Genomic DNA, 72,089 nt, shown 5'->3' with positions numbered 1-72,089 from the left:
CATTACATCAAGGTAACATCCTTATATTGGACACCTATAGTTCTTATATTGGAATCAAAAACAAGTTTCTATTTAAAATAATTCAGCATGAAAAATACAAAGAACAGATTCATCAGGTTTGCTAAATAAAAAATACAAATAGTATATGCAATATAAGACTAAGATGGCACAAAGTTTCTTTCAACAACTGTTTGATAGCAATTGCCTGAAATCATTTCATTGAGAATGACTTAGACTACTTGAGAATGATAAATAGACAATCCAAGATCTCTGTAAATCAGAGGCGGTGAACAGTTAGCAAGGTCTATCACAAGAAATGATAAGAGAGAAAATCCCTGGACCCCTGCGGAAGGAAAACTCCCTAAAACTAACTATGAAATGGGTAAGTTAATGATTGGGTTTAATTACTGACATCATTAAATGGAATAAACATTCATAGTCAATGACTTTAATTCACTGTCATATTGGAGAAATATTTACAAACAAAAACTCTCAAAGTTCAGTATATACTGATAGTAGGGTTCACTTCTAAATGATAAAGCTCCATGTTTGTCTCACTTCTATATACAGGATGAATGAGATATTTATTATTGATGAAAATGTGATTAAGGTACTAAAACAGGTATCAGAAAAGTTTTTCTTTAAAGACCAGGTAGAAAATATTGCAGTCTTTGTAGTCATATGGCCTCTGTGGCATTTGCCACTACTCAGCTCTGTCACTAAAGCACAAAAACAGTCGTAGACAATACACAACATATTGGTATCATTGCAATTCAAGAAAAATTTATTAACAGAGAATGAACTAGAATTAACCCACATACCAGTTTGTAGATATATGTACCAGAAGGTGCTTAAAATTTGTAGATCTTGGTGTTACGTGTAATCATTCTGAGTGGCTCAGTTAACCTGAAAGTTCCCTATAACACCACAATTATGCCTAGCTATCATATGGAAAGTATATATTGTGCAGAATTGGGGCTACATAAAAAAAAAAAAAAAGATACTCTTCAGCTGACTGAATTGCTCTGCCACAAGAACAACGGAACTCTTGACTTTCAGGATTAGAGACACATGCTACCATGTGAATGGGGCTGCTCTGCTTGCTATTATCTAAATAATTAAATAAGAAGTATTAACCATATCTTAAATTGGTGAGGCCCTCCTTTCTAGTTCAAAACACATTTGCTCTCTGAGATATTTTTTATACTTGTTGGACAATAAAATTTTGATTTGTTTTACTTCCTATGAATAGACCTTTGCCAATTAAGGTTTCAATATTTCAAAACATTTTCTTTTTTTTTTTTTTTGGTGGATCAAGATGGCAGAGGAGTAAGATGTCACACTCACCTTCTCCTACAAACACATCAAAAAAACACATCTACATGTAAAACAACTAACACAGAACATCTAATCAATGCTCTCAGAACTTAAAACTCCAAAAAGGGCAAGAAACTCTTGACATAATTGGGTAGAAAAAAAGAGAGAGAGAGAAAAGGAATCAGGACAGTGAGAGTGATCTGTGAAAGAGAAAAGGAACCCACATCCTGGGAAGCCACCTAACCAATGGGGAGATCAGCCGAGCTGGAGGGACCTCAAAGTCACCAAGAAAACACAGCAGCTGGACTGAGGAGGGCAAAGTAGAGTGAGAGCTGCACAGATCATCTGCACCACTACCCCTGACAGCACAGCCTGAGGTGTTCAGGTGGGGGCTGGGCACTGAGACTTAGGCTCTGGAAGTCAGTCCCAAGGAGAGGACTAAGGTTGGCTGTGTGGGGACAGCTTGAGAGGCTAAGGAGTGGTGTGCTACAGGCTGGGGAGTGGAAGGCCAAGGCAGAGGGAACCTGGGAGAAGGTCGGGGTCTGCAGGAGAACAAGGCACCAATGTTGGGGAGGGCAAGAGGAGGAGGGATGGACCGCCATAGGAATCTACCTGATGCACATGCAGGGTCTCAAAGGGCTGGGTGTCTCTGGTGCAGGTTACAGGTGGCCGGTGGCAAGAAGCCACTTTCTTGGCTATAGGAGACTGTGAGCTTCTTGTGCAGGCTGCAGGAGGTCAGGCACCTCTTATGTGGGCTAAGGTCAGCAGGGGGCAAGGTGTGATGTGGTGCCTTTTGCTTCATTTACAGGCGGCAAGGACAGACTGCAGCAGTTGTTTCAAGGCCAGAGGAGGACACTGCAACCAAACACCACACACTGTTGCTCTCTCTCCTCTGGAAACACACCCACATTGCAGCTGCCAAGGGCCAAATGCTCTGGGCAGCACCCAGACGCTTGATCACTGTCCCTTCCCAAGAACTTACAACTAGGAACACATGGTCCTGTGTGGGCTAAGAGGGACGGGGTGCTTCTTGTGTGGTCTGCAGGTGGCAAGGGTAAAGCACAGCAGTTATCTCTGACTGGAGAGGTGGGCATGGCCCACCGCCACTGGGAATAACTGAACAAGAACCACTTGCAGACCCATCCACCTCAGAAGGCACCACATAGGAGGACATTGCAACGGAACACCAACTGTTGTTGCTCTCGCTCCCCTGGGAGCACACGCACCCTGTTGCTGCCACTGCCAAAAACTCTGGACAGTAACCAGATGTTTGATCACCGTCCCTCCCCAAGAACCTACAACTAAGAGCAGCTGGTGCAGTACCTCCTATGGGGGGCTAAGTGGGACAAGATGCTTCTTGTATGGTCTATAAGTGGCTGGAGCAAACCACCACAGTTATCTCTCAGTCCAGAGGTGGGTGTGGCCCACCACCACTAGAGGTCATGAACAGGCACCACTTGCAGCCCCAGTCACCTCAGAGGGCACCACAGAGGAAGGCATTGTGATTGAACATGACTTGTTGTTCTCGCTGTCCTGGGAGCACACTGGCCCTGCTGCTGCCGCAGCTGAATTCTCCAGGCAGTACCCACATGCTTGATCTCTGTCACTTCACAGATCCTGCAACTATGAGCAGCCTGTGCAGCAGGCTAAGTATAGGCTAAGTGAGACAGGGTGCTTCTTGTGTGGTCTGCAGGTGGCAGGGGCAAAACACCACAGTTATCATTGACTCCAAAGGTGGGCATGGCCTACCTCCACCAGGAGTCCCTGAACAGACACCACTTGAGGCTCCAATCACCTCAGAGGAAGGCCTTGCAATCAAACACTACCTGTTGTTGCTCCCCCTCCCCTGAGAACTCACACACCCTGCTGTTGCCACTGCCAAATGCTCTGAGTACCTTGTAAATCTGCCTAAGGCTCATTACCACTTCCCAGGATCCTGAAACTGGGAGTATCCTGCACACCTTCCTGCAGGTTCTTGCTGCTATTAAGAGGCCAGAAACCAGGCACTGACTACCAGCCCTACTCATTGTCCCTTTCTCCCTGGAAACATACTCAGCACCCTGGGAATAATAGCCTGTTCACACTGAAAAAAGACCCAGCTAATATTCAAACTCCCACACCAAAAATAAATAATGACCCCCCACAAAATACAAAGGGGTGCTATTGCATAGAAATAGCTCTCCAAGACTACACTTTGACTTCCCTAAACTCATTCCCAGTTAAAGGAAAAAGAGAATTCACATGAAGCAGCAAACAATGAAACAGACCTCTGCAGTGTGATAGACATTGAGTTCAAAAGGGAGATAGTGAAAATACTGAAGGAATTAAGGCTGAATATGAAGGAATTAAGAGTGGATATGAACAGTAATGCAAATCCCTTTAGAAAGGAAGTAGAAAAAATAGAAAATTCATTAGCAGAGATGCAAACTTAGCTAAAGGCACTTAAGGCCAGAATGTATAACACAGAGGAACGAATTAGTGACTTGTATATAGAATAATGGAAATCCTCCAATCAGGACAGCAGACAGAAAACCAAATGAAAAAACATGAAAGCAATATAAGAGATCTATGGGATGATATAAAGTGGGCAAATCCATGCATAATAGGAATTCCAGGAGGAGAAGAAAAAGAAAAGGGGTTTGAAAATATATTTGAAAAATTATGTCTGAAAACTTTCCAAATCTAAAGCAAACTGATATTAAGTTACAGGAAGCACAGAGGGCCCCAAACAAGCTGAACCCAAATAGGCCCACACCAAGACATATTATAATAAAAATGGCAAAAGTTAAAGAAAAAAAGGGGATTCGAAAGGCAGCAACAGAAAAACAAAGTATTAATTGTAAGGTAACCCCCATAGAGCTATCAGCTGAATTCTCTAGAGAAACACTACAGGCCAGAACAGAGTGGCAAGATGTATTTAAAGTTCTGAAAGGAAAAAATGTGCAGCCTAGAATACACTATACAGCAAGAATATCATTTAAAATAGAAGGTGAAATAATCTCTCCAACAAAAAAAAGCTAAAAGAGTACAGCAATATTAAACCCATTCTAAAAGAACTATTGGAGGGCTTCTCTAAATATAAAAAAAAGAAGTAAGAAGAAATAGGATGGAGGAAACCACAATTGGAAAGCAATCACTCAAATAAGCCAGCATACAGATCTAAAAGAGGAAAAAGAAAAAAAAAATACTACTGTAAAAGCAATTATAAATACAAGTAATAACAAAAGGACAAACAAAAAGATATTTAAAAAGAACTTCAACATCAGAGAATGTGGGGAAGGAAAGTAAGAAAATCTAGATGCTTTTTTTTTATAATGTGTTTGAGCCTATATGACTATCAGGCTAAAGCAAGCAGATATAGGAAGGGGTTAACATACTTAAAAAACAGGGCATCCACAAATAAAACCAAATATTACATTCACAAAAAAACTAAAAAGAAAAGTACTCAAGCAGAAAAAAAATAGAAATCATCCAACCAAAAAAAGAAAGAAAGGAGAAATATAGAATCAACTGGAAAACAAGGTTTAAAATGGCAACAAATACACATTTATCAAAAATTACTTTAAATGTCAATGGGCTGAATGCTCCAATCAAAAGACACAGAGTGGCAGATTGGATAAAAAAGCAAAAACCTACAATCTGCGGTCTACAAGAGACTCACCTTAGGCCAAAAGATACATGTAGACTGAAAGTGAAAGGATGGGAAAAGATATCTCATGCCAATGGACAAGAGAGGAAAGCAGGAGTTGTGATACTCATATCAGAAAAAATAGACTTTAAAATGAAGGCCATAAAGAAAGACAAAGAAGGATACTACTTAATGGTAAAAGGATCCATTCAAGAAGAGGATATTAAAATCATCAGTTTACATGCCCCTAATATAGGAGCACCCAGATACCTATGACAAGTACTAACAGACATAAAAGGACAAATTGATGGGAATACAATCGTAGTAGGAGACCTTAACACCCCAGTCACATCAATGGACAGATGCCCTAGACAGAAAATAAATAAGGCAACAGAGATCCTAAAGGACATGATAGAAAATTTAGACTTAATCGACATTTTCAGGACGTTACATCCAAAAAAATCAGAATATACATTCCTTTTAAGTGCACAGGGAACAGTCTCAAGGATTGATCACATATTGATCACAAAGCTAATGTCAACAAATTTAACAGTATAGAAATTATTTCAAGTATCTTCTCTGATCACAATGGCATGAAACTAGAAATTAACCACTGGAAAAGAAATGAGAAAAAACTGACTACATTGACATGGAACAACATGCTACTAAAAAACCAATGGGTCAATGAGGAAATCAAGGAAATTAAAAAATACCCTAAGACAAATAATGAAGACACAACCACTCAAAATCTATGGGATGCCGCAAAAGCAGTGCTCAGAGGGAAGTTCATAGCAATACAGGCCTTCCCCCAAAAAGAAGAAAAATCTCAAACCGACAACTTAACCCACCACCTAAATGAATTAGAACAACAACAACAACAAAAAAAACCCAAAGTCAGCAGAAGGAAGGAAATCATGAAGATCAGAGAGAAAATCAATAAAAGAGAGTTTCAAAAAACAATAGAAAAAAATCAATAAAACCAAGATCTTGTTTTGTGAAAATGTAAACAAAATTGACAAACCTCTGGCCAGACTCACCAACAAGACAGCGAAAAATCCCAAATAAACAAAATAAGAAATGAAAAAGGAGAAATCACAAAGGATATTGCAGAAATACAGAAAAACAATAAGAGAATACTATGAACAACTACAGGCCAACAGATTTGACAACCTAGAAATAATGGACAACTTTCCAGAGACTTACAGCTTGCCAAAACTGAATCCAGAAGAAATAGATAAACTAACCAGAATGATCACTAGAAATAAAATGAATATGTCATAAAAACACTCTCCACAACTAAAAGTCCAGGACCAGACGGCTTCACAGGCGAATTCTACCAAACATACAAAGAGCAACTTATACCCATTCTCCTTAAACTTTTCCAAGAGGTTGAAGAAGGAACACTCCCAAAGACATTCTATGATGCCACCATCACCCTAATTCCAAAACCAGACAAAGATACCAACAAAAAAGAAAACTATAGGCCAATATCTTTGATGAATATAAACACAAAAATTGTCAACAAAATATTAGCCAACTGAATCCAATAGCATATAAAAAAGATCATATGCCACGACCAGGTGGGATTCATCCCAGGTTCACAAGGATGGTTCAACACAGACCAATCATTCAACACCATACACGGCATTAACAAAGGAAAAGTCAAAAACCACATGATCATCTCAATAGATGCTGAAAAAGCATTTGACAAAGTCCAACATCTACTCATGATTTAATAACCTTACCAAAGTGGGTATAGAGGGAACATACCTTAACATAATAAAAGCCATTTATGACAAACCCACAGCAAATATAATATTCAATGGAGAAAAGCTGAAGGCCTTCCCATTAAAATCTGAAACAAGATAATAATGCCCATTCTCACCACTGTTACTCGACATATTACTGGAAGTTCTAGCCACAGCATTCAGAAAAATAAAATAAATGAAAAGTATCCAAATTTGAAAAGAAGAGCTAAAATTGTCACTGTAATGCAGAGGACATGATACTACGTATAGAAAACCTTAAGGACTCAAACACACACACACAAAAAAAACTTGATCAACAAATTCAGGAAAATAGCAAGATATAAGATTAACACTCAGAAATCAGTTGCGTTTTGTATACTAACAATGAAATATTAGAAAAGGAATACAAAAATACAATACCATTTAAAATCACACCCCAAAACTCAAATACCTGGGAATAAACCTAACCAGGAGGTGAAAGACTTATATGCTGAGAACAAGAAAACATTAATCAAGGAAAATAAAGAGGATTCAAAGAAATGGAGATATTCCATGCTCCAGGGTTGGAAAAATTCATATTGTAAAAATGGCCATACTGCCCAAAGCAATCTACAGATTCAATGCAATCCCTATTAAATTAGCAGGACATTTTTTACAGTACTAGAATAAACAATTCAAAAATTTATGTGGAACCACAAAAGACCCAGAATTGCCAAAGCAATCCTGAGAAACAAAAACCAAGCACAAGGCATAACTCTCCCAGACTTCAGGCAATATTATAGAGCCACAGTAATCAGGACAGTGTGGTACTGGTACTGAAACAGAAATACAGACCAGTGGAACAGAATAGAGAATGCAGAAATAAACCGAGACACCTATGGTCAATTAACCTTCAACAAAGGAGGCAAGGGTATAAAATGGGAAAAAGTCTCTTCAAGTGGTGCAGGGAAAACTGGACAGCTGCATGTAAATCAATGAAACACACCCTCACACCATGCACAAAAATAAACTCAAAATGTCCTAAAGACTTAAATGTAAGACAAGATACCACCAAACTCCTAGAAGAGAACATAGGCAAAACATTCTCTGACATCAACTGCACAAATGTTTTCTTAGCTCAGTCTCCCAAGGTAACTTAAAGCAAAAATAAACCAAGGGGACCTAACCAAACTGACAAGCTTTTGCACAGAAAAGGAAACCATAACAAAAAATGACAACTTACAGAATGGGAGAAAATAGTTTCAAACTATGCAACTGACAAGGGCTTAATCTCTAAAATATACAAACAACTCATCCAACTCAACAGCAAAAAAGCCAACAACACAATGGAAAAATGGGCAAAAGACCCAAATAGACATTTCTTCAAAGATATACAAATGGTCAAAAAACACATGAAAATATGCTCAACATCCCTGATTATTAGAGAAATGCAAATCAAAACTAAAATGAGGTACCACCTCACACCTGTCAGAATGGCCATGATTAATAAGTCCACAAATAACCAATGCTGAAGAGGGTGTGTAGAAAAGGGAACACTCCTGCACTGCTGGTGGGAATGTAAATGGGTACAGCCACTACGGAAAACAGTATGGAGGTACCTCAGAAAACTAAATATAGAACTAGCATATGACCCAGCAATCCCACTCTTGGGCATATATCCAGACAGAACTTTCCTTGAAAAAGACACATGCACCTGTATGTTCATTGCAGCACTATTCACAACAGCCAAGACATGGAAACAACCTAAATGTCCATCAACAGATGAATGGATTAAGAAGATGTGCTATATACACTGCCTCAAAACATGTTTCTTTGAAAACTCCATCTTATCTTTCTTTACTTTATCCCATCTTCTTGCCTTACTCTGTCCCGTCTTCCTGCTTGAGAAACAGTCACGGTGATGGTAAATGACTTAAGCTTAAGAACAAAGACCTAAAGGCATGGGTTATTTGCGGGGTCAGCTGAATGAGGACATAATACATTGGTCTAGGCATGCCATTTGCACAAGCACGATATGTCCTCTAAAGAATAAGAGAAAGAGGAACCTCATGGCCAAGTGGTTTATGAGTGGTCATTAGCAGAATATCCATTAGCAAAGAGAACCAAGGTGCAAACCTAGGCACACAGGGTTGCCACAAATAGGCATGCCCTTTGCGGAAGCACAGTGAACATTCTCTGAAATGCTATGCGTAGATAGCTAACTCAAATGCTAATGATTCTTAAATGCCTAAAGTTTAGAGTAAAAGTTTAACTATCTACCAGCTAAGTGACTTTTAAAATAATAAAAGAACTTATAAAATAATTTAAAAACCCTATATCCTGCACCTACAACCCCCTTTTCAATTGACGTAATCCTCCAGAGCACAATAAAAGCAGTGTGGTTTCTTGAGGCAGGGCTCTTGGTCCCTGAGACTTTGAGTCCCCCGGTTCACACCTTTACTTAAGATAAATGTCTCTGTGTCTTGTTTTATGTTAACTTTTTTCCTTAAGTTCCACAGCACTGGTTCTTCAGCCCCATCCTGCTGAGCTGGTTTCGGCAATATACATAATGGAATACAACTCAGCCATAAAAAAGAACAAATAATGCCATTTGCAGCAACATGGATGGAACTAGATACTCTCATACTAAGTGAAGTAAGTCAGAAAGAGAAAGATAAATACCATATGATATCACATATCTGGAATCTAACAAATAAAACTTTCCTTAGGAAAGAAACTCACAGTCTTGGAGAACAGACTTGTTCTCTGCCAAGGGGGAATGGGAGGTAGTGGGGTGGACTGGGAATTTGGGGTCAATAGATGGAAACTATTGCCTTTGGAATGGATAAGCAATGAGATCCTGCTGTATAGCACTGGGAACTATATCTAGTCAGTCACTTATGATGGAGCATCATGGAGATAATGTGAGAAAATGAATGTATACATGTATGTGTGACTACATCAATTTGCTCTATAGTAGAAAATTAACAGAACACTGTAAACCAACTACGATCGGAAAAAAAATAATGAAATAATAATGCTTTCTAATCCCATATACAAAAGTAAACTCAAAATGGATTAAAGATCTAAATGTAAGTCTGGATACTTTAATACTCCTAGAAGAAAACATAGGCAGAAAACTCTTTAACATAAATCACAGCAATATCTCTCTCATTTTTTTTTCTTTTTTTTGATCTTTTTAGGGTCATGCTCAGGGCATATGGAATTTCCAAGGCTAGGGGTTGAATTGGACCTGTAGCTGCCAGCCTACACCACAGCCACAGCTATGTGGGATCTGAGCCATGTCTGCAACCTACTCCACAGCTCATAGCAACGCCAGATCCTTAATCCACTGAGCAAGGCCAGGACTGAAAGTATGTCCTCATGGATACTAATTAGATTCATTACGGCTGAGCCATGATGGGAAGTCCAGAAATATCTTTTTGAATTCATCTCCTAAAGTGATGGAAATCAAAATAAAATGAACAAATCAAACCTAATTATACACAAAAGCTTTTGCACAGCAAAAGAAACCATAAACAAAATGAAAAGACAACCTATGGAATGGGAGAAAATATTTGCAAATTATGTGACTGACAAAGGATTACTCTTCAAAATATGAAAACACCTCAAACAGCTCAATATAAAACAAACAACCCAATCAAAAAATGGACAGAAAACCTAAATAGATATTTCTCCAAAGGTATACAAATGGCTAACAGACACATGAAAAGATGTACAACATTGCTAATTATTAGAGAAATGTATATCAAAACTATGATGAGATGTCACCTCACACCAGTCAGAATGGCTGTCATTGAAAATCTTCAAATAATAAATGCTGGAAAGGGTGCAGAGAAAAGGAAACCCTCCTATACTCTTGGTGGGAATGTAAATTGTTACAACCACTATGGAAAACAGTATGGGCATTGCTCAAAAAACTAAAAAACAAAGCTAAAATATCATCCAGCAATCCTACTCCTGGGCATACATTGAGACAAAACTGTAATTCAAAAAGATACATGTACCCCTATGTTCACTGCATCACTATTTACAATAGCCAAGACATAGAAGCAACATAAGTGTCCAATAACAGATGATTAGATAAAGAGTATGTGGTATATATATATATATACAATGGAGTATTTCTCAGCCATAAAAAAGAATGAAATAATGCCATTTGCAGCAACATGGATGGACCTAGAGATGATCATACTAAGTGAAGAGAAATACAAATATCATGAGATAGCACATATGTGTGGAACCTAAAAAACTGATACAAATGAATTTATTTACACAATAGTAATAGATTCATGTACATAGAAAACAAACTTACAGTGACCGAAGGAGAAAGGGGGAGGGATAAATTAGGAGTTTGGGATTAAAATATATATACTACTATATGTAAAATATATAAGCAAGAACCTACTATACAGCACAGGGAACTATATTCCATATGTTGTAATACTATGTAATGGAATACTCCCTAAAAAGTATATGCATATATATATATATATACATATGTATAAATATAAAACTGAATCACTTTGTTGTATACCTGAAGCTCACACGGCATTGTAAATCAACTATATTTGTAACAAAAACTAAAAAAAAAAATAAAAATGGGAAAAAAAACCCAATAAATTGCTTAAGTCATAAAGAGATACATTTAAAGTGCGCAATATTACTAACTTTTTGTTCCATATGACACATTCCTCAACTACACAGCTAGCATTTTTAAGTGAATGTTAAACATTGCCTTAATTCTCTACTCGAACTTTCTGAAATTATTCTCTTAGTCTTACATGTGAGGTGTCTTAGTAATGACTGATTCTTTCTTTATATTCAATACATTCTTATTCTGTGGCAAACTCTATTCGTCATCTTACAATATTTAGATTAATTTATCATGACATTCAGTAGACATCAATCTGTTAATGTCATAACAATTTTGTTTACAAAAAAAGCTGTGTTAGCTGTAACACAGACATGAATAACAGACTTGTGGTTGCCAAGGAGGAGGGCAGAGGGAGTGGGACGGACTGGAAGTTTGGATTTAGTAGATGAAAACCATTACATTTAGAATGAATAGGCAATGATATCCTAATATATTGCATGGAGAACTATATCCAATCTCTTGTATAATTTGTTTTATCCCTTTAATCCTTGGAGGTAACTAACCATAGAGATGTACACATATTTATGCACATGCATAACACACATGATGAAAGACAGTACAAAAAAACGTGATGAAAAATAGTACAAAAAAAGAATGTGTACATATATGTAGTATATATACTATACATACATATATAGACATAACATGTGTATATATATATATATATATATATATATATATATATATATATAGTATAGGCATGTATGACTGGGTCACTTTTCTATATAGCACAAATGGGCACAACACTGTAAATCCACTATACTTTAAGAAATGACTTCTTTCTCCTCCCCTTAGAGAATTAAGATTTGCAAACAGTTCAAGTTGAGATAAGTCTGCCAGTATTTTTAGAAGACCTATGAAATTCACATATTGATCTGGCCCTACCCACATGAGAATTATCCACATATACAGAAGTACTCTCTCTTTAATCTCTTTTACACATAGCTCCTACCACCGCATCTATGAAACATATGGTAAGTTTATTTCATATCTTTAATGTAGTAGTTCACTTTCACACTGTGGTTTGATTCATTAGACTATGTGGCTTAACTCTAAACTTTAATAATTGTGATATTCTGTATTTTGTCTTTAATGATGCCCTTGAAATTTTCTTTTAAAGGTGATATTAGAAACCTCCATTTTAACCTCTTTAATTTTCACTGGCATTACTATATACTGTAATGTCTTTTGCAATATTATCTTTTTAATTATGTATGAATATATTTATTTTTATTCCTGCATGTGAAGCCTCTCCTTGCCAAATAAAGCAGGTATAACCTGACATTGATTTAACACTACTATGAATGAAGAAGGCAGCGATTTAAAAAACATATTTATGCAATCATGTGTGTTATGCATGTGCATAAATATGTGTACATCTCTGTGGTTAGTTACGCTCAAGATTAAAGGGATAAAACAAATTGTACCTTATGGTTTTACATTTGTAAATAATGTTTTGAGATACTTTACAACATATGTGTTACAGGTCTTTAGAATGAATTTTGTTTTATTTAATCTCAGAATAATTATATTACTTGCCACTTACAGAATATGTTCATCATGCATTCCTTGTTTGTTGTTTAGATATCATTTTCTTTTCTAATATCAGGTTATTTAAAATTGTTATTAAATTTGCACCAATGTCTTCAAAAGAATACTTAAAGAAAGATATTGACCAAGATATCATTTTTTTAAAAAATAGAGTATAAGTTTTCAGTTCGTAGCTGTGTGGCCTCAACTAGTTGTCTAAAGAACATAGTAAAGCCGTATGATAGGTAAACAAGATAACATATGTGAAACACTTACTTTGACAATCAGCAGATAGTAAGCCCTGGATACATGCTATCTCTGTTACTGTATCATCGTCATAATTTATCTAGAATTGCAATGCATATGATACTAACGTTGTTCTCATTTGCTCAACTGTAAACAGGGAATGACTCACTTAAAATTTTTTACCCCCAAAAAAATTTTTTTATCTACTACATAGGATCTGCATATGGCTTTACATTTTAGAATTTAAATCTACCACATGATTTGATCTTTAGCTTGAGCATATAGATAGACTCTGTTATTGTCTTGGACAAGAAAGGAAATCAGGAATATAATGAGTGTGTGCTCTCAGTTCACAAAACATACAAACAAAGTTGTGATAAGAAGTTGGGTCTTGTGATTCTTCTTTCAGAATTTTTTATTATGCGTATGTCAGATTACAAACCCTCAAGGAAAAAAATGAAAAAATATACTATCACAAATAATTAAAAATCTAAGTGCCTATATAATTTTAAAAATAGCTCATATTTCACTCAATTAAATATTTACCAATAAAATAGATCTTTTTAAAAATTTAGGAGTATAAACCAGTTTGATTAATATATGGAGACAGATATTTTGACACATTTTTGTGTACATGAGAAATTTGGTAAAATTCTCCATACCAAAAAAAAAAAAAAAAAGACATGCTTTTGGCCCAGAAATTTCATTTTCTGCTGTTTACTAGTACCCAAGTACATAAATAAAGTCTATGAATATGAATTTTTAGCATTATTTTTCTAAGATCAGAGAACCAGACAAACTAAATTTCCATTAAACATGAGACTGATTATTTAAAAGACAATACTGCATTTATCATGGAGTATTTTTCAATAATGGAAAAAAGAGAGTTTACACTATCCATGATATGAGAATATCTCTTAGGCATCTAATGTTAAAAGAGGCAACTCGTATAAAGTATGAGTCACTGTATTAGCCCATATGCATATGTATAGAAGTTTAAAATTCAAAAAAAATTAAAAGGATGTGGTACATATATACAATGGACAACTACTCAGCCATTAAAAAGAATGAAATAATGGCATTTGCAGCAAATGGATGCCACTATAAATTCTAATACTAAATGAGGGAAGTCAGAAAGAGAAGACAAATACCATGTGATATCATTTATATGCGGACACTAAAATATGGCATAAATGAACCTTTCTACAAAACAGGAATAGACTCATGAATATGGAGAGCAGACATGTAGTCACCAAGGGGGAGGAGGGAAGGAGTGGGATGGCCTGGGAGTTTGGGGTTAGTAGATGCAAACTATTACATTTAGAATGGATTAACAATAAGTTCCTACTGTACAGCACAAGGAACTACTCCAAACTCCTGGGAAAGATCATAATGGAAAATAATACAAAAAAGAAATACATATATATATATGTGAGTCACTTTCCTATGCAGCAGAAATTGGGACAATGTGGTAAATCAATTATACTTTAATAAAAATAAAATAAAATTCATAAAGTTACTTAGATGGGTAGTAGTGGGGACATACTAAACATAGGCCCCTTCTGAGGTATAGAATTGGTGGTGGAATGAGACCTCGTTTTATAACTTTTTATAATTTTCAATAATTTTTACTTGTCGATATTACTTTAATAAATCCTCTAAAATAAAAAATTACCAGTGATCACCATAGCAATCATTTATTAAACAAATACTATATGTCAGACTCTGTGTTAAGTCCTTCATATTACCATGCTCCATCTTCATTAACAATTCTGAGAAGGAGCTATTTCCACTATGACTAAGAGAAGTAAGTAAGGTTGTTAGCCACATGTCATACACTTTCAGAAAGGCTGAATTCCAAATTCTGACCTAAGTCCATTCACATCTATAGCAAATGTTCCTCTCAAAGCAATGCATATTTATGGTATGAAAGAGCAGTATAGTAACCTTGCATTTTTTGGTCATTCTTACTCCTTTCAAATATTATTTTGTTATAATCTTGAGGGTCTTCATTCATTCAGCTGATTACAGCTATGAGACTGCTCTGTGCTCTGGGGATACAGCAGTGAACTAAATAGTTAAGGGTCTCCCCTCCCATGGAACCAATGTTCCAGCAGATGCAGAGACAGGACCAAAAAAAAGTCAAATATGTGTCTGATGCTGATACGTAATCTGCAGTAACCAGAGCAGAGAAGGGAAAAGGGGCAGGGGCCTGATGGGAAGGAACACATTTTGATGCTTGTAAACAGGCCTCTGTCATGTGTTGCATACAGCTCACCTGTTATTAAGATTCTTTTATTTAGTTTTCTTCATGTTTTGATTAAGAAAATAAGAATAAGTAGTTACTATCTAATCCTCAGTCAATATAGTTAGCTCCTGCTAATATCAGGATTCCCTTTTGACTGATTCCAAACCCTGTTTGGTCTTTCAGAAAAAAAGTGTTCCCAAAGAACTGTGCCTCGCCGACATTAGTATATTGACAATTTTATCTTTTATTCTACTAATTTTGCCTAGTGCTATAGTGGATTTACATAAGGCAAGATATACCCTCCTAGAAAACCTACTCCTTCAAAATACTGCACATACGTAATCTTTTTAAAATGAAAACCCCAACATTCATTACTCAGAAATGGGTACAGTATTTTTCTGTTTTATTGTTCCAGGTGAATATTTTTCTCAAAATATAAATATACGGTTGCAGATTTTATTTAGCTATGCGTTTTCTGGGTCTGTGCACTAAGCTACTCAGGAACTGCTGTCTATGGGAATGAATGCTTAATAGCTGCCTCTGCCTCCAGACAGAGGATTCAGATGACATTAGGCCACTGATTAATAGTGATCCAAGTAAGCTCAGTGTCAACTTAGGTATCTATTTTGCATGTATTTTTTTCTGAAATAACTTTAACAGTGTTCATATTTTCATTATAACTTAACTATCTTTCAAAATACATAAGATATGCTGTTTAAAATAGGTCCTATCTGAACTCCTGTATTGGTGAGCTATTTCTGAAGTGTCACACTGGAAGGTATGTGTATTGGTGTGCATATGTGAAAATTAAGGCTGAGAAGAAAATATGTCAAAGCAGCTTAACTACAAGAGATATCCTTAATCAAAATATTAATTGAATTAGCCTTTATACTACATTTTTACTAATGGAACAAAGATAAATGGTTACAATTATAAGGAAATCACCTTTTAAAATTAACTGAAATCATCATAAATTCTTAATTGAAAAACATAAATCATGAGATTACACAGTCTATTTTTACTTCATCATAATTTAGTGGTCTGATCCCAAAATTTTATAGCATTATAATTTCTAAATAAATGTCTCAGTCAAAATATACTAGGAAAAGAGCAATAGTTGGAAAAAAGTGTTTGCATTTCCTTCCTGTTGTATAGAACAGGCTGCAAATGAAAAGATTCAACATATGCCCAGAAGGGACAGCATAAGCAATTCATGAGCACTGGTTTAAATACAATCTAATGAATGGAATATATTTCTGCCTATTGTTTTCAATATCAGAATAATAAATTCTTGTCAACTTTGTTATAATATGATCTACTCATTCCACTAAGAATTTCTCCTAATCTTTATGAAAGTACCTTATATTATATAAACATAACCAGACTGACTAGGTGAAATATATACTGTATATATTTCCACAACCTAGTTGATTTTTAAAGAATTCCCATGAGTCAGATGCCCATGGCAAAATGAACAATATTGCTCTTGAACATAGTGAAAAAAATACACACACACACACACACACGGAGGGAGACCAGTAAGGAAGCAATGCCTATCACAGAAACTAGGCACTGGCTATATTACATATCTTCTTTTCAATGTTAGATTATCTAAAAGTTATTAAAAATGAAATTGAAAATAAAGTACTCTTTTGTAAAACACTTCAGTGTTTTCAATGCTGTTTATAAGATAGTATTTAGGCATAAACTCAGTATTCATGAAAATGGAACTTTCTTTAAATAGTGATTATAATCTTGATGGTATTAGAGAGTAGTCTAGTTTTAATTTTCAGAGAATGTATTTTCCCAATTTATTCATATTTTTCTGTTTTGACAGATATCTTACAAATGATTAGAAGAATTGATTCCTTCTGAGACCTCATCAGATCATTTCCTGCAAAATCCTCATCTTTCTGTCTACTTGTGGAAAAGGTATAGTAAAGAAAACATCTGTCACCTTCTTAGAGCTTAACATTTAGAAGGAAAAGACATCCATCAACATTCAGTTTGTAGAAGAATTCCAGACAGGGTGCATATGGTTGTGTTTGGAGGGTGAAAATCCCAAGTGTCCCGGGCTGAGGGAAGGTAGACAGTGTGAGTACAGTTAGCATGTTCTTCTTCAATAAGGTTTCGGTTTGTTAATGATCACTAGGAAGAAAATTTTATAAAGGGGAATTTTGAAGAATGAAAAATGAACATGACAATATTTATTATTTCTACCACTGCTAGGTAGTTCATAGCCAGAAAGGAGAAGACCTAGAAAGTTTTGTAAAGCAGAAAGAAAAGCATCTGTTTATTTATAACTGGACAACTGATCTGCTTCAGCTGCGTGTTTTCTTTGTATTTGATCTTTTTTTTATTTACATAATGGTTTTTATTTTTTTTATTATAGCTGGTTTACTCAGTGTTCTGTCAATTTTCTACTGTACAGCATTGTGACCCAGTTCGCATACATATACAGATTCTATTTTCTCACATTATAATGCTCCATCATAAGTGACTAGATATAGTTCCCAGTGCTATACAGTAGGATCTCATTGCTTAACCATTCCAAAGGCAATAGTCTGCATCTATTAACTCCAAGTTCCAAATCCATTCCTCTCCTTCCCTCTCCCCCTTTGCTTTTCCTACTGATGTTTAAGCTTCTGTTTTATGATCTCCTTCTAATAACAGAAACATACCTCTTGAGAACCACCTTCCTTAGACCACATAGTTTGAAAAAAGCAGGTGCTGAATCTTAGTTTTTCCATGAACAAGAAAAATGCACTGTGACAGAAACTCTGGGCTCATTGCTGGTGCTGTGATTGGTGCATTTCTGGCCTTATTAGGAGGTATTCTAATGCCAGTTGGAGACATGCTTATTCAGAAGACAATTAAAAAGGCACAAGTAGCATCCAGAATTTTTCTAGTCATTCTGATTCATTCTATTTTCTTTCCTTTTTGGGCTTGGTGTGCCTCTTTTATATTTTATGGCAATTCTCAATTTTGTGGCTCGAACACGAGGGTTGTTATGAACAACTGAAACTATATGATTGAGAAATGCCCAAAGTGTGATGTATATTCTGTATGAATGCACTGTAATCTTAAATATAATATCTAAGTTCTCATTAAAAAAATTATTTTAGTTATGGGAGTTCCCATCGTGGCACAGTGGAAATGAATCCGACTAGGAACCATGAGGTTGAGGGTTCGATCCCTGGTCTCGCTCAGTGGGTTATGGACCTGGCATTGCTGTGAGCTATGGTGTAGGTCGCAGACGTGGCTCAGATCCCCTGTTGCTGTAGCTATGGTGTAGACCAGAGGCTACAGCTCAGATTAGACCCCTAGCCTGGGAACCTCCATATGCCATAAGCATGGCCCTAAAAAGACAAAAGACAAAAGACAAAAAAAACACATTGTAAGTATGCAAATTAGTGGAAATAATTGCTTTTAATTGTATTCAAAGTGTATGCTGATATGCTATTGAATAAAAAAAATAAGTGTATTTTGTTAGGATATCTCTTTCAAAGTAGTTGCGCTTTGGATAATACTGAGAAAAGTAAATCACATTTCATATATATGTATATATAAAATGTAAATATAATTGTGTTTAATATTTATGTAGGTACATTGGCAAACTCTAGTTTTTTTGTTTGGTAAGCTGCTTTGTATAGTATGTACAATAGTATGATTGTCTTGTAAATGTTTCCTATTGATGAAGTTTTATATTTGAATCTTAGAAAATACTTTGACAAATGTTATGTACATACAAGTTGACTCTAGTTTTACCTTTGAAAAACTTTGCACAACAAGCTAGAATATAGTTTTCACCCCAGTTCCTTCTGATTCCTCTGGAATTCCTTTTCCTGCCAAAACTGTTATCTGTCTTATCCATTTGATCATGTTTGACATCTTTTCTTAGTAGGAATATAAAATAATTGTATATATTATGACCTGAATATTGTCTCCTTCCTTGGAATTTCCAGTTATCTTACTATTTTTAGCATAGTTCAATAGAGACAGATGGGTGATTGTAAGGTGGGGGTTGTCTAACAGTGTGAAAGGGAATCATCATTGTTCAACACCCTTTCTTCTCTATAAACTGTTTCTGTTCTGTATCTTCTGTGAAGACAAAACAGGGTCTAACAGAGAGACTATAACTTATCTTTTGGAAAAATCTTCAGAATAAGGATGTACAATAATCTTCCAGTGCACAGCATTTTAGACAAAGATATTTTTTCTGATATGTAATTTATGATCAGTAGCTGAATACTGATCATCTATTTTTATTATTATTATTCAACAATATTAGTGCATATAGACTCTGTTAGATTGCACAGGAGGTGTTAGCATCTATTTAACTGTTGAATATTTACCTCCAAGTTCGTAATAATTAATCTTGAGGAAATAAGAGTTCTAAGGCATCAACAGCTTGCTTTTGTACAGAGGCTAAGGGAGAATAAAATAAATTTTTTTTCATCAACACATACATAATTTTACTAGGAAAAAGCATATTTAAATAAAACATACAGACCTGAATTGAATTCTAGAATTGAATTCTAAAATGTGGAATATGGAACATAAATGTCATTTAGAAAGAGAATTTCTCAGAGTATTCAATAACTTCAGGATGAAGGTGAGACAAGTTGTATTTTGAAGTATAAAATTCTGAAAGTCTAAGAAAGGATGCAATAAAATTGTCAAAGATCTGATTACTACTATAGAAATGGGGTGGAAATGCAACTAAGTGTTGTGAAGAGGGAGAGAAGTATATAGAAAATGTGAGAAAAATAATATCAACAAGAGAGATAGAAAGACAACATGTGTTTAGGTTTAGGAAGCTTTGGGCATCAGGCAAAATAATACTTAATTAATGGTATGATAGGTAAAAGTAGATGGTTTTTGGGTAGGTGTCAGATAGAACAAAATCTACTTTTAAAGACTAATACCAAATATACTATATACTAATATACTACATAACAATATCCTAATATACCATATCTTACATTAACATGCTAAATAATAAAGCATCTATTTAGTGTTGCTAAGAGATTCATATACACGAATCATTTAATCTTTACAAACATCTATGAGAAAATTCTATTATTTTGCCCATTTTACAGTCACAAGACTGTCAATCAAATTGCCAATTCACCTGGCCAAAAGGAAGAAGAGTCAGTTTCCAAACCTAGGCAACCTGAAAGCAGAGAGTGAATGAGGTGCACAGTCTTGTACTCTGTAATTCTACAACACAAAGTATTGGAAAGTAAGGAGACCAAACCAGGAAACCCAGGAAAAGCTCTGTAGGACATAACCACTTTCAAGGAGAATTTAAAATCCTGTTGTAGTTTGACATAACAAAAGGCACTCTGGCCTGGTGTGGTGGAGCACACAGAATTGAAGGGTGATGGGGTGCAGAATTGAAGGGACTGAATAGGGAGAGAGGAATAAAATAACAAACTGCAAGATGTGTACCTGAGTTATTGATAGGAATCTATATCTTAGGAGAAAAGGAGAGAGGTTTTATAAATGTATATTTCAAAGGTCAGAGCTCAGAGAAATTTGATCATTTCTATGGAGATTACAGATAAAAGCAAATAGACTTGCTTTCTAGAGAGTTTGAAGGTAGGGATAAAAGAGCAGAGAAATTACTAAAGGATTTGTGCATTCAGGGGTAGGTAGGAAAACAAAAACAGGAAAAGGAGAGCAATGATTTTATATAACAAAATGAAAACAAGAGTAATTTTTTGGAAGTTAGTGAGAGGCAGAACTCAAGGAAAAAGAGAATAGGATGATTTCAGGCAGATGAAAATTAAGGAAATAATGATTAGGACATAGCCACTAATGATTTTGAAAATATAATTTCAGTAGGGTAATAAGCAGGAATGAAATAAATAGAGTGCTTTTTCTTGTTTTTGAAATGAGGGTTATCTGCAGTCTTTACACTACATTGTAATCCAGCTGAATATTCACAGACTAAGACATCATTAGTATCCCTTCAGGGGTCAGGGGTCATGGGTACTTTAAAGACGAAGGCTGATTTTGCTCTCAGAATTCCATACAGCCACATAACCCTGCCCATTTCAATCACATAAAGATGCTGGAACTATTTTTATTTAAGTAAAACTGTCTCATTTTTATTTAGTTTACAAAAGTATTTTTTAAATGATATTGGCATATATACAGAGATATATACATATATCTATATATCTGGCATACAGCAGAAATATATATACTCCAGTAGAAGTATATATACTAATATATATATATATGTCTGGCATGCGGTAGAAGTCAAATCTCTGAATTATGTGTAAACACAAAGAGCCAAGTCGTACCTCTGCTTCAGAAGCATTTAGGTTATGCTAAAATAAATGCTGTTACTTTACAAGTGTATACAAGTTCTAGTTTACTATTGTTTATTTATTATTGAAATTCATTGTAGATTGCTCACATTATTTAACTAATAGCAAATTAGGAAAATTATTACTTGTATTCAAACACCATAAAAAATTGAACTGTGAAATTTTAAAAGATCAGAAAATCATCTCGTGTTGTAATCTAAATTTTAAAAGTATAGAATTGGGATTCTGTGATACCTACTGGTTCTAAAAGATGACACCTAATACCAGCATTTGAAAGGGCCTAAAATACCTTACAATTTACTTTGTATATACTTGGATGTATACATATACATACAAAAATACTAATTTCATGTATTTCAACATAATAATATTATTTATTCCCATATATATAATATATACAATATGTATATATTATATATACATATATATGAATATATATTTACACATTTTCAAAGGGTGTTTTCTAAGGATTTATGACTTTTAAAGATTATAGCTGAAAACTCTCTTTCCAGTATTTTAGACTATGACTCCTAGTAGATTTGTGTGGAGCTAGCAGGTTTATGTAATCTTGCTAGAGAGACTAAAAGTCAGTGGTATGAACTGCTACAAATGTGGAATGTAGAAATTATCAAAGGACTTCAGAAAAAGGTCAAAGTTCAGCCACCATTTACAAAGGATAATTTACTACTTAACATTGTTAATATCACTTGATAAATATTTCATGAATATGGTATAACGCAGACCATTTTAAATGAATATTTATTTAATTTCCCTATGATATTAGATATACAATACCAAGAAGGGATTTGAAGATTTTTTTCCAATTAAAAGACTAATATTCAAACATGCTATCACTTTCTCCCCCCATTCTTGAAAAACATGAACTTTTAGTAGCAAAATAAAAGTTTTCTGATAAAATAAACTGAAATAATTATATTTGTTCATTAAAATGATTAAATTTTTAAATTAGCAGTCCATATTTAATAATAAATTAATTTATATTCATGTAAATTTTATAATATATGCTTAGATATTTATAGATATGATAAAATAATTTATAGATTTTTATAGTTTCTAGATAGCTCTAAAAGAAACTCCTGAAGTGTAGGCTATTAAAAAATTGTAGTATTCTAAATTTAATGACAATGAGAACATGAAACTATCTAAATCAAATTGTAAATTTAAATAGCAGTATAACATGAATTAAACACTCATATATTTGTATATTAATTCCCATAATAAAATCACTTAAAATGTTTTAAGAAGCAGCAGGTCAGCCTATGTAATCTTCTTCCTCCAGTCCAACTTTAATTTTCATGCCAAATAAAAAATCTCCCACTTTAGCTTCTTACTTAAACTCTTGGAAGCTAATTTCTGAGTTTCAGAAACAAATGTAGTCTATTCCACCAAATTTTATTCTGAGGTAATTGATGACTTGATAACCTGAAACTAAAACCACTTTTGATGTTAGAGTAACTGTCACTGATACTTGAATTCACTTTTTCTCCCAGTATGCACATATATATATGTGCACAATGCTCACATATAGGAGAAAATTTTTTGAACGTGGGAAAACTGCTTGTAACTGATCCTAAGCATAACAAATTGTGGTAGTGAGTGGAGAGGATAAGGACTATTTTCAGTATGTTTCTGATTTTTAGGGGACTAGTGATTTCACTGGATGAAGAATAAATATAAAAATGATGAAATAGCAGAAAAAAGTGTCACAGGATTTTACATGAGTTATTGCCACATGACTGGTTTAGACAATTATCCTAGGAGAGAAGTAGTTAAAGAAATCTGGGAAGTAAATGAGATTAGACTTCTTCCTCTAAAGGGAGGAGAGAATTTGAATTTTAATAATAACCAACACCTATTGAATGCTTTCTCTGTGCTAACACTGTTCTAAGTGCTTACATTTAGTAATTCCTATAACACCCCTAAGAGATAAATATGTAACTAAATGATGTTCCACTTTGATTTTCAAAAATACTAATGTCATGTATTTCAACCTAATAATATTATTCTTATTATCCCCATATTATAGATTCGGAAACTGAGGTACAAAAAATTACATAACCTGCTCAAGTTTAAATGGTTAAAACATGACCAGACCCAGACTGGAGATCAAACTCACAGCCTCTAGTTTCATTGTTAACCACTGCATTCTAGGTTTTGAGTGAAGACAATGTACTTGGTCCGGCTGGGAGTAGGTTGAGGAAATCTACTCAGAGATTAAGATATGCTATACATGATCCTGTCCCTTGGTCCTTTGCAAGATTCTTGAGACATGGGACAATGTATTTTCTATATACGTACCCTACATAGTCCACACATAGGAGGATACCAAGGACATTTTAGCAGTTACAAGTTGCCCATCATGTTGGTGAAGTACTACCATTCTGTAGCAGCAGTAATCAAGTGATCATGTGACTACATAGAAGATATTACTGCCCCAAACTGTGCTTTCAAATGAATGTAGCAAGGTTTCTAGGCTTTCAACCCAGCTGGAGACCATGTCTTTTGAGAGTCATCAGGCTGGAATCCAGTCATTACCATGGGTGGATACTCTGAATACTTAAAGTCAGGGACAGATACTGCTGTTCGTATCAGCCAAGTGAGAGAATCGTAAGTTATATTAACTTTTCTGTATACATAATTATCAATTTTGTACTTCACGTTTAGCAAAAGTTTTACAATATAGGCCAGGCAGTACAAAGTCAATTTAAAATCAAAGCCTCTTATACTCACAGTGGCATAAATACTTTGATTCATTTTAAAATTAGAGGAACTTATGATATCTTTATTCTTGGTACTCAAAGAGGCTTATACAATTTTCTAATGCACATGTTAGTGTTACATTCTGAGGAAATGCATTCCTATTTTGTACTATTCAATATTTTTCTTTTTTCTTTTTTTCTTTTTTTTTTTTTTTTGGTCTTTTTGCTATTTCTTTGGGCCGCTCCCGTGGCATATGGAGGTTCCTAGGCTAGGGGTCGAATCAGAGCTGTAGCCACTGGCCTCTGCCAGAGCCACAGCAACGCGGGATCTGAGCCGCATCTGCGACCTACACCACAGCTCATGGCAACGCCGGATCCTTGACCCACTGAGCATGGTCAGGGACCGAACCCGCAACCTCATGGTTCCTAGTGGGATTCGTTAACCACTGCGCCACGATGGGAACTTCCTCAATATTTTTCTATTTGTCTATGAACAATTCATGGTGTTAAGGAAACTATACAAAATTTTATAATTACAAGAGAAATCCCCTGGTTCTCCATTATCTACTTCTATATTGTCATACAAAATAGAATCAGACATCTGTTTCTCTAGGACCTAAAAAAATGGGTGGGATTAGATGATCCTAACTCAACCTGCTGATAATTTATTGCCTTCATTTCAAAAGTGTTTCGACTTTCACATTTAAAATAATAATAATAAAATATCTGGAGTTCCTGTCATGGCTCAGCAGTAATGAAGCTGACTAGGATCCATGAGGACGTGGGTTCAATCTCTGGCCATGCTCAGTGGGTTAAGGATCCAGCATTGCTCTGTTTGTGGTATGGGCCAGAAGCTACAGCTCTGATTTGACCCCTAGCATGGTAACTTCCATATGCCATGGATATAGCCCTAAAAAAGACTACATAAATAAATAAAATAAAAATATCAGGATCAACAAATAAGACAAAGTGATTTATGGCCTGTAGAAGAAACACATGATAGACTTGCAATGTCTACTTAAATGAGATGCACAAGCATTAGAGTTAGGGAATTTTCTGTTCTGTCACATATATTCTATCACAATCCCTTTTCAATTCCATAAACATTTGAGTTCTACTCATTAAGAACTGAAAATATATGCCTTGAGAGTCACATGATAAATAATTGATATTGTATTTGTCCTTAAGATTCTTATAGTATGAGAGTAACCATGTGTATGTGTGTATGTTCCTGTGAGTTCTCTCCTCCTCAAGTCTCTTGTAATGGGGAAAACTAACATAGTTTTCAGCTTCTATATATATTTCAGCTATAATACCCTCATCATTTAGGGTAAAAACTTTTACATTTACAAGAATAGCCATATTACTTTACATGGAATTTTGTCTTACTTTTGACCTTGCTACATAAATAAGACTTTTGAAGAGCAAATAAAAGTTTTTCAAGGCCAATTATTTGCAAAACGTAAGAAGTTCTAACATCACATTAGCTGCTTCCTTGTATCAGTGTAAAAGGATTGCAACAGCACAGGATTTTGTAAAGGCATTTTAGTTGATACCTTGTTCTTCTCTAAAGAATTCCCTTATTCTCTGCATTAAGTAATAAAGTATCCTGAAGAGATGAAACTTAATTTGACTTCTACCAAGTAAGTGCAGAGGTGACAGGAAAAAATAAATAAAAAAAATAAAAGCCCAGTGTATAAGAGGACTAGCTTAGGGGTGGAAGACTAGGATCCTTGTCATGATTCTACTTGTCTAGGTTACCCGTGGGCCAGCCACCTGGTTTCTCAGACCTCAGCATGCTTTCCTAGAAAGTGTGCTTAACACTCAGTGTCTTTTCCTGATCCGTCATTCTACACATTGCTGCTCCCAGTTGAAGGAAACAAGCAGTCCCATAGCCCGGAAGCACAAGAGCCAATTTCTCATGTAGGGTTTCCTGATTCTGTCATTGGTATTTTTTTATTTCCCTATATTCATCACAAGAGGCATCAAGGACTTTTAATGGATTTTGCAGAAGAAGAATAGTACAACTTACTTATTTTATCCTTTTATCTAAAAAATAGTAACCTAATATTAATGTCTTAGACTATTCTCATTTTTGGAAACATACTACTAGGCTGTTGCAAATGTACTAAGAGTCGGGAAAGCCACATTGAGCAGGGTTTGGAAGGGGAGACGTCAAATGTGTGTTTTTCTTAATGTAACATGTGCTAGTGATCTTCTTCCCTTAAAGTGACTAACTGCTAAAGAAATAGAAGAGGCACTAAAAACCACTAGGTTTTTATCTCATTTTTTTTCTTTTCTGCCTCCTTAGTCCAACTCACTGAGGGCAGAAGAAGAGTTAATGGTTGACCTGATAAGAATTTTTGGGGAAACTTTTAATAAAAGTTGCTTAATAAATCATGTCAGAAACTGTCACAATATTGCCTTAGAGTCACTCTAAAGTTTGCCAATGGTTGGCCTTAAAATCAGCAGACATGTCTGCAGCATTACACAATGATTCTCTCTGTAAGAGGTTAACTGAGAGATATTGCTATAATTTGTTGAAAACATTTTTGTTGTGAGTGTGTGGCAGTTTGCAAAGGTGCTTATTTAAAAGGTCCTTTAGCTTGGTCCTTTCATTGATTAACTAAAGGTTTTATCTTCCGCAAGTGCCCATATTTATTACCAAAAAAAAAAAATTTTTTCTTTTTCATAGGAAGCTGTCCTTGAAGAAGGTACAATTGCTTTTAAAAATTGGGTTAAAACAGGCACAGAAGTTTACAGACAGTTTTGGATCTTTGATGTGCAGAATCCAGAGGAAGTAGCAATTAATAGCAGCGTAATTAAAGTTAAGCAAAGAGGTCCTTACACGTACAGGTAAGCAAGTCGCCATGGATGGGTGGCACTCTTTCCTGGATCATAAATATTTCTGAAAAGTTTTCATTTAACAAATGCCATTGTACTGAAATGTACTTATTAATTTCTTGCCACTAATATACATTGAAATTTTTTCTGCCTACCTAAAATCCTAACCTAAGGATTTAATGATGATAAGAAATGCAGATTTTGATTATGAATTTGCCAGCATTAATTAACTTCCTTAGATTTAAGAATTTACAGGTGCCATACACTTACAGCATATATTGTCAACAACTCGAAAATATGCATTCAAAATGGAAAAAAACTATCAAAATTTTAAAAACCAGAGAGTATTTTAAAAAGACTAAAATTGAATGTGTTGGTTATATGAGTGGTTTTCAGAGTACAGCTCCTGGAACAGTACTATCAGCATCACCTGAGAAATGCAAATTCTCAGGCCCCATCTTAGACCTAATGATTCAAGAGAATCTGGGATTAGACCCTGGTAATAAGTTTTACAAATATAATGGTTGATTTCAATACATAATTTTGAGAATCCCAGGAAGAAACTGATTTTAATAGCTATAATACCTGCTAAGGGTTTCTCTTCAAACTAATTTGTATTAGTTTGGAGAGAAGTCCAGGTTGTATGGGTGTTTTTATTTATTCAGTAGTTTTATTCTTATCTCTTCCTCATTACTGGGACTAAATAAGCTACATCTTTATCTCATATGCCTTAATAGTTTAACATACTTTTTAAATAGAATTTTAGGTTATTAGAACTAGAAGGAAATAATTAACCAGAACATTCATTTTGTAAATTAAAAAATATAAAAACTGATACCAGAGCATATGAAATGATTAGCATATGTTCACACAAACTTAGAAACTGATAACTCTAGATTTTATAATAGACTTTCTCCTATCTAAAATACAGAGTATGTGTCTTTTCTAACTATCAAGCAGGAAAAGAGAAAATTGAGATGCTGAAAATCCTAACTTTATCCAAGTCTAGAAATATATTTAGATTATCTAGAGTTAAGTCCTAATGTATCATTTGTTATACAAATGCTGATTTTTCCTCAATAATAATTCTAACTAGGTAAACACTGATCAATCATGTCATAAAATTTACTATTTGTAGTGATTTCTTATAATTCAGTTTTACTTTACCATTTGTTTTAATTTATAATTATATATTTTATTTCCTCTCCATGCATTATGTTTCTAGATTGACAACTTACAATCAAATATAATGAAGTAACAGTGCTTATGAGGGTAATGCCTGCTGCCTAGTATCATGATCAGTCAGTTGCAAAGGCCTATTGACTATTCTGTCCTAGTAACTGTCCTTAAATTCCCTGTCTCCAGGAACATGTCTGTGACTATTCACAACTCTGTCAAATAAAAGTTGGTTGTCCTTGTTACAGAAAAAAGTCTTACCTTTGGAAATGCTTTTATTTTTTCATGGGCTTATAGTTCTTATGTTATTATCAAAAGCATATATGAATATCTAAACTCCAAAAATATGTTGTCGCTATGATATGTACCTAGGAAAATCTAGAATTCACACATGACCTAATAAGAATCAAAGCATAATTGTTTTAGAAATCATGACTAATTGAGCTAATACATGTAAGGAAAGAGAATACTTATTAGAATTTGAGAATTCATCACAGATTGGAGGTATTATGATTGTTTGTCTAGAAAGGGTTATGTTTTTACTTTTAAGTGTGTTAATTGGGGTGTGAGAAAACATACACATGATATTGAGTCCTATCCTAGTCCTGCTCTGAGAGGTGACAGCTAATATAAATTTTATTCTTAGAGGCTTTAACCCATGTCTCTAAGGGATTAAAAGGGGGTGGGATAGATATAACTGATTTATTTGGAAAAGCAAAGAGGGGAGGGTCAGAGAAGAGAAGTTGGATTTGCAGCTAAAGTATATCAACAATAAACTCTTTATCTAACACAGTTAAAGGATTTTATGATCAACCACGAGTCATCTTGTCTCATGATACCTCCAAAATGAGTCCTAGTGTCTGCTCGGATGCCTTAAATAATGGGAAAATGAATTTTCAGAAAAAGTTAATAGTTTGAGTCTTCCATGTGTTGAGGTGAACCAGCCTCCCCATGAATTGTACTCTGAAATCAGTTGAAACTGGAAGTGGAGGAGGATGTCCTTCCTCAAAGAGAACAACTGGCTTGTTTGGCTTTTGACTGTTAAAGTGACCTTGATGGAACTTTGATTGATGGGGCATGACAGGAGTCAAAGCATGAAATTGCCTGGATTGAGATCCTAATTATACATATTCCAACCCACACCATCTCTATGAAGACCTAGTAATTCTTCAGAGTATTCTCAGATCTACCATAAAATATTTTTTTTTTTTAAAAACTTTATTTTGGCAGGATTACTTAGAAAGCAGTCCTGGCCTAAATCTGAGGTAAGTTCCTCTCTTTGACCTTATTAGTTTGCATTTTCTAAAACCCTTACATATTCTAATTTTCAAATAAAACTTGAGTGATTATGTTCTCTTTTTAAAAATGTATTCTGAACAGGTCATAATTGAAGGATTTCTCTCTTAGTGGGTGCCATCTACTGATAGAATGTTTTAAGTACAACAAAGTATGTAGGTGAGAATTATTTTTCTATTATTTCAACAATTATATATAAATGCTCCTGAGGATTAAACTATTTTCATTTTAAATGTTAATAATATATAGTATAATTTAAAAATACAATCATAAAAGAGAAAATAGTAATTGACTAGTAATAGACTGTGCAGGGTGCTGTTTCAGATTTTTATATTCTTTGTTATGTTTACAGTACTCCAAGAAGAATAAATAAGAAAACATTGAAGAAACTGTGTTAGAAATAAGATATATTTCTATCATTTGTGAATTTTCTTTTTAAATGATTAATTTATTCATTCAAAAATGTTTATTGAGAACTTACCATATATCAGACACTGTGCTTAGGGATGAAAAACACTCATATTTATCCTACAAGAATTTATATTTTTATTATATATGATTGAAATCAAGTGTGGTTTTTTCTGTTTTGTTTTTATATTTCGGTCCCATTTTTTTTAGTTTTTATCTTAGGTAACAACAGGTCATTACTGTAACCTTATGTAATAGACATTCAGATATGTGATAGAGCAATGAATAATGTAACATTTATATCACCTCAGTAAATATATTGTGCTTGTAAAAAATTGTTTTCCATAATAATCACCTTTTACTACATTCCTAAAAAATAGTTGATACTTTGCCTAGAAATTTTAGAGGTAGGAGAATAGAACTTATAAATATTCAATAAACATGGGGAATGATGGAGGGGAATTGATCTGCAAAGTGGAAATTATAATCCATCAGTTATCTTTAATCTCATTAAAATACTGGAAATTATTGAAAAGTCAGTGCAAAAAACTCTGTGAACTTTGAACAGTTGTTCTAATACTAAAAAAACATTCCTTACACTTCCTTCTCTACCCTCTCCTCCTGACACTTAGGATAAAAGCTTAACATTTGGAGTTGTTGGCATGGCTCAGTGTTTAATGAATCTGACTAGAAACCATGAGTTTATGGGTTCGATCCCTGGCCTTGCTCAGTGGGTTAAGGTTCTGGCATTGCTGTGAGCTGTGTTGTAGGTCACAGACGTGGCTCAGATCTGGTGTTGCTGTGGCTCTGGTGTAGGCCAGTAGCTACAGCTCTGATTGGACCCCTAGCCTAGGAACCTCCATATGCCACAGGAGCAGCCCTAGAAAAGGCAAAAAAAAAAAAAGGCTTAACATTTGAGTATAGGATGCAAACCCTTTTATGTTTGAGATCTTGCTCATTCTGGTGGTTATATGTCTACCACTCTACTTCCTCTGACTCTTTAAACCAACACTATTGAAATATTTACATTTCTAAAACCATACCACATTTTTACTTTTTATCTTATACATGTTACATTCTACCCTGTTTTGCCTAAATAAACTTCTCCTTGTCATCAGACCACTTATGTATAATTATATTTTGTCCATTATACTACCATAACCATCCCAAACATGTGTTTGTCTCTGTTCCTTGTTTTCACGTAGACTCTGTGTAAACTACAATAAAAACACATATTACTTCTCCCCACTGCTTCCTTAAATGCAAATTTAAGGAACTTTTCCCTTCTCTAATTAGCTAGAGTCACAGCATTGGCTTATTTATCATTTTAACCTACTTGTTGAACATAATTTCTAACATACGAAACATACTCAACAAATTATTTGATGCATGAATGGATGGTATTTGAGACTTTATGTTCACTTCAAACAATTATTTTGAGTTTTATATATTTCTGTTTTTCAGAGTTCGTTATCTAGCCAAGGAAAATATAACCCAGGACCCTGAGACCCACACAGTCTCTTTCCTACAGCCCAATGGTGCCATCTTTGAATCCTCGCTATCAGTTGGAATAGAGAAAGACACCTTCACTGTTCTCAATCTGGCTGTGGCAGTAAGCAGACAAACAGCAATATTATTTGTTTTTTAAATACTCTAGAATCCACTGCAAGTAATCCAATAATTAGAACTATCATTAGATATTCTTTATTTTGTCATTTTTATAAAAATGTGTTCTTATGGAATTACTTTGAATGACAGTCACTTAGAAAGACAAGATCATATCATTACCGACTGCATTAGAAGACCACTTACACTACTGTCATGAAAAAGTGGATGTAAATTTGAAAGACTCCTCCCTATGGCTCACACTGAGGCAGAAAAGCTGGAGTAGCAATACTCATATCAGAAAAAATAGACTTTAAAATGAAGAATATTTTAAGGGAAAAGGAAGGACATTACATAATGATCAAAGGATCAATCCAATTAAGAAGATATAACAATTTTAAATATCTACACACCCAACATAGGTTCACCACAATACAAAAGGCAACTGCTAAAAACCTTAAAAGGAGAAATCAACAATAACACAATAATACTGGGGGAATTTAACACCCCACTTACAGCAATGGACAGATCAACCAGACAGAAAATCAATAAGGAAACACAGGCCCTGAATGAAGCATTAAAACAGATGGATTTAATAGATATTTATAGGACATTCCATCCAAAAGCAACAGAATACACATTCTTCTCAAGTGCACATGGAACATTCTCTAAGATTGATCACATCCTGGGCTACAAATCCAACCTTGGTAACTTTTAGAAAATTGAAATCATATCAAGCTTCTTTTCCAACCACAATGCTATTTGACTGGAAATAAACAACAAGAAAAAAACTGCAAAAAGCACAAACACGTGGAGACGCAACAACATGCTACTAAAAAACCAATGGATCACTGAAGAAATCAAAGAGGAAAATAAAAAATACCTAGCAGCAAATGACAACAAAGATATGACACTCCAAAACCTATGGGATGAAGCAAAAGCTATTCTAAGAGGAAAGTTTATAGCAATACAAGCCCACCTCAGGAAACAAGAAAAAGCTCAAATCAACAAGCTAACTTTACATCTAAAGCAGCTAGATAGAGAGGAACAGACAAGACCTAAAGTTAGTAGAAGAAAAGAAATCATAAAGATCAGAGCAGAAATCAAGGAAATAGAAACAAAGAAAACCATAGAAAATATCAATGAAACAAAAAGCTGGTTTTTTGAAAAGATCAACAAAATTGATAAACCCTTAGCCAGACTTATTGAGAAAAAAAGAGAGAATACTCAAATCAATAAAATTAGAAATGAAAAAGAAGTAACAATGGACATCACAGAAATACAAAGGATCATAAGAGACTACTATATGCAACTATAGGCCAATAAAATGGAAAACCTAGAAGAAATGGACAAATTCTTAGAAAAGTACAATCTTCCAAGACTAAACCAAGATGAAATAGAAAAAGATGAATGGACCCATCACAAGAACTGAAATTGAAACTGTGATTAAAAAACTTCCAATAAACAAAAGTCCAGGACCAGATGGCTTCACAGGCGAATTCTACCAAACATTTAGAGAAACTATTTCAAAAAATTGCAGAGAAAGGGATACTCCCAAACTCATTCTATGAGGCCACCATCACCCTGGTACCAAAACCAGACAAAGATTCCACAAAAAAAGAAATCTACAGGCCAATTTCACTGATGAACATCGATATAAAAATCCTCCACGAAATACTAGCAAACCGCATCCAACAATACATTAAAAGGATTATACAGCATGATCGAGTGGGATTTATCCCAGGGATGCAAGGGTTCTTCAATATCCACAAATCCATCAGTGTGATACACCACATTAACAAACTGAAGAATCAAAACCATATGATCCTCTCAATAGATGCAGAAAAAGTCTTTGACAAAATCCAACACTCATTTGTGATAAAAACCCTTCAGAAAATGGGCACAGCAGGAAGCTACCTCAACATGATAAAGGCCATATATGACAAACCCACAGCGAACATCATTCTCAATGGTGAAAAGCTGAAAGAATTCCTGCTGAGATCAGGAACAAGACAAGGATGTCCACTCTTGCAGCTACTCTTCAGTATAGTTCTGGAAGTCCTAGCCACAACAATCAGATAAGTAAAAGAAATAAAAGGAATCTAAATTGGAAAGGAAGAAGTAAAACTATCACTATTTGCAGATTACATGATACTACACCTAGAGAATCCTAAAGATGCTACCAGAAAACTGTTAGAGCTCATCCACAAATTTGGCAAAGTTGCAGGATACAAAATTAATACACAGAAATTGATGGCATTTCTATACACTAACAATGAAAGATCAGAAATAGAAATTAGGAAAGCAATCCCATTTACCATTACATCCAAAAGAATAAAATACCTAGGAGTAGACCTACCTAAAGAGACAAAAGACCTGTACTCTGAAAACTATAAGTCACTGATGAAAGAAATCAAAGATGACACAATAGATGGAAAGATATACCATGCTCATGGATTGAAAGAGCTAATATTATCAAAATGACTATACTACCTAAAGCAATATACAGATTCAATGCAATCCCTATCAAATTACCAAGGACATTTTTCACAGAACTTGAACAAAATATTTTAAAGTTTGTTTGGAAGCACAAAAGCCCCAGAATAGCCAAAGACATCCTGGAAAAGAAAAATGGAGCTGGAGGCATCAGTCTCCTGGACTTCAGACTACACTACAAAGCAACAGTCATCAAAACTGTATGGTACTGGCACAAAGACAGAAATATAGATCAGTGGAACAGGATAGAAAACCCAGAATTAAACCCATACACTTACAGCCAACGATTCTATAACAAAAGAGGCAAGGATATACAATGGAGAAAGGACAGCTTGTTCAATAGTGGTGCTGGGAAAACTGGCTAGCCACATGGAAAAGAATGAAATTAGAACACTCCCTAACACCATACACAAAAATACACTCCAAATGGATTAAAGGCCTAGATATAATACCAGACATTATAAAACTCTTAGAGGAAAACATAGGCCAAACATTCTCTGACATAAACGACAGCAACATCTTCTCAGGTCCACCTCTCAGAGTATTGACAACAAAAACAAAAATAAAAAAAATAGGACCTAATTAAAATTGGCTAGAAAAATATAAATGTTTTAATGTCTGCTTCTTTGTTTGAAATCTGATTCAGTAGCCTCAGCATCAACTGCCAACTTGTTAAAAATGCATAATCTCATATGCTAACACAGACCTACTGAATCACAATCTGTAGTTTAACATGACCCCCAAGTGTTTTATATACACATGAAAATTCAAAAGGCCTTAAGTTATACCAAAATTGGTCCTGATTTAAGTTATACCAAAGTTGTGAAATAATTTTATTTGACCTGTTCCTGGTAATACACTTATTTATAAGTAGAATGACTTAAGAGAATAAAGCTATATAAGCATACTGAGATGAATGGAAACCTCTCAGACTTGAAAATTTGCTCTAAATATTCCACTAAGCTTGATTATTTGACTGTTGAGCCTGTAAATGTTATTTGCAGATGGTACTAGAGCTAATCTATATGGCAAGGTAGACAGTGAGGTGGAACTGAGACTAAACTCTCCAAATTTTTTGAAATGTGTTATTTTATCTGCTTGGCACCATTCATGTAAAGTTGAAGACAGGAGCAGGTAAAGGCAGGTAAGAGATACTCCCCAGAATTTATCTGAAATGCAATTTATCTCATTGAATAAAAGTATTCTTCAGGATCCAGAAGTTTTATATATTATACAAATTAAAGTGTATATATTAACAGTTACAGATCTTTACTCTGGGCCAAATAATGGGCTAGTTTTCTTATTTGCTAGATGTCTGGAGTAGGATATGGAGCAGGGCAAGGGAGAACATAAAGATGAGAGTGTATTTCTAGAGCAAATTGAGTGTCAATACAATGATAGAAGAGTGAATACAGCCAGTGTGGAAGAAAGAACTGTTGGAGACCACTGAACAGCTGAACTCTGCAGAAGCAAATATCTCTGACGCAGAGTTCTAGAGTACAGGGTCTCCTTCAAAGACATTAAGCATAAACTATGCTATTCTATAAGCAACTGCACTATATGAAGCATAAACTATGCTATTCTATAAGCAACTGCACTATATGAACTGCACTATATTCACCAGTGCTAATAGTTTCCTTTATTATTCACTAAGAGGTAGCCTTGTCATTGCCTATGCCTGCTTCTGCCCACTAAACTACATATGGCAACTTGCTTAATAAAACTTATGCAGGCTAAAGCCCAGGGCTTTTTGTTCTGCGGAACACAGTGCTTCCTGGTCCCCCACTTTCTAAATGTAAGAGTCTTGTATGTTTTTTTATATCATGCAGTCTCTCTTCCAGGATTCCCCCTTTCCCTGCCATGCTGGTCATGGCAGAGTGGCACCCAACAAGGGGCTGGAAGAGAAGGTCTGCCACAAGCAGAGAAAAAATGAAGGTCTGCCACAAGCAGGAAAAGGTAAAACTACAGGCGGCAGAAATGGTAGCCTTGCACTCAAGGGAGTCATGACCATGAGTGGGCAAACAGAAAATTTAAACCAGGATAACAAGGGGGAGAATAAATCATAGGGAACTAAACATTATATTCAATTGCTTAAATGTATGTTGAGACAGTCAGAGGCGTGGGTAACAGGGTCTAAGATAGAGGGATTATTAGAAGCCTTGATCAAATATAACCCTAAATTTCCAGGAAAGGATACTATGGATCAAGAATGTTGGGATCTCGTGGGAGAAAATTTAAAGCGCGCCCATCAGTCTGGGGCCTGTTTCTGTTTTTTTCTACATGGAAACCTATCATTCCAGTCTTTTGCTATATGGGAAATTTATATATATAATATATATATGGGACTAGTAAGACGTGTTTTGGAACATTTGCAGGAGCATAAAAAAAGCCTATGCCTTCTGCCCCCCCTCAGACTAATCTCTTTCTTGATGAGAGTTTAAACAAGCCTTAAGCTGTGGAGGCAGCACTAACTCCCCTTCAATCAGCCCTGAAATCTGCTAGTCTAGAGGATAGGACCTTTTCAGTAGGCCCTATAACTATCACCCCCATCCTCACATCACAGTGAGACAGAATAATAACTCAAGTAGTTGGTGCAGGAGCATAGGCTCTGATGCATTCTTTTGATATGGATACTGATTAACATTTGTGGCTTAAGGTCTCCAGGGAGTAACACCTCCACAGGCCTTGTTTTATTATAGGAAATGCACATTCCTCACAGACTTTGTTTACTATAGGAAATGTGAATCTCTTAGCCCACTCCTCAACTAAAAGAAAAGGAATGGGAGGAATGGTGTCTTAATCCAAGGAAAGAAAAGGACAAAGAAACCATAGAACTTACACAGGACACTTCCAATCCTAAAACCCCTATTGGACAATGACTGAAATAGGTAATTGGGCAAGGCCAATGGGAGAAAACTACATCTTCCTGGACCCCACATTGGTGCCCCTCCCCACCTTTAATAGATAAAAAAATCCCCATGGGACAATAAAGAAGGGGGCTCTCCTCCTAGCACGCCTGGGAGCTACTTGCTTTCCTTTAAAAAAGACTTTGCTTGCTTGCTGCCTATGCATTCGCAAGTTCATTCTTTAACTGCCATGAAAAAGAACCCAGATTCTGGTATCATCTTTCCGGCATCTCCAGGACAAAATATACATAAACATAACCCTTTTGATTTTAAAGCTCTTTGTGATAGTGTAGGAGAAAATGTCCCAATAAAAATGTAGAAAGGAGAGACCCCAGCCATGATGACTAAGCAAAGTCTAGCCAACTGCTCCAACCACCCCTCCCCCATGCATCTGCTTCTGTAAACTTGTTTCTGCATCTACTACCTTGCCAAACGTCACTCCGGTCCAACTAGCCAAGCTTGGACCCGGAAGAGGTAGCCCATAAAAGCCTTGTGAATCCCTTCTTCCGGGCTCAGACTCTGGAGATCGATCTCCTCTGAGCCCGCTGGCGTAATAAACCTGAGTTCTCCAACTCTCCAAGTGCTCGCTTGGTTTCTTGCCGGGTAAAAGAGCTGATCCACTGCAGCCACAGAGCTGCTGGGGCTAGTACACTACAGCCACAGGGCTGTCCCCAGAGCTGATACACTATGGTGCAGAGCTGCTGGGTAGCTGCCTTAACAAAACTTCAACTTAAAAAACAAAGGGGGGAACAAGAGGTACCCTCCTCCACAAGACCATTAAGACAAGCTTTGTTTTAAATTTTTTCACCTGTAATGAACAAGGAATAACACCTATGGAACAGCGCTATGGCCAGTGTATTCTTGATACCTCTCCATTAGTATACTGGAAAACACCTGAGGAAAATATATGGCAAGGCCCTGATCCTTTAATAACTTGGGGAAGAGGTTATGCTTGTTTCTTTCCAGAAATGGTGGCTACACTTTTTGATTCCTGGCAGGTGTGTAAAACAGTGGCATGGAGGAAGATCAATTGACCCACAACATCCGACAAATGACACTGGGAGCCTGGGGTCGGTATAATGCTCCATTTTATAAGCCAGGCTTTCCCTGACAGATGAAAACTACAAAAATTAGAACAAGACCCACAAACTCCATTCCTTACTTGACATGGCCTTTTAGGTCTCGAGGAAGAGGTTTGTAAGTGTTCAGGGAAATTTTTACTGACAAAGACATCACAGAAAGAATTTGCCTGTGCCTTTGAGATGCAGATAATTACCTGGCCTTCTAAAACCCTATGTCACCATCTTTTTGAAATACAAATTTCAGAAAAAGGGGTATAAGTGGAAAGTTGAATTCTCAGGGACAAATAGACCTATGTCTTTTTATTTAACATTAGTAAAAAGCCATGTAGACTGGTGACAATTATTTGTTCCTCTGCCAAAAACCCAATTTGAATCCAGTTTCTCTTGTAACTGACAGGTTGTATACAGTTGTACCTTATTCGTGGCTAAAACTTCGGAGTGGGAAATATGAGGTCTTTGTTTGGCTGATTTATATGTGTCTTTGTGTGTGTTGTGTATGTATGGCATTGCCAAAATTTATTCATAAAAGAGCTCTACCTAATTGGCTTAAAGGAAATTAAGCGCTTACATAAATTCTCAAAATACATAAGGTAAACTAATTTTTGGTTCACCTGAACTAGAAAATATTCAGAATTCAATATTCATTATTAGATGTTAATATTAAAATAAAAATTTGTTGATCTAATTAATATAGACATGTCTTTAGAGTTATCAACGTAAGTATAATATCTATCATACCTAGGTTTGACAAAAGTCAAATGAGATACTGAGACTGCAGCTACTAAACAGAGAAACTAAAGTAATTTCAAGAGTATTAATTGGTATGTTTGGTGCCATCCTGAGATTTATGGTACAAGAAAGCTCAAGCTTTTAAAAATTATAAAGATAGTTTGTGGTTGCTTCAAAAAATAGGAAAAGTAAGCTAGTGCAAAACTTGAATTTGGATTTTGTCTCTATGTTAAAAGAAGGATTTATTAAACTTCTGCTTTTGGTAACATATGTGAAATTCTTTGAAACCCTTTGTTACTTTGGTTAAATGAATAAGTAGTGTTAAACAATAATCTATGATTCTATCTGATCAGGTATTTTTAAATTTTCCTTGTATTTTTTTTTCTTTTAAAAACTTCCTAAGTGTACATTAAAGGGGAAACACTGTCAAATGAAAAGCATGGCATGAAGAATTAACCCCTCATTGTCAGATTTTTCATCCAGATGACCTTGTAGCATGGTAACAGTCTGTTCCTAAATCAGCTAAGTTAAGATAGACAAATAGCTGTGAATTAAACAGTCAGGGCTATGGGAAATCCAAGACAGCTGCTTGGTTCTTCCTGGCTCCCTCGCAAACCCATATGAAAAAGAAATGGTTAGAATATGTGTTTTCCATTTGGAGTATACTTTCCACAGTCCAAATTTGGCTATATTTGGTTAAAGTGATGGTAATTTTAAAGAAAAAGACTGTTTTGACTCATATTTTAGTTTTGCATATTGAGATTAGTGTTTACTTCCTAAAACTCACCTCCCAAATAGTTCTTTGCCACTGTGTTAATTATAAACTTTGAGTTATTAAGAAAAATAATCTAAGCTTGTTTCTGAAGCTGATTGCTGTAATCTATCTCTGGGAGAATATCAGATGTCCTATGATAACCAAGGGAAACTTGGTCCTGGAAAACTATCATTTAAAGTGTTGTCTCCAACCTAGATAAAAGGTTTCTTTTTTTTTTTTTGTCTTTTTTGTCTTTTGTCTTTTCAGTCTTTTGTCTTCAGGGCTGCACCCACAGCACATGGAGGTTCCCAGGCTAGGGGTCTAATAGGAGCAGTAGCAACGGCCTACACCAGAGCCATAGAAATGGCAGCTCCGAGCTGCATCTGTGACCTACAACACAGCTCACAGCAAGGCTGGATCTTTAACCCACTGTGCAAGGCCAGGGATGTTGGTTCCTAGTCAGATTCGTTAACCCCTGAGCCATGATGGGAACTCCCAATAAAAGGTTTATTATCAGGAATTTGTAAGTGCCATATGTATAAAGAAAGTGAAGAAAATTAACTCAAATTTATATTTCTCACTTAAGAAGGGTCTCTACATTGGACTAGTCTATAGAGAGAACTACTGACTTCAAATTCATCCTAAAACAAGGCTCTAATAACAAAAACAACAAAGCATGGACAAAAAGAATGAGAAGTAACAATGCCTTTTCTATCAAAGGAAATCTTCATTACTCCATTTTGCTCCGATTTCGGCTAAAACACCCTCTTGCAACCCCCTCCTCTTTACCTCTTCTTCCGGCAACAGTTTGTTTCAATTAGTCAACCAGGAAGAATGTGCACCCTGACCTGACCATGGGAAGGGGACAGGTACATCACCTGTGTTAGGGATAAATAGGGAGGGTCTTTTCCTCTTTGAGCACATGCTTTTTTGAGTACCCACACCCTTCTGCAGAAGAGGCTTGTTGAGATCTCCCCATGGTCATGTGTCTCATTTTCCAAAACTGACAATCCTAGCCATTCCCCAACAAGAAGACAACATCAGAAGTAGACTGCTATCCCAAGATTGTCACAGCTGACATGTATGGTTATTTGTTTTACTTCTGATTTACACTGGTGGGTTTCTCCCCTCCAAGGCTCTTATTATTGATGTTACTAGATGGGATGCCCTCACCTGGCTAGTTAAAATCTGCTCTGACCCAGACCATAAATACATTTTCATATAATGTTAACAGGATGAAAGCTTTTAAAATTTTGTTTATGACTTTACTAATACTATGTATATTATTTTTATTAACTGTTTTCACAAAATTGCTATTTCTTGCATTGCTGAATTTGTAATTGAGTCTCTGATAAAATGATATACAGTTCCATATGAGGTCAGTGATCTCTAGATATGGGAAAATGCAATAAGAGGGAATATTTTCCTGGACTATAACAGACTAAGAAGATAGGTGGTCCAGAGACTTTTGGCTACTGATAATAAGGCCTAGTCCAGTAATAGCACATTGAGTTGCCTGTCAGTGAAATCTTTGCCAGATCTAGGAATATTCATTCCCAGCACTGTGGGACAAAATGGTAATGAAATGCCTCCCAAAACTATGGTCGAATCTATGACCATGGGAGAGCACTGTGAACTGAAGTTTGGCACTTGCCATCAGGCTCTACATGGAGTAAAACATGAGCCACTGCAGCTGCTGACCCACAGCACCCCTGAGCAGAGCTCAGTGTGGAGACCAGGAGTGAGGCAATCTGTACTCTGGGAAAACTGACAGGACAGGCTTTCAAATAGATTTCTGGTAAGGATTTTTATGGGCCCAGATTCTTGCATTTTTCTCATATCTAGAAAAGCAGAAATCATTAACAGTGGCAATATGCATTGGCCATTAGAGTGAAAAGGCGGTATGGAGTAGCTGTGCATTAGACATCCAAGACAATACTAGGAAGTATTATGGGATTAGCTTTAGACGAGTTTAGACAAGTCTTTGTATTGCTAAGACCATAAGGTTTATGTGCCCTGTCAGACTTGAGGCCACCAGGTATTCTCAAAGCAGCATCAGCTGACAGCTGCAACCTTATATTTTAAAAGTCTCCTCTGCTAACAACAGAAAGGAGACAACATGTATAAGGACTAATAGCTCCTGTTCTTTATGTCTTAATACCACATCAAACATTAAAACCTACTTGGATAACACTACAATCCTCTTTCAACAGTACCAGTATCAACCAAAATTCCAACTCTGTTTAATTTTTTCTCTTCTTCCCGTCCTCTATTGTAGGAACCTATCATGTCCAGCCACCCAGTACATCACCTCTAACCAGCAGGAAGTAGCTACAGAAGAGAGGACCATCACCCCCTATCCCATATAAAATCAGCTGGAATGATAGGTTCCCAAGAGGATGGAGACAGACCCCTACCCAATAAATGTAACGGTTCACCTTGAAGACCTGGTACGGACATGGTCTCCAGAATTGGATTGCTCCATAGAAACCACATGGATGCCCTGCAATCAGTATTTACTATGACTGTTCTTATGCAACAAATAAATAAAAAACAAGGAGATGTTGGAGATCACTGAACAGCTCAACTCTGCTGAAGGCAAATATCTGCTGACACAGAGTTCTAGAGTACAGGGATCCTTCAAAGATATTATGCATAAATTATGCTATTCTGTCAGTAGCTGCAGTATATGCAGCTAGAGGTATGCACCAGTGCTAATAGTTTCCTTTATTATTCACTAAGAGGTAGCCTTGTCATTGCCTATGGCTGCTCCTGCCTACTAATCTATATATGGCACCTTCCTTAATAAAAGTTGTGTGGGCTAAAGCCAGGGCCTTTTGTTCTCCAGAAAAGAGTGCCTCCTTGTCCCCCACTTTCAGTCTTGTGTTGTTGTTGTTGTTTTTTTTTTTTATACTGTGCCATCCCTATTCCAGGATTCCCCATATCCCTGCAGCAAAGAACTGAGTTTGGAACTATTTTGGCTCAAAGAGCCAAGCTGACAGCTACTGCTTTTTACTAATCCTGCCTTCAGTGTATGCAGTTGAGGACTATAGTCTTTATGGAAAGATGGACCTATATGAATGAGTATAAGTAATTTGTGGTGGATAGTTTTATAAACTCCACCTCCTAAGCATTAAAAGAATTCAGTTATCAGGGACTTCTGATACACTATCTTAAAATGGAAATATATTTGTGATAAAATATAAATATTTGTCACTTTTGATATAGGCAAGGAGCAGGATTCTAAAAATGTTCTCTTTTCTGAAACTTGTTTGAAATATCAATATATGTTAATGTTTCATATTTTCCTACAAATAACAGTAATTATTTAAAATTAAAGATCCTATAAGATTGTGAACACTATCTGTATTGATTTTTATATTATCTATGTACAAAACTTAAACTGGCTTCTTTCTCTCTCTGCTAAGAGAACAAATTTTTCTTAAAATGTTCCATTTGACAACAGATTATGCGAAGTTATTTGCCTTTAGGCAATCTGTATTTGCTTTTGAGTTTTTTTGTTTTGTTTTGTTTTGTTTTTGTCTTTTTGCCTTTTCTAGGACCACTCCCGTGGCATATGGAGGTTCCCAGGCTAGAGGTCCAATTGGAGCTGTAGACACCGGCCTATGCACAGCCACAGCAACATGGGATTCAAGCTGCATCTGTGACCTACACCACAGCTCATGGCAACACCGGATCCTTAACTCACTGAGCAAGGTCAGGGATTGAACCCGCAACCTCGTGGTTCCTAGTTGGATTCGTTAACCACTGAGCCCCAACAGCAACTCCAACAGCAAACAACGTTTATACAATCCTGACAAAAGCAGTGTTAACCAGAAACTGGGAGAGAAATGGGGAAAGTACACGAGTTTAGAATCTTCATGACCACAATGGTTCAGTTTAAATAATGATGGAAGAAGTATTACAATTATACTGATGACACGTGGGTTCTGAGTGAATATATATTTGACAATGTGTAGTTCAGGATTTAAATTTACTATATGAGCTCTAGGTTTCACTACTGTTGTTGATTCTCCAAAACCAGTTCAGATAAATATCACAAAGCCAACAAAAACCATGGCATTGGTTTGGAGAAAGGAATTATGTGTATGTACATGTATATGCCTGTGTATATAAAAATGTGAAGTGTAATTATGGAGAGTTATGTTTGTAATATTTGATATATCCAATTAATTATTTAATAACTTTCACAAGTTTCAAGTAATACAGCTGCACCTTAAGTTCTACATGAGTGAAAATAAGTTCTAGATATTATAAAATATTTTTATTTAAAGGAAGTTGGTATTAATTTTTGGTTGATCTGTTTTTAGATAACTGGATTCATTTTACAATTTGTAAAATGGCTGTAGATCAACTTATTGGTAAAGACAACAAGAAAAACAGTGAGTCCATTGAATAAGTTTCATTATGATTTTAAGTATTTTCTTGTAAAAATGTAGTGTATCTATGAAAGTAAGTGGAAAGAATGTAAAATTTCAACTCCTCTTTGGCTTACAATCATTGAATAATTATTAAATTCTTGTAACTTTTATTTGTAATTTAGAATTATATCTAGTGTATATTAAAATGGTATTTACAGATATTGAGAAATGAATCTTTGGTGGTATTTCTAATTTTGCAAGCTGTCAAAATATTTCCAAGACCATAGTTTCTAGAATTCACATTTTAGTTTCCTGGATATAATTTATTAAAAAAGAAATATATGCTTAGGAAAAGTTAATCTAATTAGAAATCTGTATCAGGGAGATCCCGTCGTGGCTCAGTGGTTAACGAATCCGACTAGGAACCATGAGGTTGAGGGTTCGGTCCCTGCCCTTGCTCAGTGGGTTAAGGATCCAGCATTGCTGTGAGCTGTGGTGTAGGTTGCAGACGCGGCTCGGATCCCGCGTTGCTGTGGCTCTGGCGTAGGCTGGCGGCTACAGCTCCCATTCGACCCCTAGCCTGGGAACCTCCATATGCCGCGGGAGCAGCCCAAAGAAATAGCAAAAAGACAAAAAAAAAAAAAAAGAAATCTGTATCAGAAAGATTTTGAGTGAAAGATGTCTGAGAAACAGCCAGATTAAACTTTAAATCATTTGTTGCAGGGAACAAAATCAAGGAACTTAACCAAGTTGCAAGAGAAAATTTCTGAACATTTATTTGCACTAGTATTTACTAACATTCCTGTTATGTATGTGTAATATATTCACATATATTTTTTCATAGTTATTTTCACTGAAGAAATCTGAAGAAATATCTGGTGCCTTTTCTTTGGCTTAATGAAGTTGGTGTTTTTATCAATTAGTCACCAGAAGCTTCTTTGTATAAAAAGAAAGCTCCTGATGTTTGAAAATTGAGTGTGTATCTAGATTATTGAGATTTTTATCTGTTTCCATTACTCATATGGGTGAGTTTACATGTTATGAATTATATAATTATTTTGAGAGAACAAAACCACACAGAAATGTCAGGTTTGTGTTAGTTTTCAATGTTTTTATTTTAGAAGTAGAAAGTACTCCTATCATTTTGGATTATTTTCATAATGTAGCTATTAAATAGTCAGAAATGTTCATAAATCAAGTTCCTAGTAAAATTAACCTCCTTGGCCAGGTAGAAATTATCTTACTGAGTGCTGGTGTGATGTTTATTGCTTTTATAATTTCATATTGTGCATACAGATTGAAGTAAAATAAATGAGTATACAATGAAAATTATATATGGCCTCAATAACATTTGTATACATAATACTTGTTTTCCATTTTATCAAAAGAAGCTGCAAGTTAGGCTGCAGATATTGCTGAACATGTCTAGACAACAACTGTTTTCAATATATCCTCAAAGTTATGAGATGTTTAATGTATATTTAAACATAAATGAAGGCTAAATGAATAGTAATCCCTATTAATATTAGCCAGATCACTATTTTTCATCTTTATTTTAGGGGGAATCGGCTATAAGATGAAATCCTCACCTTTGAAAGTTGTAATATTCCATGAAAGCTATATGTGTAATAAATTTTCACTTCTTGATTATTTCAAGCTAGTTAATAATTTTAAAAAATATGAATAATTAATGTAATATACCTGAATAGAAAAGTGAATGTGAAACTGAAAATAGTAGCTACTGGGGGAGATGGAACTTTACAAGAGAAAAAAAAAAAGGAAAATTAAATAATATAGACGTTAATGAGACTAAAATGACAATAAATGAAAGAGAAATAACATTCTCTAATACCATACACAAAAATAAACTCAAAATGGATTAAGGATCTAAATGTAAGGCCAGATACCGTAAAACTCCTAGAGAAAACCATAAGCAGAACACTCTGACATAAATCACTGTAGTATCTTTTTTGATCTACCTACAAGAGTAATGAAAATAAAAACAAAAATAAACAATTTGGACCTAATAAAACATTAAACTTTTGCACAGCAAATAAACCACAGGAAAATGATAAGACAACCCACAGAATAGGAGAAAATCTTTGCAAACAAAGCAACTGACAAAGGATTAATCTCCAAAATATACAAGCATCTCATACAGATTTATATTTAAAAAAAACCGAAAAACAAAAAATGCTCATAAACTGGTACAACTACTCTGGAAAACAGTATGGTGGATCTTTAAAAAACTAAATATAGAACTACCCTATGACTCAGCAATCCCATTCCTGGACATATATCCAGAGAAAGTCATAATTCAAAAAGATACACACACCCCAGTGTTCATCGCAGCATGATTGAAAATATCCAATACATGGAAGCAACTTAAATGTCCATCAACAGAAGACTGGATAAAGAAGATTTGTTACATATTTACAAGGAAATATTACTCAGCTATAAAAATAATGAAATAATACCATTTTCAGCAACATGGATGGACCTAGGGATCATCATACTAAGTGAAATGTCAGAGAAAGACAATATCATAAAATATCATTTACATGTGGAATCTAATAAAAAATGATACAAAGGAACTTCTTTATAAAATAGAAATAAATTCACAGATTTTGAAAACAAACTTAATAGCTACCAAATGGGAAACCATGGTGGGTGGCAGGGATAAATTAGGAGAATGGGATTAACACATACAGCCTATTATATATAACATAGATAATTAAGAAGGTTTTACTGTGTAACATAGGGAGGTCGTGTGTGTGTGTGTGTGTGTGTGTGTGTGTGTGTCTGATTTGCTTTGCCTGACCCCTTAAACTAATATTATGAATCAACTATACTCTGATAAATTTTTTAAAACAAAAATAAAGTATGTTTGATGATTAGAAGTGGAAAAAATAAAATGATGATAATACAGTAATCTAGATACATGACTGCTACATATACACATGCTGTCCAAAATCATGGTGTACCTCCTAGATTTTTAATGTGGAAGCCTTGATGAATGATTATAATTCATGAGCTAAAATTGACTACAACACTACAAGAAAACAGAAGAAAAACAATGTTAAACACAGTAAAACCAAATTACTCAGAATTTAAAGGAAAAATCATGCAAATGTGGGAAAAAATTTGAGTTTTGGCAAAACTGTAGAGGTAGTTCAGGCCTCTGTGTTTTAAATATTAACTCCTGTGCCCCCTGTACATAAAAAAATGAATGCCTGGCTCTATCTTCCCTAAGTGGAAGCCTTTCTTTAATCAGCAGATGTGGCACTGGTATGGCCTGCAGGGGAGAATTTTCCACTTACCCAAAGTTCCTATCAGCCTTCCCTTCCTAGGAACATCAAAATTACCTACAATCTAAATAAAAGCAATACATTTGCAATGAAATATCACAACTTCAAGACATATCTTCTTACTCTACTTCCAGATTATTGACTGTAAGCTGGTTTATGTAGAAATTTTGAAGGTGGCAGTGACTGAGTTTTTATTATGCATCAAAATCATGCTAAATATTTTAGATGAATTATCACAGCTTATCCTCAATACACTTTTATGAGTTTCCAATAGTCAGTGATTCATCAGCATTCATTCTATCTTTTGGAGACATTCCAGAAAATTATAAATTTTAGTAGTGCAAAATTGTTCATTTTCAAAGTGTCAATCAGTTGAATATTAAAAATAAAAGAGAACATTGGTAAAAATATTTGTGTGTGTGTGTGTGTGTGAGAGAGAGAGAGAGAGAGAGACTAAAAGGTAGAGACTAGGATAGCAACTCAATCTTTTGTTCTGATCATTTCTGCCACATTTATTAACTGAAAAGACTGAATAATTGCCTATGATCTTACTCAAAGTGCTAACCTAATATATTCACATTATAATAAATAAAGGAGATATTGTATCATCCTTAAGACCTGTCATTATCCCAGTAAAAAATAAGTTATAATTAAACAGAGTAATTCATATGACCATTTATATAATAGAAAAGATCATCCATTGAAAAGCCCAATCACAACAAAAACTTTTTCTAGTGGGAAAATATGTTTTTCAAAATGAAGTATAGTAGTTGTATACTTTTTTCTGTATTATTCGCTATTAAAATTTCATGATCAAATTATTCAGTACTTTATAAGCCCTGAATGTCCAATATCTTGAGTATTTCTGTGGCTAAATTAAGGTGAAAGATTGAAAACTTTCTAGATATCTTTATCAACAAGTATATTGGTTTGGCATCACCATTTTTTTTTTGTCTTTTTTTTAGGGCCAAACCCACAGCATATGGAGGTTCTCAGGCTAGGGGTGGAACAGAGCTCTAGCTCCTGCCCTATGCCACAGCCACAGCAATGCTGGATTCAAGCCTTGTCTGGGACCTACATCATAAATCAAGGCAACACCAGACCCCCAACCCACTGAGCGAAGTCAGGGATTGAACTGGTAATCTCATGTATACTTGTTGGGTTCATTAACTGCTGAGCCACAATGGGACCTCCAGTTTGGCTTAAACATTTGACTGCTACAAGGAAAAGTCACTGCTCTTCACAAAAATATTTTTTTTCTTTACAAATAAAGAAGAATATTTGTCTATGTAGATCACTTGATTTACTAGATTTAGAAGAATTACTGATACAAATTTCCTTAAACAGGACTCAGTTTTGAATAATGTAAGAAGTTCTTTGGACAAATTTTTAAATAATTGAAAAATAAGTGTATGGATGTACATAAAGGAATAAAGCAAAGATGGTAGAGCTAAGGTGTGGCTTTACCCAACAGATCACAAAGAGACTAAGCCAGCAGTCCTTTTGAAAGTCATAGTTTATACACCTCTGATTCAAAGATGGTCTGAAGGGACAGGAAAGACTGAAAATGCTCATCCAGATCAGATATAGTTAATTACCCCTCCTTATGTGGCTCTTTGCAGCTCTTGAGAGTTGGGAAGCAGCCTTTCATATATCCTTGAATGGGAAAATAATTGCCCTATCCATGAAGTTCATCAGAGAATTTTATTCTGCAGCTTGAAAAATTGAGTGAGCAAATATAAAACATGATAAAGATTTTGAATATTACCTGTTTTATTTTTCCACAGCTTTCTGGTAAGTACTTACCTTTCTTCTACTTTCCAGGAAGCAAATGAGTCTTTACATTTATGTACCAGCTACATCAGGACCTTTCTTAATTTCCTCCTACAAAATGAAGATTTAATATGCTTTAAATTGGCAAAATATCTTATCTTATACTTGAAGAACTGACAGCACTTTTTCCTTTGCACTGAGCAGTGGCACATTTCTCAAGGATTAATAACATGTTATTAAAATCCATACTTTGAAGAAAAAAAACCCCATCATTTTAAAGATTCAACATGTATACAATCAAATGGATTTTGGACCTCACTTGAGCATGATCCAATTATTTTTATTTGGTACTGATTCACTGATTGGTTCCCTGGTGACAAATTCAGGAGAAGGGTGGAGGTTCTAAACAAATCCTAGGCCTTGAACTCTTATCTTCCTCATCAAAGTAAAAGCATCACTACCCTCATCAGTGTTGCCACAACTCATAGAGCCCAAGACTGTCAGTACATTGCTTTTCATGAGCATCAACTACTTTGAAAGACAAGAATGGAAACAGGTCAATGAACTATTTATTGCAGATTATTTAAATTTCTTTCTCTACAGATGCCTTTATACAACATCAGGCAGGCATTGTAACCATACTCTTTATAACAATGTGGGCTGACATTTTTGTCAATGATTTGGCAAATAGCCATGTCTGAGGACTTTGTCATTTTCCATGTTCTGCAGCTCTTCTGGAAATGTGAGTAGATATTGATCTTTCTACTTGTTGCCTATAACTTATGCTTAGCAACTTTAGAATGTTGTACTAGGGTTAAGAGATGCAAATGATAATAAAGAAATGACTGCATGGAAGATTACAAAGAGCAGAAGGTGCATTATCAGTTATTTGGTATAATATTTCTGCTTTCATAGTCACCTCAGAAAGATTGTTTTCAATCATTAAAAGATGTCCTTCCTTAAATTCCTGTGCTTTGCCTACTTCCTGTTGTGTCACAAAACATTTACTATAATTTTCTGTTTCAAGTAATTTATCTGAATTTTTTTCCTAAGTTTTTTTGGCCATGTCCACAGCACATGTAGGTTCCTGCCAGGAATCGAATATGTGATGCTGCCGTGGCAATGGTGGATCCTTTACCTGCTTTGCCACGAGGCAACTTTCTGAATTTTTTTATGAAATATCACCCTTTGGAGACATTCTTTCTTAACTCAATCTTGACCATTTTTTTCCTAAGATAATATTTAAACTAAGTTGGGGGGAAATTTAGAAAAGATACATGGTTTTACCCTTTACAGCAGCAGGACTTAAGTTCTAGACTGTAAACGGTCTTATCCTTTTCATTAGAATACATATTGTTAGGTAATCCTGGTTTCTTTAGCAGAGACCCAACTATGGCAGAGAACACAGTCCTCTAAAAAAGGGAAAATGGATCACATTCTGTTTTGTGTTTTATACATATAGCATTATAGGACAAAATATTTGTAATTGGTTTGTTTGGATACAAAAATCAAGAATAATTTAGTTTCTTAATTTTAGCTGTTAGGGTAAATACTGAAAACCCTAAACCAAGATGTCACCCATTCAGAAGGGTCTTTTGAAAATCTTAACATACTCAAAATATATTGATGTAACATCCTTTCATTTAATTGGGAGGGCAAAATTTATTCACCTAAGATATGGACAAGTATCTTCTGATACGTAAAAGTCTATTCTCTTTCTTTTTTTTTTTCTGTCTTTTTGCCTTTTCTAGGGCTGCACCAGCAGCATATGGAGGTTCCCAGTCTAGGGGTCCAATCGGAGCTGTAGCCGCTGGCCTACGCCAGAGCCACAGCAACACGGGATCTGAGCTGCGTCTGCAATCTACACCACAGCTCATGGCAACGCCGGATCCTTAACCCACTGAGCAAGGCCAGGGATCGAACCTGCAACCTCATGTTTCTTAGTCGGATTCATTAACCACTGAGCCACGATGGGAACTCCTATTCTCTTTCTATTAGGATATTTGTAGACATGCTGATCTAAGAAAAATATAAATGAAACTTCTTTAATTCTTAAACTAAGTAGAGCTGAATGATGTAAAGTAGAAAGTATAAAAGAAATGGATGAGAAATTACAGATTCACCTCATGGTAAAACTTTGTAACCAGTTGATGACTCAGATTTTTAAATCCTTATAGAGAAATCATTTCATAGCATTTAAGTATCAGGAAAAAGATTTTTACTTAATGTGTCTTTAGTGTTATTTAATCAAAAACATGTGTATTCAGGAGTTTCCATTGTGGCTCAGCAATAACGAACCCAACCAATATCCACAAGAACATGGGTTCAATCCCTGGCCCCGCTCAGTGGGTTAGAGGATCTGGCTTTGCTATGAGCTTTGGTGTAGGTTGACAGATGCAGCTTGGATCTGGAATTGCTGTTGCTGTGGCATAGGCCAGCAGCTGTAGCTCCAATTTGATCCCTAGCCTAGGAACTTTCACATGCAATGGCTGCGGCCCTATAAAGCAATATATATATATATATATATATATATATATATATATATATATATATTTTATGTATATATATTTATGCATATATATATATATTCTACTCTTTATCATTCCTCAACATATTTTCTTCAAATTCTATAAATTACGTACATTAGGAAAGACAATCCATACTCAGAGTTTAGTGAAATACATTAAAAATACCCAGTAAAAATATGGTACTTTCATTTTAAAACGAGAGAAATTTTATATGAAACATATATTTGCATATGTGTATGCACACGTTGAGGTGGTAGTGGGCTTATTTGGGGAATGTATTAAATTGTGTGACTTTTAGTTTGCCATATAGAAATTGTTAATCATAGGCATGGATGACTTTGTGGTCTATATTCCATAGGAAAACTACCATTTTGTAAATCACCACAAAATTATAGTTGTTCAAAGCTTAAGCTTGAAAATATGTAGTATTTGCAAAGGGGTTAACATAAATTAGAGAATCTGTAATATCTTAAAATGTGTTAAGGCTTACTCTTTCTGACAGGTACATAAAGAGGGAGAACAATATATAGAGCTTTCAGTCCTCAAATAAAGGAGGTAAAGGGAGCATTGCTTCAGGGGGAAAAAAAAAGTAGCTATAGGAAAATTTGTTATCCATGAAAATTTACTCTTGAGAAAGTGCTAGATAATTGTGCTTGGATTTTATGTGTGCAGAAATCTGTACATATGAACCCATTATCAGTTTCTAAGCTACACAGTAATTATTTTTCGAGCTGGAGTTTGTTTCATGTGTATTCCAGCTGTTGGTTAAGTGTTTATGGATGAAGTTCAATGTATTAGTGGCTCTGTGGCTGCTCCCTCTTTGTTTGCTTCTTCTGGCCCATTTACCAGTCTAAAAAAACACTTTACCTAAATAATCACTTTCTATTACATTTTTCTGTATATACTAACAGAACTACCTATGATTGTTTTATGAGTTATTTGCAGCAAACTGAGCAAATGAACTAAAAATGAGTTACTGTTTAATATTGGTATGAAACATGTATTTGCATTTTAGTTTTTGTGGCTTAAAGATAGCTGCATTTTTTAACATTTGTGAAAATAAAGACTTTCATTATATAAAAAATTATTTTGCTTTTCATTTTTATATTAAAACACATTTTGCATGTGTTTGACTTCAACATTGTTTGATATTGCTACTATAATGGTATGTTAACTACTTTGGTCTATGCATGAGTTATTGACATATTAACTCATATTTTCTATTCCCAAGTGTTCTCAGATTCTCTTAAGCTTCTATGAACACATTGCAGAAATGCTCTATTTGCACTCATGAAGGAGAAGTGTGACATAGCTAGGAAAACATAAATGTTTTAAAGTCTTCTTTCCTTGCCTGTGTGAAATTTGAGTCAGAAGCCTCAGCATCACCTGAGAATTGACTAAAAACACAAGAATCCCAGCTTCTAACCTAGACCTACTGAATCAGAATCTGAAGTTTAATAGGATCACCAAGTGATTTACACACACAAGAAAATTCAAAAAGCTGTGATTTGTCATACTTAAATTGGACTACCTGGTTTATTTGACCTGTTCCTGGTAATAGTTTAATTTATTAGTGGAACAACTTAAGAGAATAAAGCTACATAAGCATACTAAGAATAGAAGAAACCCATCAGACTTGAAAACTGCTACAAATATTCTGTTAAGATTTGTCATTTGGCCTGTCAAGCTCATAAAGGCTATTTTCAGATGGTAATAAAACTAGTCTATACAACTATAAATGTAATAAATTCATTGAGTAATAAAAAAATAAAATTAAAAAATAAAGCTAGTCTATATGGCAGGATAGAGGGTGAGGTGGAACTAAGACTATACTCTCCAAATTTTCTAGAATGTATTATTCTATCTGCTTGACAATATTCATGACAAACATTTATATTTACTTCATGTAAAGAAGGAAACAGGTCAGGGGTAGGTAAGGGATAGTAACACTGGAGATATCCCCTGGAATTTATCTGAAATGGAAATTATCCCCTTGAATAAAGGGACTCTACAGAATCCAGTAGTTTTATATATTATACAAAACCTAGGGCATATATTAACTGCTACAGAGATTTGCCCTGGGCCAAATAATGGGCTAGATTGCTTACCTGCAAGATATCTGCGTGGGATGCAGAGCAAGGGCAAGGAAGTAGAATAGAAAGATGAGCGCTATTTCTAGAGTAGAATGAGTATCTATACAGTGATAGAAGAGTCAATAAGGCCTGTGTGGAAGAAAAAAGTGAGCTTAGAACTATCTTAGCTCAAAGAGCCAAGTCAACAGCTACTGTTCCGCTCTAATCCTACTTTCAGGCTACACAGTTGAGGATTACAGTCTTTATGGAAAGATGGGCCTATGTAAAGAGAAGAGTAAGTAAATAGTGGTGGGTAGTTTTATAAACTCCACCCCCTCAGTATTAAAGAAGAGAACTTAGTTACTGGAGACCTCTGAGGAACTGTCTCAAAATAGAAATATGTATTGTAAGAAATTGTTACATATCTTCAGCTTTTGATATAGACTAAGGAGCAACATTCTCAGAATTTTCTATTTGTCTGAACTAGTGTGAAACATCAACACATGTTAATGTTACATATTTCCTCAAAGACATGTGAGGAATCATTAAAAATAAAGGTCCTATAAGATTGTGAACACTATCTGTATTGACTATTGTTATCTATGTCCCTTTAACGTCCCCATTCCCTTCCCATCCCAGCCCTGTCACCAGCATACATAGCATGTTTATAGAAGTATAAGTAGGGATATCATGGAATAATCAATTAAATGGACAGTTTAGTCACTAGGATACAGAAATTTCTCCTACAAATAATTTCTTGCTGAAATGTGTTATTTTGCTACATTATTTACATCTGTTGTGTTATTCCAAAATATTTAGCTCTGGTTCCCATTAAAAATGACAACATAGGAAAATCTTGAACTCATTTTCACAGACATGCCAAATCTATAGCTACATATGAAACAATTTCCTCTGAAATAAACAAAACAACTACCTGAGGAATGCCTACACATAGAGCAAATGAGAAAAAACCCACATAGAACTGGGAAGGAGAGGCTGAGACACAAATCTACCATGAACTCCATCCCTGACATGGTAACTAATATTCAGGAGGAAACTTAAAACTCTGATCTTCTCCCTGAGGAGTGAAATGTTTGAAGGCCACATTGGGCTAACTTTTAAGCTCTGAACCTGAGAGATGAGATTCCAAAATATCTAGCTTTGAAAGCCAATGAGTCTTATATCCCTGAGATCCACAAGAGTATAGGAAACTAAGAAATGACTCCTAAAAGGCTCAGAATCACCTGTTGCAGGGCCAAGAACAAGAGGTATCTAGACTATATACGAAAGAGGCTCATTTTTTAACCTTAAAATGTGAGCTTGAGGGGAGGAAGTTTAACTTAACACACATAAGCAGGCCTAATGGGATACTTTCTGGGCACAGAGGCTGGCAAACACCATCTTCAAACTCTTCCCTTACCTTGCACCAACAGATGGTCACCATCACCCCCAACCCCATGAACACCATGCTTATGGTGCCCCCTCTGCCTTACTCTAGTCAGAAAATCCAAGTTTTTGTATTTGCTGCACTAATTTTGAAGGCTGCTTCCCAGGAGATACCCTTTGGTCACTTGGAGGCCAGAGGCGAGAGGTCCTTCTCTTACTTATTCTTGTTGGACAGTAACAATCAGAGAGACAGTTCTTGGCCAACTACCATGTCTGGGAGACTGCATGGACAACAGACTGAAAACATCCCCAGTCTTTCTGTGAAAGAAGCTTATAATTATAAGCATAATTGGGGAGTTCCCTTCGTGGCTCAGTGGTTAACGAATCTGACTAGGAACCGTGAGGTTGCGGGTTCGGTCCCTGCCCTTGCTCAGTGGGTTAATGATCCAGCGTTGCCGTGAGCTGTGGTGTAGGTCGCAGATGTGGCTCGGATCTTGCGTTGCTGTGGCTCTGGCATAGGCCAGTGGCTACAGCTCCGATTTGACCCCTAGCCTGGGAACCTCCATATGCCGCAGGAGTGGCCCAAGAAATAGCAAAAAAGACAAAAAAAAAGTAAAAATAAAATAATAATAAGCATAATTGATCACTAAAGACAGGTGATCTGGATATGGCTCCTTGATGGCAGTTGCAAAAGTCAGGGATCTGTACAAGTGTATAAGCTCCTTGCTGGGAGATAGCAGCGAGCTATAGTGAGGCAGAGGGAGAGCACAGAGATGTTCACCAGCCTATGTTCCTATCTTATACCATACATGAAAATTAAGTTAAAATGGATTAAGGACTTGAATGTAAGACTTGAAATCATAGAACTCCCAGAAGAAAGTATAGGCAGTAAACTCTTTCTCATTAATCTTGCTGAAATTTTTTAAAATTTGACAACAAAGGCAACAAAAGTAAAAACAAACTATATCAAACAACTCTAAAGTTTCTGCAAGGCAAGGGAAACCAATAAAATAAAAGGCGAGCCATCGAATGGAGGAAAACCTTTTCAAACCATGTAATAAAGATTAATGCCCAAAATATATAAAGAACACATGAAATTGAATAACAAAAAAAATATGACTTAAAAATGGGCAGAAGATCTCAACAGACATTTTTCAAAAGAAGACATACAGATGCCAATAGTTATATGAAAAGATGTTCAACAACACTAACCATCACAGAAGTGCAAATCAAAACTACAATATGATCTCACCTCACAACTGTCAGCATACATACCACCAAAATGACAAGAGATAAGTGTTGGTGTATATATGGAGAAAAGGGAACCATTGTGGCTGTGGTAAATGTAAATTGGCATAGACACTTGGAAAACAGCTGGAGGTTCCTCAAAAAATTAAAAATAGAACTACCATATGATCCAGCAAATCCACTACTGGGTTTTTATCTGAGAAATAAAAAAAAACACTAATTTGAAATATATATGCACTCCCCATGTTCACTGCAGCATCACATACAACAGCCAAGTTCTGCAAACGACTTGAATGTTCATCAAAGAATGAATGGATAAAGAAACTGTGGTATGTGATATACACAACGGAATATTATTCGAACATAAAAAGTGAAATCTGGCCATTTGTGATCTTGAGGGCACTATATTAAGTGAAATAAGTCAGACAAAGACATACAATATGATCTCACTTAACATATGGAATTAAAAAAAACCAAGCTTATAAATACAGAAAATAGAACTATGGTTGTGAGAAGCAAAGGGTGAGGGTGGATGTGTGTGAAGGAAATGTGTGAAGGGAGTTAAAAGGTAAAAACTTCTAGTTATAAAATAAATAAGTCCTAGGCATGCAATGTACAATATTATGACTGGTTAACAATAATGTATTACACATATGAAAGCTGCTAAGGAAGTGAATCTTAAAAGTCTTGGTGATAGAAAGCAATTTGTAACTATTTACAGTAATAGTTGTTCACTAGACTTACTGTGGTGATCATTTTGCACTATGTATAAATATCAAATCCTTATGTTGCACACCTGAAACTAAGATAATGTTCAACAGTCATCTTTAGATATCTGTAAGCAATTAGACCAGGACTCCCACAAATACCAAAATCCAGGGATGCTTAAGTCCCTTAAATAAAATGGCATAATACAGTTGATCCTCCTTGTCCATTAGTTCTCTGTCCCCAGATTCAACCAACCACGACTGAAATCCAAGTTTGGTTTAATATATGGATGGGAAACATAGGGATATGAAGCCACAAATATGTGTAAATTACATATTTTTTAAAAATGTATTCAGCTCTTCTAAGAGTAACAACAAGGATAGATGAAAATAAGTAAAATAAGTATGGAATGAAGGAGCTAGTTTGACTCAGTAGATATAAAGTTTAGCATTTGTTGAAAATAGGAAGGGATGGAAATACCAAATATATATAACTCAGTAAATGTGTATGACATTACATTTGTATGAGATATAGAGGTATCCCATTTTTCCTCTGTCAGTATAACACAGAAAAACAAAACAAAACCAAACAAAAACTATACTGTACATCAAGTCTCTTGTTGTCTACAGCTGTGGCAATGCTTGACCCTAAGTCTCTCCAATATAACAAGGGTAGATTTTGACACCAACACCTTCTATATTTTGGACTCCTTTTCTCCTGAATCATGTACATTAGGATTCAGGTGTAGTGAAGCTTCTACACTGTTTGCATCCTGTACTACGTTGTAAACCTAATTGATCTCTCTCTCTCTCCTAATCTATCACTGTGTTTTAAATTGATTTTAAAATTAAATGATTTGATCATCTAAAGTTCTCATATTTTTTTATTCTAATGTCTGGGTTAGTCCCTGGAAGTATACTTGGAGGATACAAGTATATCAAGGTAATATGTATGACACAAAACTCCACAGTTCTTATACTGGGGTCAAAAAAAGTTTCTGTTTTTTTAGAGTAAACTGGCATGCAATATGAAAAAAATATTCAACAGCTTGCTAAATAAACAAAAAAGTAACAATGTATGGAGTAGAAAGCCTGGGTATCAAGTAAGTTTCTTTTAGCATCTGTTTGATCATAGGTGCCTGAAATCATTTGACTAAGAAAGACTTAGGCTGGTTGAAAAAAGTAAAATAAAAAAAAATAAATAAAGGGAATATAAGATCTGTGTAGACCAAAGGTCATGAACAGTTAGTAAGGTCTATCATGAGAAACATTAAAAGAAAAATCCCTGGATCTCTAGGGAAAGGAAAAGCTTCTAATCTTAATGATGAAATGGGCAAGTTGATGTGTGGGTTTAACTATTCACATCATTAAATAGAATAAACCGTCATGGTCAACTAGTTTAATTCACTGTCCCATTGTAGAAATATTTACAAACAAAAATGTTCAAATTTCATTGTATACTGATATAAGGTTCACTTCTAAACATTAAACTCCATGTTTGACTCATTTTTACATACATGCTGAATGCTGTATTTATCACTGTTGAAAATGTGCCTTAGATGCTAAAACAGGAATTAACACAATTCCTTCTACAAAGGATCAGATAGAAAATATTGCAGGCTTTCCAAATCAAATGACCTCTGTGGCAGTTGCCCCTACTCAGCTCTGTCACTGCACCACAAAAGCAGTCGCAGTCAATACCCAACAAATAGATGCAACTATGTTCCAAGAAAAACTGGAACACTTTGAGATATATATTTTGAATCAAGATGGCCAAAATTAAGACAATGAGAAAGTACTAAAGGCAACATGGGAAAAGCAGCAAAAAATATACAAGGGAATCCTCATAACATTATCAGCTGATTTTTCAGCATAGACTCTGCAAGTTACAAGGAAGTAGCATAATATATTTTAAGTGATGAAAGGAGAAAACCTACATCCAAGAATACTCAAGCCAGCAGGACTGTTGCTCAGCTTTGGCAGAGAAATCAAAAGTTTTACAGACAAGCTAAAGCTAAGAAAATTCCAAACCATCTTTACAACAAATGCTAGAGGAAGTTTTCTAGAGAGAAAAGAAAAGATCACAACTAGAAACAAGAAAATTATGAATGGGAAAGCTCACTGGTAAAGGCAAACAGCAACTATATGCCAAAAAATGGACAACTTAGAAGAAATGGACAAATTCTTAGAAAAATACAATCTTCCAAGACTGGACCAGGAATAAACAGAAAATATGAACAGACCAATCACAAGTACTGAAATTGAAACTGTGATCTAAACACTTTTAATAATAAAAAAAAGTCCATGAACAGATGGCTTCATAGGCTAATTATATCAAATATTTAGAGAAAAATTAATACCTATCCTTCTAGAAGTATTTCAAAAAGTTGAAGAAGAAGGAAAACTCCCAAACTCATTCTTTGAGGATACCATCACACTGATACCAGAACCAGACAAAGATTAACCTCCCCCCCCCCACACACACAAATTACAGGACACTATCACTGATGAACATAGATGCAAAAATCCTCAACAAAATACTAGCAGACCAAATACAGCAATAAATTAAAATACACTGTCAAAATACAGTACACCATGATCAAGTGGGATTTATCCCAGGGATGCAAGAATTTTTCAATATGTGCAAATCAATCTGTGCAATACACCATGTTAACAAATTAAAGAGTAAAAACTATACAATCATCTCCTTAGTTGCAAAAAAAAGCTTTTGACAAAATCCAACACCCATTACTGATAAAACCCCCCAGAAAGTGGGCCTAGAGGGAACCTACCTCAACATAATAAAGGCTATATATGACTAACTCACTGCTAACATCATTCACAATGGTGAAAAACTGAAACCATTTCTGCCAAGATCAGGAACAAGACAAGGATGTCTTCTCTCACCACATTTATTTAACATATTTTGGAAGCTCTAGCCTTGGAAATCAGAGAAATAAAAGGAATCCAAATTGGAAAAGAAGTAAAACTGTCACTTCACAGATGATATGATATTATACATAGAAAATCCTAATTATGCTACCTGAAAACTACTAGAACTCATCAATGAATTCAGCAAATTTGCATATTCAAAATTAATACACAGAAACCACTTGCATTTCTATATGCTAATAATGTAAGATCAGAGAGAGAAATTAAAGAAGCAAACCCATTTACCATTGCACCATAAAGAATGAGATGCCCAGGAATAAACCTACCTAAGGAGGTAAAAGACCTATACTTTGGACATTATAAGATGCTGATTTTAAAAAAGTGAAGATGAGAGGAGTTCCCATCGTGGCTCAGTGGTTAATAAATCCGACTAGGAACCATGAGGTTGTGGGTTCGATCCCTGGCCTTGCTCAGTGGGTTAAGGATCTGGCATTGCCGTGAGCTGTGGTGTAGGTTACAGACGCGGCTCAGATCCTATGTTGCTGGGTCTCTGGCATGTAGGGCAGCATCTTCAGCTCCAATAAGACCCCTAACCTGGGAACCCCCATATGTCGCATGGGTGCAGCCCTAGAAAAGACAAAAGACAAAAAAACAAAAGTGAAGATGATACAGACAGATGGAAAGATAAACCATTTCTTGAACTGGAAGAATTAATATTGTCAAAATGACTATACTACCCAAGGAAATATACAGATTCAATGCAATCCCTATCAAAATACCAATGGCATTTTTCACAGAACTAGAATAAATTTTTTTAATTTATAAGGAAATACAAAAGACCCTGATTAGTGAGTAATCCCGAAAAAAAAAAAAAAAGAAAAAAACGGAGCTGGAGGAATGAGGTTCCCTGACTTCAAACTGTACTACAATGTTACAGTCATCAAAATAGTATTGTGCTAACATAAACTGACATACACATCAATGGAACAGGATATGCACCACAACTTCTTTATAGATTCCTCTGTCCGTGGACACTTAGGTTGCTTTCATGTCTTGGCCATGGTAAATAGTGTTGCAATCAACATTGGAGTGCATGCATCTTTTTGAATTATGGTTTTCATCAGATAGATGCCCAGGAGAGGGATTGCTGGAGAAATATAGATCAGTGGAATAGGACAGAAAGCCCAGAAATAAACCCATATACCCATGGTCAATTCATCTATGATAAAGGAAGCAAAAATATACAATGGAGAAGAGACAATATGTGGTGCTGGGAAAACCAGACAGCTACACATAAAACAATGAAATTAGAATATTCTCTAATATCAACATAAAAATAAACTCAAAATGGATTAAAGACATAAATGTAAGACTGGACACTATAAAACTCTAAGAAGAAAACATAGCCAGAACACTCTCACATAAATCATGGCAATATATTTTCAGATCCATTTCCTAGAGTAATGAATAAAAACAAAAATAACCAAATGGGACCTAGTTAAACTTAAAAGTTTTTTCACAACAAAGTAAACCATAACCAAAAAAAGCCAACACACAGAATGGGAGAAAATATTTGCATGTGAAGCCACCAACAAAGGATTGATTTCCAAAGTATACAAAAATCATGTGCAGTTCATTATTTAAAACAACAACAACAATGAAAAACCTCTGGAGTAGCCATTGTGGCACAGCAGAAAAGAATCAGACTGAGGATGCAGGTTCAATCCCTGGCCTTGCTCAGCAGAATCAGGGATCCAGCATTGTCACAGCTTGGATCCCATGTTTCTGTGGCTGTGGTGTAGGCCAGCAGCTGTAGCTCCAATTTGACCCCTGGCATGAGAACTTACATATGCAGTGGCTGCAGCCTTAAAAAAATTTTTTTTTAATTAAAAAAATAAAACTTTAAAAGTGGGCAGAAAATTTAAATAGAAATCTCTCCAAAGACATACAAATGACCAAAAAGCACACGAAAAAATGCTAAACATCACTAATTATTAAAGGAGTGCTAGTCAAAACTACAATGAAGTATCACTTCACACTGGTCAGAATGGCCATCATCAAAATGTCTACATAAAAAAAAAATGATGGAGAGATATTAGAGAAAAGGGAACCCTCCTACACTGTTAGTGGGAATGTAAATTGATGTAACTCTTATGGAAAACAGTATGGAGGTTCCTTAAGATACTAAAAATGGAACTACCAAATGATCTAGCAATCCCACTCCTAGCCATCTACCTGGAGAAAGGTATATGCATTACAATGTTGATCACAGCACTCTTTACAATAGTCAAGACACATAAGTGAACTAAATGTCCATTGGCTGATGAATAAAGAAGAAGTGGTACATATATACAATGGAATATTAGTCAGTCATAAAAAATGAAATAATACCATTTGCAGCTTATCATATTAAGTGAAATAAGTCAGGTAGAGAAAGTAGAATATATGATATCACCTATATGTGGAATCAAAAAAATAGTGCAAATGAACTTATTTATAAAACAGAAACAGACTCATAGACTTCAAAATCAAACTTATGGTTACCCAAGTGGAAAGCTGTGGAGATAAATCAGGAGTTTGGGATTAACATATGAATAGTACTATATATAAATTAGATAATCCACAAGCACCTATTGTATAGCATAGGGTACTCAATATTCTGTAATAAGTCATATGGGGAAAAATATGTAAAAGAATAGATTTATGTATATGCATAACTGAATCACTTTGCTGTACACCTGAAACTAACACAATTTTATAAATCAACTATACTCTAATATAAAATAAAAATTATATTAAAAGAAATGAGGCAAGGCAGATAGAAGAACATTCCAGGCAGATTATATGCTTATAATTTTCCAAAACCTGAAGGTCAGTGCTATTGAAGTTTGGAGAGCAACGTGGAGCACTGCATGAGGTGAAGTATTTAAATACTAACTTTTATAGGGCTGTAGTCACTGTTAAGAATTTTGGTTTTTGTCATAAGAATAGGAAGTTTTTCATGGGTTTTTGAGAAAATGGTTTTAAGCAATGGGATGAAATGTTCAAATATATATATTTTTAAATATTTGTGTTTTTAAAATGTGTGTTCAAAGTTTTATTATGTGGAGCATAAACTAGGAGGGAGTATAAGTAGATGTTGGTACAAGAGATTAAGTGATTATAGTAAAAACTGATTCAAGTTGGGGTAATGTTGGATAAATTCCTAAAGGTATTCAAAATACTTGTGATAAAAGGGTAAATAAGAGGAGGTAAGAGAAGTGACATAATTGGTTCTTCTTGGCAAAAATGTGAATGATGATGCCAGTTACTGGGTTAGAAAAACTAAAGAATGGATTTGAGAAGGAAGATAATACAAGCTGATTTTAGATCTGTTGGATTTGAGTATCTTTGGGAATATAATGGAAAGGTCTATTTGCTAGGATGGCGGTATTGGATTTACTGTTAATAATCTCCTTTACTGGATTTATTTACTTTTTTTCTGTTGGGTAGCCAGCTAGTCAAGAGTTGATCTGGACATATTATAGTTAGATGAACATTTTTTTTTTTTGTCTTTTTTGCTATTTCTTGGGCCGCTCCCTCGGCATATGGAGGTTCCCAGGCTAGGGGTCCAATCAGAGCTGTAGCCACCGGCCTACGCCAGACCCACAGCAACGAGGGATCCGAGCCGCATCTGCGACCTACACCACAGCTCACGGCAACGCCGGACCCTTAACCCACTTAGCAAGGGCAGGGATGGAACCCGCAACCTCATGGTTCTTAGTCAGATTCGTTAACCACTGCGCCACGACGGGAACTCCTAGATGAACATTTTAATTGTGATCTTGGTAAGATAAGCATTTCCCATTCTGAAATACTTTTTTTTTTTTTTTTTGTCTTTTTGCTATTTCTTTGGGCCTTTTCTGTGGCATATGGAGGTTCCCAGGCTAGGGGTCGAATCAGAGCTGTAACCGCTGGCCTACGCCAGAGCCACAGCAAAGCGGGATCCGAGCCGCACCTGCAACCTACACCACAGCTCACGGCAACGCCAGATCCTTAACCCACTGAGTAAGGGCAGGGACCGAACCCGCAACCTCATGGTTCCTAGTCGGATTCGTTAACCACTGCACCACGACGGGAACTCCCCTGAAATATTCTAAATAACCTAGCTTAGACAGTTAGTTTTCTATATGCACATGTTACTCATTGTAGTGTTTCTACTTCCCCTATCCCTTGACATGTACTAGACCCTTAATAAAGTTTTAGAAACTAGAAAAATAGAAAGTAATAATAAAATAACATAAGGAGAGAAATAATTATTCTAGATGACATAAGATATTAGCAGCTAAGAACTAGGTTGAAAAAAATTCAAAATTATCACCCTTGGGAGTTCCCGTCATGGCTCAGTGGTTAACAAATCTAACTAGGAATCATGAGGATGCAGGTTCAATCCCTAGCCTCTCTCAGAGGGTTAAGGATCCGGTGTTGCTGAGAGCTCTGGTGTATAGGTTGCAGATGCGGCTCAGATCTGTCATCCATGAGGATGAGGGTTCAATCCCAGGTCTCACTGAGTGGGTTAAGGATCCAGTGTTGCCATGACTATAGCTTTGACCACTTATAGATTTGACCCCTTATAGATTTGACCCCTAGCCTGGGAACCTCCATATGCCATGGGTGCTGACCTAGAAAAAGACAAAAATAAAATAAAATAATAAAATAAAATAAAAATATAAAAGAATATTATCACCCTTCCTACTTTTTGATATAGGAAATAATCTGTATAAAAAGGTTGGGTGAACATAAAGACTGATGAAATTTTAGAAATAGAATGGACAACCTACTGCAAGGAATGATTCCTTAGTTTTTACATGCGGTTTGTCAAAATTCCACTAGGTGGCAGATAAAATCCAATGTTAAATACAGTGAACCTGAAGGAGGAGAGAAAATGGACAAGGCAATATTTCTTTATTCAAAGGAAGAGATTCTCACTTTGACATGTTTTTAATTTATTAATGTAACTCCTATCACTAATATATAGAGATATACTTTGTATGAAACACTTTCTATATGTTTGTTTAAAAATGAATCAATGGCATAGCTGTACAGAAGTGTAGTAGAAAGTGGATAAAAAGTAGCTTGGGTCCTAGTCCTAGTCCTAGTCTTGACACTAAATACAGGAATTGTATTGCTATCTAACTTCTCTGAATCTCATTTTCTTACCTATAAATTATAAATAATAAAGTGCTGCCTAAATTAGAGGGTTATGGAAAATTGCTGTATGAACTGTAAAGCACTACCTAAGCATTGATTACTGTTATTATTTCCAAGGCTTTCCTCCTGTTTTGACTAGGATGGTGGGGCTGAGGTCCTCAAGTCAGGTAGGCTCCCCTTACCCACCCTAGACCTGCATTTACAGGAAATGATAAATAGCTAAATTGGAATTAAATACTCATTCCAGAGCTTTTTGCATCTGAAAGGAATCAGAATAGGATGAAACAGAAAAATTGTTGAGATTTCAACTGGTTTCTAAGGTCCCTAAAAATCTTCCCATTAGTTTGAGGGCTCCTAGCATCTTTTACTGGTCTATGTAAATACAATAACTTTCTGTCTTTTTGTTATGAAACAGAGACAAATGACTACATAGAGTTGCAACAAGTTGGAAGGTTATGTTTGGAATGATTTGACTTGAAAGAGGGTAACTGATTATATGTGAGTATGTATGGGTTGATACATGCTTATAAATGAATGATAAAGTATACCTTTGTAAACAAAGGTGAAACATGTATCTTTTTCTCTCTACCTGATCCTTTCAAAATTTATCTTTTCCATCTGACTCCTCTGTGGGCTTGATGGTTTACTGCAATCAGATTAAAACAATAATTATTATAACTAGTTGTCATTTTTTTCTCTTTATTTTCAAATTATTTATGTCATGTCTCTCTTTGTTGTAGTATGACCTTATTAATACTACTAGTTATAGTGCTTATTTTGTCTATTTTATAAGACTGTCTATTGCATTACCCAATGTGTGATCAGGCCTCTGACAAAATTAGTGATGGCTAAAAGTCTTAAAGCAGTTGATCATATATATAAATCTACATAGTGCAACTTTAGATATGGGAAGGAAGTTACAAGGGATAATATTTACTGGATCCTCATAGATTAGTAAGAGAACTCCCCAGACTTTTAGATTATCAATAGGGCCTAATCCAAAAAAATTTTTTTTTTTTGTCTTTTCTAGGGCCACTCCTGTGGCATATGGAGCTTCCCAGGCTAGGGGTCTAATTGAAGCTGTAGCCGCCAGCCTATGCCACAGGCACAGCAACACCAGTTCCGAGCCACGTCTGTAACCTATACCACAGCTAACGGCAACGCTGGATCATCAGCCCACTGAGCAAGGCCAGGGATCGAACCCACAACCTCATGGTTCCTAGTCAGATTCGTTAACCACTGCGCCACGTTAGGAACTCCCTAATCCAAAAATTAACACTTTGAATGGCCTATCAACAAAACTTTGTCTCATCTAGGAACAAACTTTGTTAAGTGCTATGAGACAAAATTTCAAATGTCAGTTGAATTTATGACCAAGAAGAGGCACTGTGGACAGAGAATGTTGCCTGCCACAGATAATAAAGGATATCATGGTCATCGATCCACAGCCACCATCTGATGGTAAACCCTGAGGGGATTCAGAATGGTGAAATCAGGGTACTGGCCCTAAATAATGAAGGTGCATATCAAAGGAATGATTTCAGTGTGCCTAGACTCTTGCTTCTTCCCATACCTAGAAAAGTTCTCAATTCATTAACTTGGCATGTCTTTTTTCTTTAATTATCAGTAATCTTTTTGTGTTCCAACTACCTGGTTTTTTTTGCTGCAAAAACTCCTATGTATCCTGGCTCCTTCCTTACCTCTTCAGAATAATCTCTGAGCTGAGAGGCTGTCTTACAGGCTTGGAGGGAGGTTGAGGGATAGTTCTCATCCTACCATGTCTTGCTTAAATAGTCCATAATTTCATCCTTAACTCACAGAGCAAAGAGGCCACTGTGTCAGTAGTTTCTCACATTACTTTTTTGCTTACCAAAATGATCATTTTCATATATTGCCATCTATATATTTTCATTTCTGTATTAGTGCAGGAAGTATTCTCTTCTCTTATATAAAGTTAATTCTTCCACCTGAGCATATAAGCATGCTAAAATATTTTCTATCTTTAAACTGAAACAAACCAACAAAAATTTCTTTACAAGTACAATATTCTAGGCAAGTGGTCAGAGTAACCATGGTCTTTCCCACATGAGGGATGATTCTGTCTTTGCCAGTTTCCCCACCTCCTTCCCCCAAGTCTATTTTCAACCCAGAGTCAAAGAATCCCTGTTAAAATATTGATGCATGTCTTTCCTCTACCTTAAACCTTCAGAGTATAAAACCGAAGTTCATGATCTGTCTTCATGATCCCAGGTGGTCAGTCCACCATTCACCTTTAACTTTCTGATCTGACCTCCTGTTGCACTCTCCCTATGTCATTCAGTTCCAGACTCACTGACCCTTCATCTATTTGATATATTTGCTTAAAAATCATCTTTCCATGAGGTCTTCCCTAATCATGCCATTTAAATTTGCATTCCACCCCTTGTCCCTCCACTTCTGCTCAGGAAATATATGTTGAATGAAAGAAGTGGCCATATTGGTATAGACTAAGAGAGCTGGTCATTAGGGTGGAGAGGAGTATATAGATTTGAGCAACATGTATGAGACAAAAATGTCAGGATTAGTGAATGACTGGATACAGATTGTTAGAGGAGAATTATCTGTCCAAGGATATTGATAAGAAGCAAACAAAATAATCCAGGAGAGTGAAGAGGTAATGAGAGGCAAAGGGTGAAGGCTTCCTGGAGGGTGGGAAACAGTCAGGAGTATAAAAGAACATAAAGACTAAAAAACATTCTGTGGACATGGTGGCATGAAGAACTCTATGAGAATAAATTTGATGTGACTCTACAAGTTTTCTATATCACTCTCCTACCATGCTGCTGCTTCTCACCAAGCAAGCCTCCTCTTCCCTGGTCTGTTCTGACCACCACACATACATGTGAATCCATACAGCATGCACACAAAGCATGCAGATATTTCTTCACTGGGCATGGTGACTTTAAAACATACTCACCAGTTCTTTTAATTGGTGGAGTCAAATTCTACTCCATTTGAATATAGGTTGGCTTTAGTAACTCACTTGGAACCAGTAGAATATGGCGAAAGTGATGTTGCATGTCTGCTGAGGATAAGTCCTACAAAGGTAATACAGCTTTGGCCTGGTTTTGTTTCTCTATCCAAACATGTCCTTTGGGGGCCTGGCCACCATGTAATCAGGCTTGCTACTCTGAAACCACTTGTTGAAGAGATCAGAATGATAAAATTCTGAGAGACAGAGAGTGTCTATAAAGATCCAGTTTTTCCAGTCTTGAGCTATTTGAGTCTTCTTAGCTCATTCCAACACAGGAATGAGGAAGCTTCAAACACCACCTGACTGTAACAGTAGAGACCTTGATGAATCAGCTCAGGCTACTATAACAAAATACCATAGACTGGTTGTCTTAACTAAGAAATTTATTTTCTCATAAACTGGAAAGTGAGAGTCTGAGAGGCTATCAGCATTGTTAGGTTCTTGTAAGAGCTCTTTTTCTTGTTTGTAGATGGTGAGCTTCTCACTGTGTCCTCACATAGTTGAGGGAAAGAGAGGAAGCAAGCTCCCTGGTGTCTCTTCTTATAATGGCACTAATCTCACTATGACAGCTCCACCCTCATGACCTGCATCTGGCCCTAATCACCTCCCAAAGGCCCTATCTCCAAATACAATCACATTGGTGGTTAAGGTTCCAACATATGTTTTTTTGTTTTGTTTTGTTTTGTCTTTTTGCCTTTTCTTGGGCCGCTCCCACAGCATATGGAGGTTCCTAGGCTAGGGGTCCAATCGGAGCTGTAGCTGCCGGCCTACACCACAGCCACAGCAATGCCGGATCCTTAACCCACTGAGCAAGGCCAGGGATCGAACCCGCAACCTCATGGTTCCTAGTCGGATTCGTTAACCACTGTGCCACGACAGGAATTCCCAACATATGAATTTTTGAGGGGACATGAACATTCAGTCCATCCTTCCTATTCAAAAATGCCTACATCAGGCTGGCTTGACCAGAACCATGAGTGATAATAATAGCAAATGATTGTTGTTGTTTCATGCCACTAAGTTAGGGATAATTTGACATGGGGTAATAGAAAACCAGAAACTTGTGACTCTTATTTATCTGTAAGGCTTCTGTCAGTTATTTCTGCAGGAAAGAACTTTCTGTACTATCCTTCCCCATTTCTCTCACCCATTAGGTAGCTCTTCCTCCTATGTGATCTTGGAATCCTCTATTTCACTTTAAGATGACATTTATCACAAATAAGCATAACTGTCTCTTTCTCCTATGAGAGTCTCTGAAGACAGGCAATATAAAAGATTTTTTTTAAAAAAAAAAAAGCTTTGTTGAAAGGATAAACATTTAAAACTCATGCACATATGGTAACTCTGAGAAGTACACTTGTGGGAAGAGAGGAATTAGGAACATTACCAGATGTGGAAGGAACAATACATTACTCCTCAAGAAAATAACATAGGTATTATCCTCCATCTTCATCCATTCCCCCCATGGCTGTGTGTGTGTGTGCGCACGCGCACGCATGCAACACGTCATACCCAAGCTAACCTACAAGTTTGGGTGAATTTTAAGGAAGCACAGACCTAGAGGAAAGCATTGCCAGAGGTAGCATGCTTGTTTTTGATATAATTGTATACAAATGATTACACAGAACCACAGATGGTGATTAAGATTGCAAACATTAAACAGAAGAAAGATCCAAATGTACTCAGTTAATTAAAGCATATTTATTGAACATCCGCTATGTGCCTGAACTATCTTATTTGCTATGGGAGAAATGAGAGAATTAATAAGGAAGCCTTCAAGGAAGTAATTATTTAATTAGTGTGATAAGATGTAAACACAAAAGAATTTAATAATAGAGAAGATAGACGGCTTATTTGAGTATATTAAGATCTAATACAACCCAGCAGGAAATAAGCCATGTAGAAAAGTAACTAATGCTTTGTTCAAAAATATTTCTCAAAGCTGGGGCATTTATGATTTAGGAACATGGGCTATATCAAGCTGAATCACAAGAGAAATGACATATATATATATATATATATATATTTCATTAACACCACAATTATAAACATTGAGAACTCTCTATCGAATTTTCTAATCAAGAAAAACAGAAATGGTCCCCTATAAGGTTCAACAACAAGCACACTTACTGACTGATTTTCATCTTTTCACTTTGTATCTAAAGAAAATTTATAGATCTCTCCCTGGTGTTTTAAGGCCTCAACACTTTCAAAATTTTTCCTGTGACCTATGGAAAAACACTGTATCAAAATGTGATTTGGGTTATCATACAATATAAGAACATTTCTTGCTGTCCTTCTCCCTGAAATTCATAACTTCAATTTCAAACAATTGTTGCTTATTTTTTACAAGCTTTCATGCTAAACTATGTGATTTTTCTTAACGAAAATTACACCATTTTTTATATATAAAAAGAGAAGTTAATATAGAAGCAAAAATCAGAAAAAATACACTAGATGCAAAATGAACAGATTAGAAAAAGCACATAGAAATGTGTTTAATCACCCCTCCTTACGCTGTCCTTTTCCTTTATTTTCTATATTAGTGAATGGGTTCATCAGTTATCCCACTGTAGAAGAGGATCAACTTAAGTAGCTTTCAATTTAGTGGGGATACAAATAAGTAAATAGGATTTTAATATAGTGTAAACTCTTATAATCATGTCAGAACAGAAGGCTATGGAACAATCAGACAGAGAAATGGAGGAAAAAACAGGAAGGATCAAAAACAAATTGTTAATGAAATCAAAACAGGGAGTGTTCTAAGCAGAATTAATACCATATGAAAATATTTAGAGAGACAGGAGATTCACCTGCAAGAGCACAAACAAGTTACATGTAGCTACAGGTTCAGGTACAAGTTAGGGATTGGCAAGGGTGTGGCTGAGAGATGAATGGGAAAAAATCTATAATGCAGGCTGCAATCTACACTTGGTACTAGATAAGCTGAGGGCAAAGTGGAGACACTGAGGGCTTTAGGTGAGAGAGGCATGACAGATAATATTTTAGGAAGATCATTTTGGCTGCTGTGAGGAAAATCAGTTGAAGGATGTTATAACAAACTCAATGAAAGCTATCTGTGATCTGAACAAAGGCAGTTCAAGTTTGAAATGAAGGTGGCAAGTACTTAGGCAATATTAACGGGATTGAATTGACAGGATCTGTTGATTAATTTGTGGGAATTAAGAGGGCTTTATTTAAATGGTTGGGCAAGATGATGGATAGAGGTGTCAGTCTCCAACAGAAGGAATGCAAAAGTGGATTGGTTTTGGCGGGGTAAAGTGATGTGCTCAGCCTTCGAAGAGCTGATTTTTCAGGTGCATGTAGAATATGCAAGAGGAACTCAAGAGTGACGCAGAGCTCTAATTAAAGCCATGGAAGTGAATGAATTCATCCCCAGGAAGTGTATAAAGTAAAAAGACAAGACTAGACAAAATCCTAAGAAACACTAACTTTAAAGGATAGGTTAGGAGAGGAAGCTTTTCCAAAGGAACCTAACCGGAATGCCAAGTACAGCAGGAGAACAGCCACAGAAGCCAAGAAAAGAGCATGTTTTAGGAAGGAAGCATCAGTAATTACCAGTTCCTATTCTTAAGCTGGACCTTCAAGGAAAGCTGGGGCAGAATGGTGGTTGTGGAAACCAGGTTGCCCAAGACTGAGAGAAGTGTTAGAAAGAGTAAGAAAAAAAAAGTATATATAACTCTTTCAAGAGTTCTAGCTGAGAAAAAGAGGTCATCAATTGAATCTTCTCATGTAATTAGCCAAAAAGCTGAAAGGAAGTAGCAAAACCATTGTGACATCTATAATACTGCCTAATTGTCCCTCTTTTACTGCAACCTCAGTGAGCACATTGTATTCT

At 35.6% G+C, this 72,089-nt stretch overlaps 1 protein-coding gene across 1 annotated transcript; it reads left to right on the top strand.

Annotated features, from left to right (window-relative positions):
* The first annotated feature begins 18,135 nt into the window (after positions 1–18,135).
* On the top strand, positions 18,136–36,326 carry LOC125112170 (platelet glycoprotein 4-like). Its single transcript, XM_047754397.1, has 4 exons — positions 18,136–18,255; positions 27,131–27,291; positions 31,624–31,771; positions 36,090–36,326. Exons 1-4 carry the CDS (start codon positions 18,136–18,138, stop codon positions 36,324–36,326), a joined length of 666 nt encoding a protein of 221 aa, XP_047610353.1.
* Positions 36,327–72,089: the final 35,763 nt, after the last annotated feature.

This window comes from Phacochoerus africanus, chromosome 11 (genome assembly GCF_016906955.1).
Source record: "Phacochoerus africanus isolate WHEZ1 chromosome 11, ROS_Pafr_v1, whole genome shotgun sequence".
In the NCBI taxonomy this organism is placed as follows: Eukaryota; Metazoa; Chordata; class Mammalia; order Artiodactyla; family Suidae; genus Phacochoerus; species Phacochoerus africanus.
The sequence above is the reverse complement of the archived record's forward strand: the minus strand, read 5'-3'. Positions and strand labels throughout refer to the sequence as shown.

What these genes read in the sequence shown, in the direction of transcription:
- LOC125112170 (XM_047754397.1), top strand. Translation starts at nt 18,136, where the DNA reads ATGCACTGTGACAGAAACTCTGGGCTCATTGCTGGTGCTGTGATTGGT. An exon ending in TTCAGAAGACAATTAAAAAG is followed by an intron (nt 18,256 to 27,130) that starts GCACAAGTAGCA and finishes TCTTTTTCATAG; the next exon opens with GAAGCTGTCCTTGAAGAAGG. An exon ending in TTCTCAATCTGGCTGTGGCA is followed by an intron (nt 31,772 to 36,089) that starts GTAAGCAGACAA and finishes TATATCATGCAG; the next exon opens with TCTCTCTTCCAGGATTCCCC.